At 38.6% G+C, this 72,089-nt stretch overlaps 1 protein-coding gene across 1 annotated transcript; it reads left to right on the forward strand.

Annotated features, from left to right (window-relative positions):
• Positions 1-28,687: 28,687 nt before the first annotated feature.
• On the forward strand, positions 28,688-59,093 carry MTPN (myotrophin). Its single transcript, XM_064420917.1, has 4 exons — positions 28,688-28,897; positions 50,334-50,447; positions 51,381-51,464; positions 55,875-59,093. The coding sequence occupies exons 1-4, from the start codon at positions 28,826-28,828 to the stop codon at positions 55,959-55,961; spliced, it is 357 nt and encodes a 118-aa protein (XP_064276987.1). The 5' UTR covers positions 28,688-28,825; the 3' UTR covers positions 55,962-59,093.
• The last annotated feature ends 12,996 nt before the right edge of the window (positions 59,094-72,089 follow it).

The following is a 72,089-nucleotide window of genomic DNA, read 5'->3' on the forward strand; positions in this document are numbered from 1 at the left end:
CTCAAAGTGCAGCTCCCAATGGTGTCAAAAAGGGGGCCACAAATGAATCCAAGAAATACTTACATTTTTAGGAAAACTCCAAGAGTATAGGTACCTTGGCTGCTTTATTCTTCTGCAATTTCTGATCATCCAGGTTGCAAACACTTCCTGTGACATCAGTCACATTGATGAGTTGACCCAGTTGGAATTCAGGAGATCTAGTATTATTTTTTCCCCTGGTCGATCCATGGGCTCTGAGCAACTCATTTAGTTTCACATGCAGTGAGATGTAAGCATCTGAATTTGGCATAACTGCTTCTGTTAGTACTTCTTTCCAACATAACAATTTTAAAAAGCACCTTCAATAGCCACCTAACTCAGGAATTACCTAAACTTTTATGTTTTTTGCTTGAGGTGTCTGAACAGCTTTTTATATCCTACATTCTTATTGCTCTTCCCTTGCACTTCAATTGTTTTTGAAGTGTTCCAGTGTCCAGCGCCCATGTACTGGTTTAGTCCTCAACACATGCAAACAGCCTCCCTTCCATCTTCCTTGGAATGTGAGGGATTCCTCTGCTGCTCCTAGAGACGTGTGACTGGTCCACATGTTCCTTGCTCTCAAAGATGAGGTGACCTGAGATTGGTCCTTATCACATTAGAAAATGTTCCAGACAGAATACTTGAGATTTGCTGGCATTTGAAAGTAAGCCAGTGACCCTGTAGCCTGTTAAGAGATTCTCAAGTGGAACAACAAGAAAGTAGTGCAAAGCAATACTTTGAAAGCATTGAGGCATTACTCATCTTAATGTTCTAGTGGTCAAAGACAGGCGTCATGAATTTGAATTGACTTGGATTTAATTTAGGATAAAAAACAAATCTCTGAAACAGCTTGGATGGCTGGGGAATTTAGCAGAAACTCAGAGACTCTGGCTTCAGTCAATTTTCCACTATGTTCCTGATTAAACAAAATATTGTTACATCACAAACTAGGACCACTTCAGGAATGCTAGACCATTTTGACTCTCTTCCACACTCTTGTCTCATTTTGTTTTCTATAATCTGAAGCAGATTAAGAGCTTCTATGGACACCAAAAGTTTTCCTGCATTGCAACACAGGCTGTAACTTTGAGTGTCTATTCAAAGAGTGTCTACTGCACACAGAACAGTTGAGATAGGATGAGATCTCCTGAGATCATCCAGTCAAATTCTGCTGCTCCAGCAGGGTTGCCTACAGCATGCGGCCTGGGGTCATGTCCAGCCACATGTCTAATAGGTCCACTGATGAGATCCTGAATCTTCTCTGGGAAGATGATTCCAGTGTTTGACCATCCTCATGGTAAAAACACATTTTCTTGCATTCTGTTTGACTTTTCTGAATTTTAATTTATGCTCATTGCCTGTTGTCCTTACAATGGATATTTCAGAGAAGAGTCTGGCTGCCTCTTCATCCCCTGCCATCAGATATTCATAGGAACTGAAAAGATCCTCCTGTGAACCTTCTTATCTCCAGGTTACTGACAGGTTAATGCTTGTTCTGCTGACATAACAAGGAACAATCTCTTTCTGGTTGTGGTTCATTTTCTGAAGAGTTAGGACACTTCTCTGAATCCCAGGAAAGCTTTTTAAATGTTTGATAAGTAGTCTTTAAGAAAGCAACTGGTATTTGTTAGTCTAGGAAAATCTCCAAGACCTTTTCTGGCACTCTGAATCTTGCTCTTGGTCAGCTCTTTTTTGAGACAAACCTGAAACTGAGATAGCATATGGAGTCTAATAAACCTCTCTGTGTGTGTACTCTTATTTATATCCTCACAGTAGAAGGCTCATAAATTCCTTGGGAAAAAAAGTTACATTTTCTAAGTAGTCCATGAAATAAATGAAAAATAAAAGATGTTTCCTATAAACATTTTGTGTCTTTCAACATGGTTGAAATATCAGAATTAGTAAGAAGTGCTGGAAGAAGAGTATTCTGCTTAATTTTATCAATACTACTATCAATATATGGTGGAGTGCTACACAACAGATAGCTAGAAACAACATGAAGAAAATATACTGTAGAGTTTTCTGAATTTGTGGCAAAATCAGTCACAGTAAGCAAAGAATTTGATCCCACACTTAAAATGTTGCCCTGACATACAGTGTCTGGATCCAAAAAAAATAACAGCCTCTCACTGACTTCATTTAGGATGGGGAATGATTAATTTTGTTGAGAATCCAGAACTAAAATAATTTTAAAAAATCATCTACAACTGTTGAAAGAGAGAATAGGAAAACTTGTTCCAAAAGTCAAAAATGGATCTCATTACCTTTGTCCATACTGGGCACATTTGCTACTCAGAAGCTGGAAAATATGTTCTTCAGCAGTAAATTACCTTCCACTCTGTCACAGAATATAATTTCAAAGTAATTGGAGTGGAGCCCTGCTTTTGTTACCCACGTGTCTGACTCTCACCAGCTCTGTTTACAGAAGGACTGCAATTGTCCTGTCTGTAGAGGTGGGGTGTGCTCTCTGCTATTGCCCAATGAGTCTGTAAAACACACAGGTTAATGATACCGAGCACTTAGTTAAAGCCAAGGTTGTTCCTTATACTCCTATAAATGAACACTTAGTGAAAGCCAGGGCTAAATCTATTCCTCAGCAAAACTGCAAATGAGTTCCATTACAATTATAACCTCAGCATCAGTGTAGGTGGAACTTGTGAGAGACCTTCATTGTGCTCAAGGGCACAGTCTCTGGCAGCTGACATGGGAAAGGTTAAGTGACTAAAAACCGTGTGAATGGCAAGGCAGGTAGCAGATAGAAAAGGTTTGAGTGGCACTGTATTTTATTTTTTAACCAGCAGGGAGAACTACAAACGAAACAGCTGTGCTGTGAAGTAAACACAAGCTGGTGAGCAGCAGAGTACTAAAATAATGGGAATGGATCAAAATATTTTGTTTTCATAAAGGAAAAGTTTTTTTGTTTTTATCTTAGTGTCAAGCCTTTTATGTAGAATATCTACACATTAATTTCCAAACTTTTTTTATTAAAAAGCCACAAATATTCCAACACCATCAAAACAAAAAATTGAAACAATACAATAATATGTAATTTGGGGGAAAAATTTCCAACTGAAATGTCAGCAAAGCTGACAGCTTTTAAGCATGTTTGAACAACAAAGAGAAAAGAAAATCAGTTCCAGTATACCCGCTAGCTACAGAAGATAAACAAAAATAAATCATGCCGATCAACAGTTTAGTAATTATCATCTCTAAAGGATAATTATGAACACCAAGGAGTTTAGAACAAGAGCAAAGAAACTCAAAACACCTGAAGTTTTTCTACACTTTGATAAAAAGTGAAAAAAGAGTATAAAGAAGTGCCCTTGAGTTTTTTTACTTAAATTCTTACAACACTCTCACTCCCCTGCTCCTCTTTATTTTTTTCCATTCCATTTCTCTGCATCCTGTGCCCATCCCCAGGTACTATACGCTAACTGCTCTGTTGCTGTCCTCTGACCACACTTGTCTTTTCTGCAGTGTGTCCAAGAAATTGCCTCCACTCACTAGTACAGGAGTGACTCACTCACTGCTCCTCTTCACAAGAGCTGTCAGTGTGAAAATATGTTACACAAAGCAAATAGGGAGAGAAATTATGCTTCTCCTAGCCCACCAAGAAAATAACTCATCTATTTTCTATAATTATGGAAAAACCATGGATTATTTCAGCCCTTGTTCTCAGCAAGGTCCAGATCTGTGGCAAGGGATGGTATTGTGAGAAAACCCAGCATTAGGAAAGGACAAGAAACATCAGGCGTTGTGACTTTAATTAAAGAAAAGCTTAAGCTGAGCATGTGTTTAAGGGCTTTTGTAGAATTTGGGACTGAAAGATGATAGTAGATGCATTAAATATGTGCTTTGGTAGAAACTCTTCATAGAGATAAGATCATCTTTTAATTAAGTGCAGCTAATTAAAGCAAACAGCAGGGTTTATCTCATTTGCTGCACTTACACAAAAACAACCAGAGCACTGTCACACTAGGACTGTACAACAAAATACAGATCTCGGGTCAGCTGCTCCAACATTTTTCCAGACATATTCATAATTTGATCTCTGTGTGTAATTCATGAGGGTCAGGTTTGCAGGGAAGGAGGAGTATAGCAGGAAAAATCTCTTTGTTTGCAAGGGGAAGGCAGTCAGCATTAAACAACGAGGAGGAAATCAGTTGTGTTAAAAAATCACTTCTGACATATCCTTTTCCTGTGGGAAAAGTAATAGATGCCCTAGTACTGGTCAACTCCATTTCACCTACTAAACCACACAACATTACATCATTTCCTCAGAGAATCAGACATTTAATTTGACTATTAGACTATTAATCTGACGTTACCACAAAAAATTTTGGAAACATGTAGAAAAAAACAAGACATGTATTGGCAGAAAGCAAGCATAAGGCTCCAAAACTAAATACTGAGGGGTTTAATCCCTCTGCCACCATTGCAGTTGTGTCAGATGTGCATGATAAACACTCTTCAACACACTGAGATGTTGCACACCTACATCCATGAAGGAATACAAAGTCCCAAGTTAATAGAAAGGCTGTGCCATGAAAACAGCCCAAGGAAATGAATAATTCTGTTTACATCAGAGAAAGGAAGGGAAGAACTCAAAGTATCCCACCAGGCAACCAACTAGAAAAAAAATGAAAATCTAATTAGTAATAGGTCCAGTCATTGAAAAAGCAATTTTTTTCTTCTTTAGGATTTCCCATGGAAACAAATCTTAATGCAAGGACAAAAATTGATAGCGTCTTGTTTCTACTGGATTTATGCCTCTTTGTTGATTGACTTTTAAACTGAATTATAGCATTTCCTTTTATCTCCATATATAACTGGATTATGAGGCTGAGGTAACTTGTTTTCCCTTCTCTTCCTGCTCCAACTGTCCTCCAGCAAAGTAGGAAAAAAACCCCTCCATTTCTCTGTCTACTTAAACATCTCAAGTATTAAGCTAAAGTAATCTATTTCCCCTACAGTATCTCCCCCTACCTGCATACATATCAGCAGTCACAGCCAGAAGAATGGAAATTTACCCAAGACAATGTTACAAGTATTTATGAGTAAATGTTTCTTATCCCCTACAGCCCATTCTTCAGCAAATCTAGCTGAAGAACAGAATTGCTTTTGAGACCTCTGTATCTGGAAAACTTTTAGGAGGTGATACCACACTCTGGTCAAGTGATTCCCTAAGTGTTGTTTCCACAAAATTAGCATAAAAATATGTGATGTAATAGTGCAAGTGCACAAAGAAAAAACATAAGACAGATTTTCTTTGGCTTTTGAATCTTAGAAGTTTTTGCAGCCTTAACATTTAGTTAAAGTAATTATGAATATTTAGAATACACATAACAATTTATTTTTAACAAAATATAATCAGACTTTTAAGCATATATACCTTTTAAGTATATACAAGGAAATATAGTTTATATATTTACACACATTCAGTTATGCACCACTGGGTGATAATAAATTTGGTTTTATTATTATTTATGCTTCTGGAATAATTGCTATTCAAGCCTATTAATTTCCAGCTATGATCCATAACATTTCTCCAGGAAAAACTGCAGTGCAAAAAAAAAAAAAAAAAAAAAAAAAAAAAAAAAAAAAAAAAAAAAAAAAAAATCAACTTAATCTTTGCTATTGTCACCTGCTCTAACAGAAGTACTCTTAATTGCAAACTGGAGATTCCACTATTAAGATTTCAATAATTGTCATTTCACTCTGGAAGTAAGTAATAGATCTTCTTTGTAAAAGCATCTTAAGTGACAAGTGATTGTTCATCTTTACACATGGCAAAGATATCTGCATGATGTGAAGTAGTGCTTTATTGCAGTCAAAAAGCCTTCTGCAGACAGCTTTTTTCTTTAGCCTGGAGAAGAAAACACAAGTAGGTGACTATAAGGATGAGTATTCATTACTGAAGTGGTTTAGGTGCAAGCTGCACTGCTCAGACATTTACAAAGACAAAACCATCTTTGCTGTGGAGAATATGCAATTATCAGTCTTAAATGAAATTGATGAAAAGGCCCTGATGGATAATGGACCAGGATGCATGAGCAGGAAAGGGCAGACCTAGGCTTGAAGTTTCATGCATCTATCAGAATACACAGCAGCTATTTAATATTGTGAAAGAAAAACTGGAAAAAGCAGGATTTTTTTTCTTCTTACTAACCTAGACTATATCCTTTTCTGCTTAGCTGACTGGTGATTGTTTTTCTTCCCATGTTGAAATGGTCACATAAAATAAACTTTCCAAACATCTGAAACAAAAGCCAAGCCAAGCAAAAGGATAAAATCACTAAACTGCCTGGGGAGCTTGCATGAAGACATCTAAATTTAGACAGTTTTTGCTGGTTTGCCTAACAAAACAGGTAGAATCCCATGCACCACTGAAGTCTGGTTGAAGATAATTTTTCAGGGCTTCAGTGCAAGTAACATTCACAGGTTTCACCTTCCTCCAGGTAAATTTTCTCAACAGTGCTGTGAGTGAATATCTTTAGCTCAGAAATTCAGTTCTACCTCTGTGAAGTGTTTTTACTCCTTTCAGGGGTCAGAGGTAGGAAAGCAGAAATCAAAATTTTAGATTTTTTTTTAATCTTAGTACAGCATAAAGAAAATATCCTATAAATCAGAGAAGTGGTTATTGTTATAAGTGACAACTTTTATAATCTTATAGTGGATCAGTGAGTATTAAAGTACTAATTTTTTTCTTAATTTGAAGCCAATATCTTGTTTTATTTTTGATGAGGTGCATCAAATGAAGATAAAATAAGGTTATATAATTGAAGTGACAAGATTAATAAAATTTAAGAGCCATTTCCTTCAGCACAATGCAGTTTTGATTGTACTGTGGGTTCTGGGGAAAAAAACCAAATCTGTAAAGCAGACCAGCTGTGAATAGATTGAATAGGCAGACATCTCATTTTATACTTTGTAAGTGAGAAATGCTGACAAATGTCATCAGTAGAATTTCTTACAGCCTTAATCCAGGAGAAACATCTTTAGTTTCAGGCTCCAGTTAAACTCATCTTTTCAATTAGCCACATATGCAATGGGATTAATTTAAAGGAAACCATATGCTTGTTTTGTTCAAATGTATTGTTTAAGAAAGACTATAATTTCATAGGAAAATGGAAAGACCTTTATTCATTTAATAGATCTTAGATTAAGAGACTGGAGACCAGATCTAGAGAGGCATTTAGGCACCAAAATAGGTAACAGAATAGAATAGGTTGAGCACCTGTAATATTTCACTGGTCTAGGCGTCTAAAGTCTAAGTAATATCTGCACAAAAATGAAATTGCCCAAACTTAGCACCACAAACCATTGTTAAATCAATCTTGGGGTTATTTGTTATGCATTTTAAGATAACATGCAGGTAAACCAATGCTGATAAGGCTGAATGCTTAACTCATTAATTTTTACATTTTTTTACTGTTTGCTTCTAAGTATATTTAACAAGGCAGACACATCCATCATTATTTACTATGTTTAAAGCTTTTCCCTGAATGATAAAAAGTTAAAATGGGTTTTTCATTGCAATTTTTTGTCACATTTTTATTAGAAATTACCGCTGCATGTACAGTTATTTATACACATCTGTCTTTCCTGCAAAAGGGATACTACTCAAGAAAATCTTTTCCCTGAAAAAGAAGAAAAATAAAACAAAAATTCTGCAGATTCACATACAGCAGCATTTCTGATACTGAAGCTAAAGGGATGCTGTTCAGTTGATTAGGTCACAAAATTGATTTACCTTTAAAGATGTTTCATATTATAGCTCTTTACTTCCAGACTCCCAAACGTGGTTCTATTGAAAATCAGTCTTCATTGACAAATGTTTTTGACAAAGGAATAACAAATGAGGCAGGGAATGGCTCCAAGGGGTGTGCTTATTGCTGCCTTCTCAGAACACCCAAAGGCACACTTAAGACCTGCTTCATTGTCTTTGCTGACAGTAAATGTCAGCAGCCCAACTCCCCGTTGCAGCCTGGAAAGCATCTTCCAGAGCACTCAGGACCCATATTTAAAGCCATGATTGTTGGTTTAGTGCAGCTTGTGGAAACATAAAATCCTGCCAAGTATTTCTGGTCAGGCCAATAACGAGGTACCCATTTACGTGGGAAGTTCCACGAGGTTCCTGGGACCTCTTTTTAAAGACACGGCAAACAATTTATGAGGACCAATAAGAGCGGAAAAAAAAATATTCAAGGGCATGAATGACAACTATATATCTCATCCCCATTTACTTTCTGTAAAAATTAGGCATTTAAATGACATCTGAGGCTCTGAAAAGTTCCACCTGCTAATTTTAAAGCGCAGGATGGTAGAATGTTGTAAAAAATTAGAAAGCATGTCATTCTGAACAAAAGACATCTTTGGACTATGAATCTGCTGCAGGCTCATCAAAGACAAATGTCACTGGAAATGCATTCATTAAGTTAGTGCATATATTTAATTCCTTTGTGGTGGAAAAGCTGTGGTTTCTGCTGATTGTTAAAAAATTAAGAAATTTATCCCCTAAAGCCATAGAGAAAAAACATTAAACACTAACTTCATGTGCATTACAGCATAAAGAGGCATAATTTCAGCTGCCAGCTAAGACATCTGGATCTTCTAAAAGAGTTTCTACAATAGGCTGTTGCATTTTAGGACACAGCAAATATCTTCTCCATGATCACAGGCTTGCTTACCTCATCTCTTTCCCCATAAAGCTGGGCTGACTTAGGCTAACCATTGCAGAGCCATCTGTGAGGGTTAGCATGTTACACCCAAATATGCTCTCTTTGCATCATCTGATGTGCTGTGCTAAAACTACAGGACAGCATGATGAATTTTACCCACCTGTTGTAAGAACTGGAATATCTGTACTTATGGAAACCTTGACGGAAGCTAAAACAGCAGCCGGGATCCTGCACATCCTGACACTTAAAAACCTGCACTTTGCTTGCTTTAAAAATTAAAGCAATTGTAAAAGTTAAAATTTTATACATAATATTGAAGGCAAAAATTAAGCTCCAGAGAATAACAGAGATGAGAGCAAAGTCTGGAACATGACTTTTAACTCAATGGTTCTGAGCTTATTTCTCAGGACACAATATGTTAGAAGAATTAATGTGACATTACATAGACATGAGCTGATTTTCTTTGGCTCCATGGAAGGAAGCGAGGATCAGTGTAGTTGCTTTGGTGCTGAACTTTCTAGCAGCTGTGTTAAGTCTAACTGCTAAGGCCATGTATTTTAAGCCCCGCACAAAAACATGGTCCTGAACAGACAAGGCAGGAGTGGCTTCCCATCTGGTCTGGCACTTCTGCAGGCAAAAAGGTTTTGTACACAAAGTGGGGATGTAATTCTTTTTGGTGGAATGCTGTCTCCCGATTTGAGAGATTTGCAAGTGATCAAATGGTCAATAGTGCAGAACTCAAACTTCACAAATTAGAGTGACAGAAAAATGTTTTGTAGGAGCACAAGCATGTTTTGCTACAAATGCAAGGCAATGAATATAGGGGAAGAATAACCTGAACCATGGTTGCAGGATATCAAAATCTGAACTGACACATAGTTCACTGAAAAGATCCCAGAAACAGTTGAGACCATCAATTCATTATGAAACAACTGTCAGCAAATCAATAAAAGAAAAAAAAAGTTGGACATCACTTGGAAAAGTACTGAGAACTATACAAAGGTCATTATTTTGTTACTGTTAGAGCCTTTGTTTCCCATATGTTGGGTCTTGTGGTAGTTTCTGATCCCTGCAACTCAAGAAGGATGTAGTAGAGTTAGAGAAGGTACAGAGGAGGGCAGCTAAGATGATCATGGTGATGGTGAAGCTGCTTTATGAGAAGATGCTAAAAAGGACAGAAGTCTTCAACAGGATGATGGAAAGTGAGATAAAGATTTACAAAATAATTAAAGCAGTAGATAAAGTGAATGAAGAACTGTTATTCACTGTACCACAACACAGGAGCTAGAGGTTACCCATCAAAACTATCCAGAAATCAATTTGAAAGACCTCCAAGGTTGGTGACTCAAACACTTCCCTGCACAGCCTTCTCCATTGCTTGATAAGCTGCAGTGAAGGAACTGAAAAGGACTCCTTATAGTCATAGCAGCAATATTTCAGGTTATCATGGCAATATTGTCCACATGTTAGTTACTGTAGACTTAGAGTGCAGTATCACTGTGCCTCGCATCAGCTGACTGACTAAAAACTGATTCGGGGTTTTTGACACACATGCAGAAAAGCTACACAACCTATCAAGAGGAGACACTCCACTGAGAATGTGGCAGACAAACTGTTTGTTTCAAGCATCCGAGCTCCAGCAGATAGCAATCAACTTCTTAACTAAATCAGCAGGCTGTAGATTAAAAGAACTGTAATGTGTTTTAAAGCACTCCAGAAGAAGGAATGGAAGGTCAATTACCAGAACTGATGCCAAGCTGACAGGTAGTCTGTGGAGGGAGCCTTCTTGGACCCAGGAAACATTAAGGCTTGGAAAAAAGGCCACACATATTTTGGGTTTATTGATTTTTGTGATACACTTCTCTTGAAAACATTTTATTCTAAGAAAATATTAAATGTCTTTTAGAAGAGAGTTTGATCACTGTATGAGTTACTGTTATTTCCCCACAATGAGTGGACAATGAGTGGCAGGATCTTTCCTTGCTGAAAAACTCTCAGGAAGTCCTGGAGAGTAAAGGATAGATCACATTTCAGGGCAGGAGATAAAATAGGTCCCATGCAGAAATAGATGATGGTGAGAAGCTATAGCAGTAGAATGAGGAAGGCTGCACTCTTCCTGACTTGAAGGTGGCTAAGGCTGCTTCTCAGCTGGCACAGTAGACAGACAGGCTTTGAATACAAGGTGTGTGTCACTAATTAATTAACTTAACCCACAACTCTGACTGTTAAAATGACCAGTTTGTGTCAGAAATAATTCCTACCACATAAGGACTGCAGAGAATTGCATGACAGCTGCTAAGAAAATGGGATAGACACCTATCTTGCACATGGAAAATGCAAACATGGGATGATGAAATGTCTGAAATAGCAAAGGTGTCTCAGACTTAACTAAAGACTGATCCCTAGATTTCTGAATGCTTATCTGAACCTTCAAGCTCAGGACCTCTTTCCCACTTGCAGAAATACTGTGGTATTAGGCAGGCACAACCCCAGCTGGAAAAGTTAATACACTGCATTAGAATGACTCCATATAATCAATCAGCTGCAAGGCAGCATCTGGCAAAATAATCCTCTTGCTGTCCCTTCCTTCTGCTCCTCTCTTTGTTTCTCTACCTGGTGATTTCTTCCTTTGGATGGAATATCTTTTTACAGAAGAAGCTTTCAATATCTTTCCATGCCTTGCTCAGCCATGACACACACACAGCCCTTTTTATTACCACAAGAACTAAAGAAAATAGCGGAAGAAAAATAGCCACCAATGTTCATTGATAGTTTTAATGAAATTCATTTCAGTAATGTTTGTGCCCGTTCTTGTGTTTGAGGAGGATTTTAGCCAGACAGATGACATGGAGGGGAGGACATGTGTCTGTGTATATGTGGAAAGCAGGGGGAAAAGAGTGAGACTGACAGACAAGACATCTTCAAAGCAGGAAAATGAAATATAACCTACTGGGTAGATGGATAGGGTACCAAGAAACTCAAATCAGCTTTCTCTCAACAACTATGCCAGTCATCTCTCTGGAAGATTTCCCATAGTTTCCCTACAGGCTTTATCACATTTTCTTCATATACACAACATTCATATTTAGTCTATTTAGAGTAAAAAGGCAGGTGATGGAGGAGCACATTTTTGGGAAAATCCCAAAGTTCTATCCCCAGAGTGTCCCCATCATATTTAGAATGAGACAATGGAGGCAAAAGAGCATATTGAAGAGTCACAGAACACAAATTGTCAACTTCAAATGATCAATTACAACACAGTCTGTATTTAAAGCATTTCTGTTAATCACAAACTTGAAAGATACAATTTTAAAAATGCAGTCATCAAAAAATGAATACTGGGAAGCTACAATTTGCTCATAGATATCTCATGATCTAAAAAAACCTTATGAGATAAATTGTTTGCTGTGAATTATTCACTTGGGTCTCAAATTGCTACACATTCAAGCAAATACAAAGAAAACCTATGACTCCTTGTCATTGGATTTGCTCTTTGGGAGCTGCATCACACTCATGGATTTTAGCAAAACAGGCTTTGTATGACAGTTGCATAACAGTAGCAAAAGGATTTTCTTGCCTCTTCCTCTGGATTTTAAATTCACTTCCTCCATATTTATATTATAACTATCCCTTTCACATACAGACCCTGATCCAGCAGAGGATTTCAACTTCCTTGCCTGCAGTTAAGCAAGGCTGAAGAAAGATCTTAAAAACCATGAGAAAGAATGTATGGTGAAGGGCACGCTTCTCTTCCCTGCTGAATTGGCACATTAACATGTTTCATAGCTGATCTGAACTTTACATTCCAAAGGCAAATATTTTTGTCAGTTAACCTAAGCACAGCTGAGGTCTGACAAAGGCTGTGCTGTTGCTGCCCTTTAAGCTGCAGCAGCTTAAGAGCCCACCAGAGTGCAGTCCTTTCCCCTCACAGAAAAATCACTGGGCACTGCAGAAAGAAATGGTTGAGTAAGGAGCTTTCAAAAAAATATCATAAGCAAGCAAAACAAAAGACTATAGAAAATAACCTTGCTACTGCAAAGTAATTGCAGAAAATCAGCTACCAAAAAAAAAAAAAAAAAAAAAGAAATTACTGCACTACATTCACTCAAAAAACTTAGATCTACAATTTGAATGTTCTTTCCCATTGTTTCCCACTTGAGCCGTCCAGAAACAAATAGCTTATTGTTTTCAGTTTAAGAAGCCTGGCTTCCCCTTCTGCCTGTTATATATGAATACACCCACACAAGGCAATATTTTTCCCCTCCCAGCTCTCTCTATCATGATCAATAATGATCTTATATTTCATTGCCATATCCTTGCCAATCTCCTTCAGCATTTTTGAAAAGGCATTATTTCAGTTGCAGAGTGCTTAGAATAGTACTTATATTTTTGTTTCCTCCTTCTTCAGTCAGTTGTCTTGAGACAGATGACGCAAAAATAAAGGAGGCACCGTAAAAGTACAGCTGATGCACTATAAATCTGCACACCTGGCTGTGATTAATAGACATAGATGTTTTAGCCAGTGATTGCACTAGGGATGTTGGTGAAGAGGAAGAAAAAGAGGTCCAAGAAGCCATAGTGAAAAATAAATTATCCTGACAAAAGTGGCAATATATATATATATAAATGTTAACTATCTGCAGAAGATAAATCGTGGGTCAACAGCAGAGAATGTCATTTACCATAGTGAAAAACAGTCCTTTCCTACCAGGGAGCAAGACAGCAGTGTCTTCAGCTGAAACAAAGTACAGAAAGTACCTGAAAGCATTACTTTTTGGACTGTTTCCCCAGAAAAGTACCTTATTTACTTTTCCCAATCCTCTACCTCCTGACAGAGAGGCTGAAGGAATAACAGCACTTAGGGAGTGCTCTCCTAAACTGTCAGGTGCAAGTCTCTGGATGTATCACAAAGTACAAAGGGTCATAATCTGCATATGGAATCTTCTCAGGCTCTTTCATCCCAAGCTGCAGGAAAGGCTCCCATTGGTACATGAACTTTTGGGTTGGGTCATAGAGACATTTTCAGAAGCCCTGAGATATATCATGCAATAAGCAAAGCAGCAGGCACCTAAGTTTATCTTCTGTTTGAGAAATTCAGCTCCAGATAAAACTAAATGTCATGGATCATGTTAAGTTTAAGAAAGAAGTGACTTATGGTGGTTTCTAAAGGTCCGAAGAAGAGGTTGAATGAGTGATCTCCACATGCCAATGAAAAGAGTGCTGGACTATTTTAATGATTATCTGCACAAAGGAAAGTGAAAGAGTGCCTGCTTCTCACATATCCTCTCATGTATGTCCATACAATGAAAAAAATAAAGTTATAACTACCCCAGAGGAGGCAGATATCCCTTCAGAAAGTTGTCAAATAACACTTCAGCAAAGCATGTAATGGCAACTTAGAGAAGCTACCATGAAACTAAATAACCTTTCAAATCCATTTATCAAAGTAGTTACATTTCTCATTTCAAGGCAAGTGACAGATAATAAATATAGATCAAAGGAAGTCTGTCCATACATAAAAAGTTGTATTAAATGAAATACTGATTCACAAAATAGCATTATATATTTTATAACCTCTTCAATGCTCCTATTTAAAAACTGAGCTTTGTTTTCTACATTGAACCTTAAAGCTATCATATCACATAGCTATAACCCCTGGGGGAAAAAAAATCACAGATTAAAGATCTATAGCAACTAGAGATGGTTCCAACCACAGTCCAGAAGGAGGATGTGAAACCTTTCAGATTCCAGGGACATCTGAAATGAGATTTCGGTTGGCAAACATAAACAAATGTTTTAGTTAAGAAAATTCATGCTAGAAACCAGATTTAGTAAATGCCTTCAGCCATCCTGCTGAGCACACAGAGACATTTTAGATTTATTTTTCTGAGGGTGCAACAGAGCAATGCATCTTCCCATCAGACAAGAGGCACTCCTGGTGCTTCAGATCATGTAGCTGGGAAAAGTCACAGCCCTGCTCTTTGGATGCAGATTGTGCCACTTGGCAGGACAATGTTTTACTGATGGGTAACCAGCTCCTTGGCAGCAACACGGGATCCCTATTTCTTCTCCATTTTTTGATCTCAGGCCATGACCCCACAGGTGATCTCCTTCACAGCTGCCCTCGGTAGGTTTCTCAGGAGAAAATGTCAGAGACAAGCCCTGTTAAAGAGAGACAAACGCCCTTTGTGCAGGGAGGAGTGAAGGAGAAGTCAGATGGATGAAGCTCACACAGAGTGGCCAAGACTTGACAGATGTATGGATGCAGTCACCACTGCTGCTCTTGGGACAAAACAAACAGTGCTGCCGATGACCTTCACACACAGCCTGCTTGTCAGTCCTCTGCAATCTACCAGAAGTGACAGTGACAACGCAGGGTGTTATTTTCACCTTCTCCAGCTGGTTCTAGCCAACCTGGCTCCCTCATGCACAATGGTTTTCTTTTTGACAGCAAATATGGATTTTCTAGAGAGCTGAAGTCTAAAATTTGGCCATCATTGCATATTTTATAATGTACCTTGTCCTTTCTGGCTATTTGATCCCTTCCATTCCTATAGTAAGAATTGAAAAGCTACCTTGAAATTGCAGAAGCTGAAGGAGGGATTTTGCATCCCCTAATATCTTAGGGATGTTCAACTGTAAAATTTGTACACAGTTTGTTTGAAAACTATCATTATTTTAATAGAATTTTTTAATGGAAAATGTCACTTTTCACTAATTTTTTCATGATAATTCATTCCTTGGACATATTACAGAGAAAATTTTAAATGTTTCATCCATTCTAAAGCTTACACCTGACATGCTGTTAAGAGTTTGCAATGCATGGAGTGAAAACCTAGCTTCTGATCTGGAAAGAACAAATATTAAAACTCTATAATAAGCTGCATGAAAATTCTATAGCTTGTCAGAAGTACTTTATACAAAAACAGCATTTCTACAGATTCTCCTGCATCTGAAAGGCTTAGTCAGAAAAACATGGTTTAGACATAGAAAATACTAATAAAGCAAAGCCAGGAAAAAGGAGAGAATGTGCATATATAGGCAAGGACAACCACAACTTGCTTCCTATAATGCCATGAGAAAAACAGGGAAAGAAATGACAGTCCTTTGGGGTTAGTTACTCAGTTCCTGTGCTGGCAACACACTGCATAAAACAACGTTAATTTGTCTGTGGTCCCTGCTGAAGTTTGAAAGTTTGAAGAGAAGCTATGGCAATGAGAGTTTAAACATAACTTTTCCTCTCTTTTAATATCTAATCTACAAGTGCCTTCTTTCAATCTAAAGCCAGTACATCCCCTTGTAAAAAGGGCCTCTCCAGCTCTCCCTTAGGCTCCCTTTAGACACTGGAAGGTGCACTAAGGTCTCCCCAGAGCCTTCCCTTCTCTAGGCTGAACATGCCCACCTCTCTCAGTCTGTCTTCACAGCAGAGGTGCTCCAGCTCTCTGAGCCCTCCTTCCACTGGAACCTGTAAGCAGATCCCATGTGGTGTCTGCCCTGGTATCATCTGCCTTCCACACCTTGCCTTTAACTAAAAGTGCAGCAAGAAATTCTCAGGAGAGCACCTGGCAGAAACAGAGGGGTGTTTTTTCTTATATACTAGCTTAAATGACCAAAAGGAAGAATTTTTCTCTCTTCTGTTCTGTTCTGTGCAATGCTGTGAGAAAATCTATCCAGGCTCAATCAGATGCTCCACAAACATAGCATGACAAAAATCTAAAAGGACACTAGATGACCTTCTATATTCTTATTATTTTGTCCTATTAAAGCAGTGCCCTTAAGACATTTATTTTTCCTGTTGAGGTTCAGAGAGGATCCTGTACCATCCCTCTCTTCTCTCACCTCTCCACCCCCATGCAGAACAACTTCCAGATGAACACAGTCTGGTATCATCTCATTTAAAAGGGCACAAAACCACTGTGCCACACCCCAAAAAATATCTCCAAGCATATCTCACAGTGATAACTCCTCTAAAATTAACACCCTAACATTGCATTAAGGATAGGAGCTCGAGCTAACTGCCACCTCCATCCACTCTGACACAAAGGCAATGCAGAACCTGTCTTTTTGCAGAAGGCACAGGCAGTTTACTGACAGGATTGCAGAACAAAGCTTGCATCTGCATCCCATTACAGGTGCTGCACTGACATCTATAAATTCACTCTTTCTGCTTCCTCCAATTGGAATTGCTCTTTTAAGGACAGCAGTAAAATATATATGACTACCAATAAAGGTATCATTTTAGATACATAATGAATCATGGACAGAAAATACTATGCTGTATATGATGTTCACTAGTAAAATAAGCAATCATTTCAAAACATCAGTGCAGATGAAAACCAGTTCTTAGCTTCTTAGAAAGTGAACCTCAGTATCACCAAACCAAACAGCTGGGATCACTGCTAGCTAGCAAGACTAAAGCTGGGTTTACCCTTTTCCTGTATATAGTTTTTTTTTTTTTCTTACAGCAGCTACAAATGGTGATTTTAATTAAGGTTGACTGTTCATTATCCCAATTTTTTAAATTTTGCTAAATTTTAGGCACTGGTTAATAATCATAAAGAGGACAATAATAAGTCTGGTACACCCTCATTTAGAAGTGCTTGACCTTGTATTTTTAATCTATTCTCACTAATAATGATCTTGAGCAGGTAAAGCCAACTTATTGTGGTCAAAACTCTGCACAGCTACTACAATTACACAACTGCCAGATTCAGAAAGTTTTGACAGAGTATGTTTAATATTACTAGCCCAAGGTTATAAAAGTCACTAATATCAGAATTGCCAATAGATTACAGAAGTTTTATGCCTCCAACGTCACGATTTATCCACTAATTTTTTTTTATTAAATAGAGTTTTAATTCAGATTCTATTCTTGTGATGCTGATTTCAAGCATTACCCTTTTGATGTCAGGTGGTTATGGAGTAAAACTCCCCTAAAAGCAGGCAAATTGTACAGTTATCCGTTGATGGTAGCATGGAATATTACAGAGAACATTCAGCTCCACTCCAAACCTGCAGTTTACTAAGGTAATGCTTCAAATACTGTGGCTAGTTCATCACCATGCGAGGTTCAATAAATTTAAAATTTAACTTTCTGTTAATATATTAAAGAACTAGTTAGGTACAACAGGGCCAGGCTCCAGAGGAAAGGAAAAAAAATCTGTTTACTGTTTCTCGGAATACATTCCCACATTTTCTCCTCTTTTCTCTCCCTATTTGCATAGGAAACCTTATTCCCTCTCAGATGTTCAGATTATGATGAACTGGGACTTTAGATCCACCAGCCTGGGTAATGGTATATCAACCAGAAACCCCTTCCAAATGCAGCAAGGCTTAGCCTACCAATTTTAGTATCTGCAATACAGAGAGCAAACATTAATACCAGGCTAAAAGAAATTAGTAATGTCAACATTTCTAAGCTGAACTGCTGATGTTAAAACCATTACCAAGAGAAATTGGTGTAGGCACAACATTAACCATTTTAAAGCCACATTCATTCTTCTGGGAGAAAAACCTATACAGAGGGATCATTTTTAGAATTAGGTACATACTAAAAAGCAAAACTGTTTCTTTTTATTTGCGAGACAAATGTAGCCAGGAAGATTCTGGATGGAAAAGTGCAGCAGCATCTGGGAATTAGTGTGAATACCTGCCCATTCTTTTCTCAGGTTATGAACAGGTATGTTCTGGTGAATATGAATTATTTATGCTTCATCCATAATTTGTTATAGCAGTTGTTAAGTAAGCAGATAGTTATGAAAGGTTTAAATCCACAGAAAAGGAACATGACTAATCCTCATAGGAAAACCAGGTTTGAGGACGTCAGAATGATTGTGCACCCACTGAAATAGGATAAAGCAAGCAGAAATCTCCATGAAGAGTCAACCTGCAGAAATATGTTCTAACACTTCCCTGCATAATCTACATGTACATGCATGCAAACAGACCTGCAAAGAGATAAGATCTATAATTACAATGATGGCTTCATTTGATTTTACCTGATTTGAGCATCCAGGCACTGGTGTGTGATAAATAGGGACATAACAGAGTACACACACCCTTACATAGCTTCAGAAGGTCATTCCTATTTTATAATAGTAGGTCAGGATAGCTTTAATTTGGTGTCCAACCTCTTTATCTCTGCTAGATCAAGTCAACCTAAACCCATTAAAAACTTATCCATAGATCTTAAAGCACTTTATAAAGATGGATAAGTATTATTTCAACTCAACAGATGAACAGAAGATAGGACTAAACTCATGCAGAGGGTTTCAAGTATTTAATAACATGCAACTAATCATGCAACAACCCTGAGAAAGAATCATAAAATAATTTCAGTTGGAAAATACTGCTAAAATCATCTAGTCCACCATTAACTTAATGCTGTAAAGTCCTATTACTTAACCATGTTCTTAAGTGACATATTTGCATGTCTTTTATATACCTCCAGGGATGGTGATTCCACCACTTCCCTGGACAGCCTGTTCCAATGCTCATCAACCCCTTCAGTAAGCAAGTTTTTCTTAATATCCATCCTAAACCCTGCTGCACAAATTGAGCCCATTTCCTCTTCTATTGCTTGTTCCTTGGGAGAAGAGACCAAGCCTCACCTGGCCACAACCTCCTTTCAGGGAGTTGTAAGAACAATAAGGTCTTCCCTGAGCCTTTTCTCCACCCCCAGTTCCCTCTGCTGCTCCTCACAGGATTTGTGCTCCAGACCCTTCCCCAGCTGGATTGCTCTTCCTCTGGACATGCTCCAGCGCCTCCATGTCTTTCTTGTCCAAGGGTCCAAAACTGGACACAGCACTCGAGGTGCGGCCTCACCAGTGCCCAGACAGGGGGACAATCAGTCCCCTGGTCCTGCTGGCCACATCCTGGCTGATACATGCCCGTTGGCATGCTCCTGAAATCCCTATTTAGCTTCTCTCAGTGTTGCACTCCCTGCACACAGGAGATTCACTTCGGAAAGGAACCACTAGAGGTCAGGCGGGATATAATCATGGCCACAACAGAAGGGAGATTGCTCAGAGTACCATCAGCAAGAGAAATGAGGGACCAGACTGACACATTGAAAAAAATATTGCCTACTTTTCATGTCAGGAAGTAAAACTGATATATATACTTAAACTGATACATTCAAGACAGATCACATGCACTGGTATGAAATTATCAGATAGGAAATAGTTTTATTAGATAGAAAACAGGTGTGCAGGTAAATATGGGCATTCTATAGCAAATGAAGATGTTCACAGTAAACACAGTTGCTCAACAAACACTCAGAAAGTGTTCAAATATACCCAAAATTTACTTATTTACTGTATCTTCAGCTGCCACCTGAAACATGTTTTCCACATTGCTTTCGTTACACAAAGGTGTCTGGACAGGACAATAATATAGAGAAAAACACTAACACTTTTTTTTCTCCTCTGAATGAGAGCTGCAGTCCCAGCCTTAGAATACATGTAGAATATCATCATGAAATGAGCACAACTGTTCAGCAGCTGCTTCCCTGAATCTCCCAGTCAGTTGTCACTGTTCTGGTGATCTCCTCAGGGACATCTATTCCTTCAGTGGAAATAGATGAGTCAAGCTCATAGTCACACAGGTGACCACTCCCTGTCACAAAACCAGTGGCACCAGTCAGGGGGAGAACTGACTTGCAGCCTGCCACGGTCTCCTTTAGCCTCATAGGTTTTCCTGGCCACAGGAAAAGTGCTACTTCTGTCCAAAATATCCCTCCCCTCTGACACAGATACATATATTCCCCTGCATCCTCTACAGGGCTATAAGCTCAAAGGCTAGGTGGCATTTTGTACTTCAGAGAATGATTCAGAGAATCTCCTCAAACAATCATGTTTCTTTTTCCCCTGTGCACTACCTGGTGCACTCATCATCCTGCCTGATTTGCAGCTATGTGCTCTAACAGCACTTCTATATTTCCTGGAAGCTTATTTCCCAGGAAGCATCCAAAATAATTTCACCAACACTGACATTAAGGTAGGCTTAATTATCAACAAGAAGGCTCCAATAGCTTTGGTTTATTTACTCACTTGCAAATAGCCATATTTATTTTATCAGCTACCATACCCTCAAGTGAACAGAAGAAATGATTGAAAACTGAGTAACATTTACTAAGCTCCACATCTAACTGTATAGATCTGTAATTCTCTATTTAGTGATATCTGTCTCTGATAGTTCTGTCAGAAACAGCACATTCAGGAGAAATATCACTTAATTCAAGTTAGCCAAAATCTGCATAGGCACTTGCCATCTACTAGACTCTGAAACAGCTGTCTAAAGTAAGTCCTTAATGATATTCCGCAAAAACAGAAACAAAAAATTTAGATGTACTTACCACAATATGATGGGAAATAAAGAGAAAACATGCAAACAAATGTTACTCATTAAGAGAGAATCTGCTAATCTTTTAATACTTACTGATTTCTGACAGCTCATGTCATCTTAACAGATATTGAAAAGAAAGTCCTATGTCTTTAGCTGCTTCAATGTCAGAACTACAATTACACAAAGCAGAAAAATCTGGGAACTCTTCTGTTCTGATTTATGTCTGAATAGACACACAAAAAATAATGTCTAATTGCTGTCTGTAACAATATAAACTTGTTTCTGAAACTGTGGCTAATAGTGACTTTATTATTTGCCTCTTACTACTATGAATAGGGTCTAGAGAGGCAAATTGAAAAGTGCTACTGAAGTCTGCTCTGGATCCTATGTCCCCATACATTATATATATGTGGCATTGCTGTTTTAATACTTCTAAACCATATACACAGCCAAAATCCATGTATACTTCGGTTTCGTTAGATTAAAAAAAAAAAGCACCCCTCAAAAAACCCCCAAACAAATTAAAATATGCCAACCAAATAAATCAGAAGGCCAACTGTTCATCAGTTCCCATGGAAAAGAGGAACAAGGAAACACAGACCTAGGAAAAGTCATTCTTTCTCTCTTACTGGTATTTTACCTCCACTGCTACATCCTGAATTTCATAGCACACATTGCATAGCAGCTAGAAATTAGAGAGTAACACCTAGTGGATGGATAGAGGAAAAAAGTCACATCTCTGTGCACAGGCTTTATTATTAGCATGTACATAATGCAATCTGCAATTGCTCTTCAAATAGGAACTGTGAGAAAACACTCTAAATACTCAATCAGGCGCCACTAATGATTCTGCAAGATAAGGAAGACCATTCCAGAAAGACGGAACAGTTAAGGCAGACATAGCAGGTGTTGCATTATCCAGAGAGGCTATATTAACACACTGCTCCAATACTCCATCCCGCCTGGCAGAGACAGAGTAGGCACCACGACACCTGAGCACATTGGCTGGATGCAGAAAAGCCCATGGATAAGAAGTGGCTCTGACAGTTCATGGGGGATGAGCAGAAAGCTTTAAGATTATCTATAGCTGCAGAAATATTCCAGGCATAGGACTCTCCTTCGCCTTTTCCATGTTGAGACTTTATAACTTCATTAATCTGCTAAGGAAATACACAGAAGTATCTTGTCAGCACAAGGTTGGTTAACTGAAAGTACAAATAAACCATGAGAATCCAGAGGGGCTACCACAGCCAGTCTTTTCCATTACTGGGGGTACTGCAGGCACTTTGGGAGGCATGGGATAGCACCGAGCAGAGGCACCTGAGCTCCACTGCTCCAGCCAGGCATTTCCTAGGGCAAGAAAGAGCAGTGGAGATGTTTTTGTGCAAAGGGCACACAGTGATGGAGAGCTGCAGTTTGTTAACATTGGTGATGGCTGGACCCTGTCACTGTACCTGTCACTACAAACATCAGCAGCTGTGCTTCTGGAGTGTGGCACACAACAGGAACAACCTGACAGAGCACACTGAGCAATATTTAGCTGCTCTCTTGAGATACTCCTGCACTATTCCCACTACAATGCTGGAATAATGAATGTCATAGGTTTGCTGGGGCCTTCAGTAACTGCACTATTAAGGTGAAAGAAAATTTTAAGCCATTTCAATTTAGGACGGCATTTAGGCCTTCCACTGCCTACTAGGACCATGGAGAATGCAGCAAAAACATTCCTTGGGAAGATAGAAGGGGCAGCATTGCAACACAACATTGCTCCAGACTGTACTGTACCAGAGATGCACTCCAAATTGAAAGCAAAATGTTTCATAATCCATCCAATCTACGTAGCAAGATGAATATACACCCACTCAAGAAGCTATTCCCTTCTGCAAAAGGAGGCACAAACTCTTACATAATTATGATAAGAGCATTACCACAGTTCTGCCTCTGTTAAGGGATAGCCTATGTATTAAATAGGAAATGGACAAGAGAAAAATACAGAAAGAGAGGAAGGAAGCAAAAAAAAGATAAAAAACCCCAACTGCTGCTTCAAAGTAAGGAAAAGGCTGATTAAAAATGGACACTAAGTCATTATGGTTAGCTGAAAAACACTGGAGAGTTCTCAAGCACAGCATTTTCAGTTTATATAACCTGTCTAATTTTCACAGGAAAAACACAACCGGAGACATGACTGAAACACAAGTGACATAAGAATATGGTTAGTTACTGTGAAACAAGAACATTTTCAGTAATGTAGAAAGCTAAACTTTTTCAGTGCTGTACCACAAAAAGGAATTTGTAGTGTGGCTATGGTCTTTCTCCCATCTGTTTCCAAACATATTTAATTTTTGAAACAAAGTCTCACAAAACAGGATATGTTCCAATTTCTGAAGAAATCTGCATGTCAACAAAGTATCCTAACTTTTTTTTTTCCAATTCTTCCCCAAAGGCAAGTAATATCTGTAACTGATTCCTTAGACTTGTCTATTCTGCATCTCAGCATGTGATTGTCAGGAAAAACCACATCAATATTTACAATATTTTTCACTGATACAACATTATTCATCTGAGATTCTCAAGGTTCTCCACAATTGTAGAAAAGTATTGGATTATGGATGGGAAAATGAAGGCATTAAAAATGATGGTTGGGACAATGGAGTCTCCCTGTGGCACCGTGAGTGTGACTGTTATTGCTTGCTGTTTGTCAAATACCACTAGTGAATAAGGCAAAACCCAAGAAAATAAGGAATTTACTGTCCTTGCCCTTATAGTTATAAGGAGATACTCAGCTTATCAAACACATTTGTATGTTCAAATCATCTCACAAAGTATTAGACTATACAAATTTGCACAAACACACATAACCAAATGAGGGGATTTTTGTAGTTTTGAGGAGTTTTAAAATTTTTTTGATTGGTTGGGGGGTTTTTAGATTTTGTTTTTTTATCTTCTGATGCTTATAGGATGACCAGTATAGCTGTGATGAGCCTATACAAACCCAGGACCACGCTGCTCTGAAAATGTAGATCTCAGGGTGGAACCATGAGTGGTACCAATTTGATTATCATACTGAGTGGACTATGAGTACAAATTTTTCACTACTGTTTTCAAATGCTCAGATATTAAATCCCCTGAGTATAATCTGTATGATTAATTTGGTCACTCTGAACTTGAAAACTGTTGGTTTGATTAAAGCAGATTTATTCCATATCTTGTGATCAAACCCTCTGTATTTTCCAGAACAATGACAGCTTACAGCACACATGCAGGCTATACACACTGTAGAGTTTCAGGCAGTGCTTAATACACCTAAAATATTAAACTCTTTTAAAAATAGCAATATTTGGAAGCCAGCAGTCAATGTCTCTCCCATCTGCAAAATCTTTCCACCATGAAAAAAAGGGTCTCAGAAAATTCCTATTAAGGGTAAGGAAACCATAACACACAATGAAGTGCATAGTTCATGAATGGAAAGTTGCAGATCTAGCAAGCAGGAGATAATGAGGCAGCTTCCTTGAAACTTTTAGACATTTTCTTGGTTTTTAGCCTACTTCTGGTACTACCCAACCCCTCCAGTCCTTCTTTCACATAACATATAAACTAGACATATTTACGCTCACTTTTTAAATGTAACTTGCACACAAACACCTTTTCTGAATTAGGCTAAAAATACATGCATAGGTGTAATTTCTTTTTTCCTCAATGGCCACCGTTTCTACAAAAGACAATTTTGCTAGCCAATTCTTCCATAAAGAGCTGGGAATTTCCAGTTTTCTAAGTGCTTGTAAAATCCTGGAATGTCACTTATGGTGTTACTCTAGGCAGCTAAGAAAGTGCAATAATTTATTTGCATTTGGCTAAAAAAATCACAGTGGTATCACTTTTAGTAGTCACTTGTTTATTGCTTTAACAATGAGTACTGTGAGGGAAGCGATGTTGTTACATTTCCTCTTTGTTAGTACCAGCCCCTAATGCACCCAACTCTCATTTGCTTACTAGCAGGAGATTTCACCTTTGTCAGCACTGCAAAGCCCAAGCTGTTGTGGAAAAAAAAACCCCAAACTGCAACCTATTCAGCCTCTGGCCCAATCAGCAAAGCTTCAGGCTAAGTTCTTCTGATTGTGATGCTCAGCTGCCCTGAACAGCCCCCTGCTTTGGAACAGAGGTGTGTTGACACTCACAGCCAGCATGGCAAGGTTAGACACCCTGATGCTTAACCCTTCATTTCAAGGGTTTGCTTGAAGGCAGGTCCAGCCTCCAAAGGAAAATCAAGGACTGACCCTTTATAGTCATCCCTTTTGAGGCTGCAGATGGAGTACTGCTTCCAGGCTTGCACTTCCCAGGATAAAAAAGACAGGGGCATATTGGATAGAGTCCATCGGAAGATGACCAAAATGATAAGCTGACTTAAACAACTGACATGTGACAAAAAGCTCAAAGGAATTGGCTTGTTCAGCCCTGAGATTACAAGGGATTTTACTGCAATCTTCACCTAGCTCATGAGAACACAGAGAGAAGATAGAGACAAACACTCCTGAAAAGGTAGAGATAGGACAAGAAGTAACAAATAAAAAGTTACAGCAGTGAAACTTGGACTAGAAAGCAGGACTTTTTGTTTGCTTTGTGAAAGCAGTCAAAAACACCAGAATAAACCACCAAGAAAAGTTGTGGTTTCATCACACTTTGAGATATTCAGAACTTGACTGGTTGCCCTGAGCAGCTACATCTAAATTAGCCCTGCTTTGAGCAGGATTAGATCACATATAACCTCCAGGGGTTCCTTCCAACCCAAATTATTCTGTGTTTCTACAATTTTATGACTTTGATTTAAAGAAATAAGAGAGATTACCAAAAGATAATTTCTTGAACTTCAATTTTCTATGGCCTGTTCTTGAAAACATAGGTAAGGTTACAGAAATAAAAGGTAACTTGTCTTGTGTGAAGGTACAAAGATTTTAGGCTGCTTTAGTCATGGAAACAGAAGAGCATAACAGTGCCTTACATGCATACTCTTGTAAATGAAAGATGCAGTATATCACATTTGAGATGGCCAAGATACAGAGCATCACCATACAATGCCAGAAGGCTTTACACACGCCTATAGAATAACACCATATCCAAAAGCTTCAGGCATCTGCACTTCTTGTTCTTTAGTCCAACTTTTTATACCCCTCACATTCTGTGTGCCCTCTATTCCCTTTGGTTGGTGGCTGGTCAGTGCACCTTGGCACTCCTTGTCTCATGACCTTCAGTGCTGCTCACCTGTCCTGCACAGCTGCAGCCATTGGGGATGAGGCTCGGCTGCAGCCCCAATGGGCCAGGTAATTGTCCCAGTTACCACAAACCACGTACCTACAGCAGCACTTAGATGTGAAATAAACAATTAAAACTAATATAATGAAAGAAAGGAAACCTACAGTCAAAAGGAGATTTGTACTCTGTTAATAATTAAGTCCAGCCTGGTTACATATTATGGGTCAAACTTCTAAACCATCATTCACCTTCTGATTTGACAGAGAGTATTTTCCAACACTGAATCATCCATTGGCTTAGTTTTCAGAGCCAGCCCATTTAGCAATTGCTAATTGTGTTTACTATGCGGTGTCCAAGGAAAAGGCATTTCCACTCTGTGGGAAGACACATTTCCATAGAATGACACCCTTCCTCACCACCAAAGCCACCCAAGTGACTTTCTGAGGCCCAGCCTCACTGGGATTCATGAACAAGCACCAAAGAACTGGTGGTGTGTGTCTGACTTTGTCTGCTTCCCCTCCTGCCTCAAGTCCAAAAATGAATGCAGTCAATGATTGTTGGATTTCCCTGTCTGCAAGCTTCACTTGACCTTGGGAAAGAAAAAATAATTCTTCTTTCATTTTCCTTTCCACTCCCTCTTCCTTCAGTATAAATACAAGCTAATAAATTGAAAGAAAATCAATTGTTCAATTTTCACTTGTCAATCTTGTGTCAGTTCCATAACTTTATCTAGGCTGCTATCTGTCACATTTATTATTTTCTCCTCAACAGACTGAGTTCTATATGAGGGTATTTTATATTACTGCTTGGCTGTTGTTGCTGAACTAACAGCTGTTGTATATGAATTGCTCAGGATTACACAAAGGGACTACAGCAAGTATGAGATCAAACTTGTGTTTTCAAATCAAAACTGTAAAGGGACCAATATGTATTCAAGTCTCCTTCTTGGATTTTTATGTTGTTTGTTCTTTGGGTTTTGTTGGCTTGGTTTGGTTTTTTTGGGTGGATAGCTGAATTAATTAGACTATCTTTTATTCTTGACTGTTTGTGTACTGTATTTATGATTTATAAAAGTGGATACATTATAGAATACCAGCTGAATAATGGACTGTGACAATGAATTCCAAGTTATTTATTAAAGCAGTAAGGTAGGACTTCAGAGCTTAACCAGTAAGCAGAAAGTTGTATTTTATATCAAAGGGAGTAACTGGGACAGAAAAGGCACAGTTGATTAATCTAGCAGTCTCCCTACACTTTAACTCCTTATCATAGAATGGTTGATTCACAGAATCATAGAATGGTTTGGGTTGGAAGCACCTTAAAGATATATCTAGCTCCAAGCCCTGTGCCATGAACAGGAACAACCTAAATTAGACCACATTGCTTCAAGCCCTATCCAGTTTGGTCCTGACACTTGCAGGGATGGGGTATGTGTTAACTTCCTCGGGCAACCTGTCCCAGTGCCTCACAACCCTCATAGTAAGGAAATTCTTCCTAATCTGTGCGTTTTCATACTGCCTCCAACCACCTGGAGGAGTCCAGGGAAAGCCTGGATGTGGCACTCAGTGCCATGGTCTGGCAGACGTGGTGGTGCTGGGTCACAGGTCAGACTGTGATCTCAGTCTGACCTGTGACTGATGATCTCAGAGGTCTCCTCCAACCAAACTCCTCTGTGATTCAGACTGGCCACAGGCCCTGCAGAGCAGCTCCAGCCCCGAGGGCGTTTGGGATGCTGTTTGCCAGGGGGGATTAGGAAGAGCGGCTGCCTGTTGGCAGACAAGCCTGAGTCACACAACAGGCTGCATGTTTAGTACGCAAAACATGCGGCTTGGTTAAACAGATGCAACCGCCGAGTGCCAACGTATTAATTAACCACCACATCCTTCCTTTCATGTCTCCCCGCTGCCGCTTTGGAAGCATTATGATAATTATCCGCAGCTCAGAGCCTCGGGGTCTGCAGAACAGCTATTCAGACACGTGGTTCCCGCAGCGGGAGCGGACTGTGAGGGCGGATCCCGCGTCCCGGCCGTGTCCGGCACGGCTCGGCACGGCTCGATCCCGGCGGGCCCGGCCTAGGCCGCGTCTCCATGGCAACCGCGGGGCCCGGGCGGGGCCGCGGGGCCCAGGGCGCATGCGCAGCCCTCCCTGCTCGCCCTCCCCTCTCCCCCCGCGGTATCCCGGAGAACGCGGGGACGCCGGCGGCGCGCGCATGCGCCCTGCGCCCCGCGTGCCGCCGTCCCGCGTGGGCGTCGCGGCGGAGCGGGGGGCCGGGCGCGGGAACCGGAAGCGGAAGCGCGGCCGCGCGCGAGTGAAGCCGCTCCTCGCCCCGGCGGGACCGCCCGCGCTGCCTCGTGCCCGGCCCGGCCCCGCCCCGCGCTGCCCGCGCGCCTTCCCGCGCTGCGCCGAGCCCGGCCCCGCCCCGCCCGGCAGCCGGGGAGGGGCTCCCGCCGCCCGCGCCGCCGCCCGCGCTCCCGGCAGCTGCCGCCGGCCCCTCGCCGCCTCGCCCGCCCGCGCCCCCCCGCCCGGCGGCCGCGATGTCCGACAAGGAGTTCATGTGGGCCCTCAAAAACGGAGACTTGGATGAGGTGAAGGACTACGTGGCCAAGGTAAGAGGCGGCGGCGGCGGCGGCGCGGGCGGAGGAGGGAGGGAGCGGGGGAGGGAGGGATGTGCGCGCAGCCCCCGGGATGGGGCCGGGGCGGCGGGAGCCGCGGCCTGGCGGGCACGGGCGCTCCTGGGCCGAGCTGAGGGCCCCCTCCCCCTCCTCGGGGCCTCTCGGCTCCCCGGCTTCCTCCTCGTCTCCTGCCCCCGGCCGCCCCTCGCGCATGCCGGTGCAGTCGTTCCGTGTCACTGCGTGAAACTTGAAGGACTGACAGGCGGGATCCCGGTCCTGCCTCGCTGATCTTTGTGGATTTGTGGCCTCGGTTTGGTTATCCTTCCACTCTGTGCCTCAGGGCTCATCCTTAATAGGGTGATGCTAAGCCACCGGGTGTGCTGAGGCTTAATTCATTAACCTTCTGGGAAGTGTGCTGATACCTGGTCAGGGCGAGTGCTGCGGGAAGAGCAGACACCTGTGTGATGGCTGAACAGTCCTCAGGTGCACGGCAGGATTGGAAAGCTGCATTCTGTCCTCATTTGCCTTCTCTTGTCACTGGGGTTTGTGGGAAAAGCACACAAGGGCAACATTCTGCTTCAGTGAATCCTTGCTGTTCAGGAAGATTGTCTGGGAACTGTTACATCAGAGCAGAGGTGTACATCTAATTTACCTGTAATTATTTTGATCTCCGTACAAGTTAATGATTGTCTCTGGGAGCTTGACACATGCTGACACAACTTGCCGTGATGATTTAGGTTCTTTCTACTCCAGTTGTCAGCTTTCAAACTTGTAGTGCTCCTGGCAAAAAGAGAAGTGTGCAAGTACTTCCAGCTGCTTTAGTACAAAGTCCAACAGCTTAGCCTGAATAGTCTTCTCTGACAGTTCCAGCTAAGCTGCTGGACTTTGCATCAAAGTGGCTGTGCACTCACATGCTCTGCCTGTAAAGTTCTAGAGGAAATAACTGGGAACAATGTAATTATCCCACTTCAGCTGTTTGCTAAGGGTTGTGTACCTGTGTCTGTGCAATAAAGTTGGGTAATACATTGGTATGTCTGATATCTTCTCAGATGTGGGGAATTGGAGTGTGTCAGCAGCATATTTGGATTTTTTCTACTGCTTTTAAATGGTTTCCATGTCTAGAATTCTAAATTCACTGCACGCTAGTAATTATTGGATCCTTGTGTATCTTTTGCTGAGGCAAAAGTTTTAATGCTTTGGCAGTGTTTTGGTTCAGTTTCTATCTACAAGTTCACTGCAGTGCTAATTAGAAAGTTTTTTTTTTTTGTATTCCCATTCTTTCCGAGTGTCACTGCAACTTGTGTAGCAAATGGATTTATGTGATCACTCTTCATCTGCTTCAGTGCCGCGTCAAATACTTGGTTCCATCTGCTACTGAAAGAGGCTTGAGCCAGCCTGGATGCTGCTGTAGTAAAGAGGCTGAAGTCTGTCATCTAACTGTACTAATGAGGCAGACATCCTTAAAAGAGAGATACTCGCTGGAGTTAGATGGTTACTGTAAAAGGAGCCAGCAATCCTTGAGTGCTCTTACATTGTAGAACTGCTTCTGATGTAGAAGTTGAATAAACTCTGGGGTTTTTTTGTTGGTTTGTGATGTAATCTTATTCATACTTTCCTCACACTTGCAAGTTTGTATTGTGTCTTCAGTTGTTAAACAAACTAAAAGAAGTCAAATGTTTTCAGTCCTTTTTGTTTCCTTGACAGACTAGTGGGCTAGTAAAGTCTTAGGCTGGTTTCCTCTGGAAACAGAGCTTATATAAGCAAGTTTTGACTGATCCTCATCCTTTCTAGTGGTTTTTAAAATTTTTTCTGTCTGATTTTTTGTAAGTTTTACAGAAGTGCAGGTAGGTCAGTTTTGGTGAAATAGAGGGGGTGCCTTCAGGGAAGGAAAGAGTACAAGAATGAGTTTAGGTTTTGCTATATAACAGGAAATGTACGTTGAGGAGGGGCAAGAGAACTTCATAAATCATCTGAATGTAGGAGAAGCCTCAGCTGGAACTTTGCATTCTCAGTTCTGAGATTAATGAAATATGTGAAGGCAAATCATGCTTTGGTAGTTAGAGTTCTCAGGAAAGTATCTGTTCTGTGCTCTATGTTCTTGCTGACTTTCTTCCTTATCAGTTATATGGCTTCTGCTCCCTGCTGCTTTCCTGCTCTAAGTATGATTTAATGTTCAGGAATTTTACTTATATAAACTTTGCAGCAGCATAAATTTCCTCTCTCTGTAATGGGGCGGGCAGTCATATATCTTACAGTCTGCATCTTCATAAAATTCTTCCTGAAACTTTTGTTTCCCAGCTTCTCATTTGTTTTGTTTCTTGTTCTTAGTCTTGTTTCCTCATTATTTGTTTGGAAACAGTACAGCCTTTAACTATGATCTTGCAGTTTTGCCACCAATTACCACATGAAGGGTTTGACCTCTGATTTTTATTTCATAGTTGAATGGGATTAGCTTGAAATGCTAACTAGGTGACCCTGGGTGCTCTAAAAATAATAATATAAATGGAGTTTATCAGTGGGACTCCAGGAGTTGAACTCCCTTAATCAGACTGGACTTCACTTATGTGTAGTAACCTGTGGAAGTCCTGTCTGTGGAGTCACAAGTAGCTATTTTTTTCCTTTTTCTTTTTTTTTTTTTTTTTTTTCAATCTGAGGTTTGACTAGTAAGTACCAAGAAGAATGTGAATATTTCTGCCACTTCAGCAGTTCCTGGACAAAGAAAGGATACAGAAACAGAAGCAAAGGTCTCCATTTGCATTACATGTTTTTCTACATAGGGATTTTGCTTTCTCCTGAAGGTACTTTCTTCAGGGAAAAAAGTTTGCACAAAAAGAGTAGTTCTGAGGGGTGTCAATGAAACAGAGAATGCCACATGATACTGCTTTGTTGCTTAGCAAAAGAGACCCTCAGTGTTGCCAGTCTGCATTTGAAAGATACTGGTGGCTTCTATTTGATTAAAATATGAATGATTATTCTTATAGTTTGAATAGCCTTGTAAGACTTCTTTCTGTTTTTGTAAGGGACATTATATTAGTGTCTACATTTCTGAACTTGCAACAGTGTCAACTTTTTCTTTATGATAAATGTAAATTTCTCCTGGAATATGGTATCTAGTGTGTTATGGCAGCAAGTACAGTGTCAGCTATTTTTATGATGACGAGATTAAAAAGTAGTTTTTACTGTTTGCTTTCTTTGATGTCTTCCTTTTTAATATAGCCAGCATATATTAGCTTCAGAGATGCCTACAGGAATCTAAAAGCTTGAAGGAATTCTGCACTCTTCCCACATACATCCACTCAAATTTTTAAAATTCCTCAAGAAAGCAGAAACTTCCATGGGAACAACTGAATCAAATGTGCAGTTTAATGGGTGAGGAGGACCCACGCAACTGGAAGAAATTTACCTCCCTCAAGGTAGGGAGTGGGTTAAAAAGTACTTGTTAGAAGAGTAGCAAGTTGTATTAAGCCTACAGAATTTCTTAACATGAATGGTGTTTGCGCTTTTTCCACTTCTTTAGCCTTCTTCCCCGGTGGAATTAGATAAACTGTGCATTTGCTTAGAAAGGACTCCTCTATCAGCATGTGCACATAGCGTTTCCAATCGGCAATAGATTTCTGAGGTGAAATACTATTTATTTTATTCACTAGGCAAAAAGTTTTTGGCAAGATAAACTTCAATAAATGTTTGTTCTGAAGTAATTTCATCTCCCATAGCTTAACTGAGAATTCCCCACTTCCATGAGCTGATTTAATCCCTTACATCGTTTCCTAAACCTCCTGCTGCTTACATTTAAGTTTGGTAAGTCAACTAACCTAATACCATAAGAAGATAGGACAGGCAACAAAGCTGGAAGCACCAGAATTTTACTGCTCAGAGGACTGGGAGGTTGAAGTTATGGTAGGCTGTGAAATTGATGTTCGTAGAAAGTGGCTGTGTAGGCATTTCTGGTGTGGAGTCTTGTTTTTTTAGATACAAAACAAACAAAACCAAATTCCTGGAGGACCTTCAATAACTCATTTAGACAACAGCAACGACCTGTGAGTTCTTGACAAAACTGTGATGCTGCAGTCTTGCACTTCTTTGGGATATAGTGAGGTTTGAATACATGTCTTGAGACATACATAAAACTTGATTACTGCTAAACTAAGTATGGAGGCTAAAATAAAAAAATATTGTCTAGAAATACCTTTTTGAACAAGAAGCAGCAGTCAGGGATATAGTAAAGTGTTGTGAAGCATAGAAGAAACTTGAATAAATGTGCAAGAAGAAAGATTAACACGGAGTAATAAATAGCTTTTAATTCTTGGGGATAACCTCTGTTCTCTTCAGTATCCATTCCAAAGACTTTTACACCTTCAGTTACAAACTAAATGAAAATGTGTGCTTAAATGGTTGCTATATATGAGTGAATTATTTGATTTACAGATAAAGCATATAATGGATACATTGAAATTCCCCTTACCTCATCATGCTGAATGCTGAAGTGCACATTGTTATTATGGCTACATTGATACCTGAATTGCCTCTGGTCAGGTAACAGGTTTCCTGCTCTTGAGTGACAGCCTGGAAGCCTGTCTGGATTACAGTGCAGGGCAGCAGTACCTCACTGGCTTGTCCAGGAGCATATCAGAGCTAGCCCTGATCTGGGAGCTGCTGGACTGAGCTTATTCCCTCTGGGGCCTCTTGGGTATCCCTGTAACTCCCCAGTGTTTTGCCAGCACTTTTACTATGAGGGTTTGTCTTTATCTGCAGATTCTTGGAGTTCTGTTATTTTCCACTTGATTACTGTTGAGTCTGCTGAAGTGTGATTGCTAAAGATAATTTTGTTTTACTGCGTAGTTCTAATTAATCTTGGTGTTCAATTTACATTTTGCAAATTTTAACATGATGACCTAAATTCTTCTTTTATGGAACAAGATAATTGTTTGCTACTGTAACCTGCCATTAGCAGATTCCATGTTCATGGTGGAGCTGCTCTTAAGCAAAATCCCAGGAATGTACTAGAAAAAAACTTTTATAAAAACACAGCAAAGATGCCACTTCTTAGTAGTGTGCACAATAAAATTAATGAGGTTGTTGAAAACCACCTCTTTGGGATGGCTAATTAATTTCCCCAGTCTGATCCAAGAGAGTCTGAGGACATGTGGCAAAGAATTATTCAAAGATATTAACAGTTTGTGCATCAGTTCTTAAGTAGTTTATAGGAGCAGCATGGAGTAACAAACTTGTGTGCAAATCTGGCATTGTGGTGGAATGTGTGACTCACTGACTGAAGGAACATCCCAGGATGCTCAAATCTCTCCTTTTTTTTTTTTTGGTGGTTTTTTTGGTGTTTTTTTTTTTTTTGTGAAGGTACGGATAGAACTGATTCTTCAGTCATTTCAATTTGAAATGTAAATAGAGCTCATTCCAGCTGTGATCATTTGAATGATCATGAATCTGGAACTGCTAAATGTAATATTTTCTTTGGGATGTTGATGTCAGGCTATGGTGATTTTGTTCATTGAGTTCGTGTCTGTGCTCTGAAAATCTGGGTAGCTTTAACATATTGCCTATATGATTCATATTTGACCTTTCTATGCTTAAAACCCAAGTTAAGTACTTACTTGATTCTGTCTGGGGTGTTCTTACTGTGCTGATTTGTCCTGTGCCTAATGGGTGTTTGCTGCAAAAAGAAGAGTTATTAAGACCAGATAATAAAACATTGAATTTAATCTTTTTTTCTTTCTGCTGATGTGCTAATGTATTCCATTCCCTAAATTGAAAGCAAATTTTATCTCTGAAATATATCCTGTTTTGTCCAAGTTTGTGGTATACAGCATCTGCATTCCTAAGTATGATGGTCAAAGTTGGGAATAGATAACAAGCAGAGAAGAAGAACTGATGCACAAACTGTTAATATCTTTGAATAATTCTTGAATAACAAGCAGAGAATTTGGTGATGTGAGGAAAATATTGAATTCTACTACTGCTCTTCTTTTTTCTGCCTCCCTTATTCTAACCACAGTTTTCCCTCTGCTATCAGTTTTATCTTTAATAAATCCTTGTTTTTCAAGCCTAGCTCAGTTAGTTAATTTTGACTTCAACAGAAGCCTTACAGGAGATGAGCTAAGCTTCTCTGTTCCAGGAGAACAGTTCTGCAGTGCTATGGATCCGTATCCATTTGGAATGATATATGGAATGTTGACTTAGATGAGAAGATCGTGCAGTGAATGTTGACTTGGGTACCATGGCATTGTGACTCATGCAGGCCACATAAGTAAAAAATACTGAATGAGTGGATCTTGCAGCAGTGTCAGAATGCATAAATAAGGATTTCTTTGGGTAGTTCTCAATAGACCAAACAACTACCATGTGGTTTTTCTGAAGGACCAGAGGCTCAGCTGGTAATATATCAGGATTTGAAGGTCAAATATTTTACTTAAGTTCAAGGAGAACATTGTGGACTGAGGGTTCTCATGTCCAAGAATTTTTATGTCTGATTAATGGTCAGAAGAGAAAATATAGGAAAGATGCAGAAAACCAGGGGATGATATGATTGTATTGCTGAAGTCATGGGGATACAGTTTTATGTAAAGTTTTATTTTACAGTTTTATGTGAAGTTGAATTTAGCATGTTTTTTATGGTTTCATGTAATGCTTGTTTGAACTTCTGAATATGTGTCCACAAAAAAGTGCAAGAAAAGTTACCTCTTTCTACCTAATTTTCCCACTTCTCAAGTTGAAGGTTTGTGTTAAATTATCCCTAATTTTTCATCCCCTTCATAGTAAAATGAATGTTGAATTTCCTAGTACAATTCTGTGGAAAGAAACAGTTGTCATTTCCATAGACAGATCTATTGCTAGGACAAAAGCATGAGCTGGAATTAATAAGTGCCAATAACTGACCACCAGTTGGTTATACAACAGTTGTTTTTCTTACAAGTTGTAGTTTCAGCAGTTTTGAACAATTAGATGTTTTTCTGCTTTAGCTCATTATGAGGGGAGGTAGGTACAAATCAGTACAGCTCATATTAAAGCAAGTTTTAAACTTTTATTGGATGCTGGGTATCTTTTTACAGTATACTGCTGTTAAAGCCTATGATGATCCTGACCAGTGATGGCAAATTCTACAGTCACAGGCCACAGATGGGGAAGGAAACAATACTTTCATTTAAATGGTTAAGGAACTGCTATCTGTCATGTTGCTGTTTTGACTTGGAATGCAATCAGTACTAATAAGTCCTACTGAACAAGCTGCAGTGTTTGTCTTAATTGTGTTTGATTGGAATGTTCTTGTGTGGGGTTTTTTTTGTTTGGGGTTGGGTTTTTTCCTCTTTTTAATAAAGACTAAGGTAGCAAATAATTTGTTTTCCCTAAAGCAACTGAAATTCTGATGAGGGAGAGTAGGAAGGGAAAGAAAAATATGGTCTTGAAAACTCATAATGCACATGAATATGGCTTTGAAGTAGCTTGAGGGACTTGGGATTTGGTGCTTTTAGCACTTTGCCCATTTTTACATTCTTTATTAGTATTTCTTATGCAGTGTAATTCTGTAGCTCAGATCAGATACGTTGTTTGCCAAGGGCAGTGCATTTCTTCAAAGGAAGAATTTTTGTGTCTTTCTTGCTGCACCAAGAATTAGAATATGGTCTGCACTTTTGTCTTTGCTTACAGACATTGCTGCCTTCCTCCGTGGTTACAGGCCAGAAGGAAATGGTGAAATCCTTTTACTTAGCCTTCAGCTGTGCTTTGGAAATCAAAGAGAGTATTTGCATGCTGTGGCTAATGAGCTGAGCAGACCAAGACATCACTAGATAGGTGTTGTGGAGATTGCCCTGTCACACTTCCAGCCAAAGTCCAGATAATGTTCTGAGTCAGTTTGTACAACAAAATTGTGTGCTCAGAGTTTCTGATGAGCTAAGATCCAGTCTTGATAATTATTGTTGGATGACTAATTCTTTCATTTCCCAAACTCTGGTCATTTATGAACTTGCTTTCTAACACACTTGTGACCTATAAATTAGTTATTAGCTTCAAGCAGGAAAGATGAGCTGTTAGGCCATTTGAGACAATAGATAGAGAGCTGTCCATAGAACAGTTACCATCAGCATCTCTCATTTAAACTGATTTGTTAATGACACTATGAAAGCAAATACCATAGGCAATAAATGTTTAAAAAGTATTTTTTTGTTTGTTTAAAAATACTTTCAGTGTTTGATTCAGGTAATGCAATTGAAAGTAGAAGATTTCAAGTCAAATAACAAAGAGTCCAGGAGACTTCCTGTGAGGTGAGATCTGCATTTCTCTTTGTGCCCTATATTAAGAAAAACCAAACAAACTCGCAAAAAATCCGAGGGTATCCTTTGTACTCAAGTGAGGCATTTGTGCGAATCGTTATTTCTTGGATTGCTGACTTCTCAGTAACTTCAGTAATGTTGTTAACTGTTTCTTGGCTAAAGTCATGGATATTTAGTATAATTTAAAAAAAACTTGAATTTGCCTTGTGATAAAAAGAGTAACTGTCTGTTATTTAAATTTACCTTGGGCATAATGACAGTAAATATAATTACTTTCAAAATAGATTCTTCTAATTAGAGTATAGCATGAGATACAGTTTAGTTCCATTTCTGTGACAAGTTAATAGACTCTATTTACTAAAGCATTTTCAACAGTAATTTTTGGAAAAAAATAGCTTAACTTGTAGGTGGAGTATTTCAAACTGAAAAGTGAAATACCAATATTTATAAGTTTTAAGGAAACTATTGCAGTGAAGCTGAATATTCCAAGTGTGTATAATTGGTTTAGGGAGCCATTCAGACATATGTTTTTAAGTATATACTGCTTAGAAAGCAGCATTTATTTTATGGATGTAAAAATAGCTTTTCTGATTGAGTTTTTTGTTTCCATGTTTTGTTTTTGCATGACTCCAATCACCAACTGCTTCATCATGTCAACAAAACTCTGCATTAAGGCACAAAACTTCTAGAACTCATTAATGCTGCTTTTGACATTTCATATCTTTTTATGCATTGCTGAATGAAGAAAATGTAAATTCACTGTGCACAGGAAAATAGCACTTGTTAATCTTATAGGAAAACCTATTTAGAAGCTGAGCTTCATTGCTTTGGATTTGATAGAACACTTGATTTTGCCTTGGATATATCTTTTGTTCAGTTTCTTGAGAGGTAATTCCTGCTTATAGTGCTAAGGCCCAGTTAAGGCACTTTTATTCAGGGAATTTTTAACCATAGCAGTAATCTTCAGGAGATACACTCATCTTCCTGTTTATTCTCTCATCTCTTCCTGATACAGTACAACCTGAGCTTTGAGAATTCACATTTGTTATTGTTGCAGGGTTTTTTTTACTTATTGTGTCTTTAGGTCATGCAGAGAATTCAAAAAATCAAGCTGGCATCTATTGAAACTGAAACCCAGTAGCTGGCGCCGTGTGTTTGCCTCAAAGGAAAACATCCACTTCCTGTTCATTCCTTGGACAACATGTACTCAGCAGTTTAATGCAGAACTTGATGTGGGGTTCTTCCAGAAACTGAAAGTGTTTTAGTTGGCAGTTAACTCAATGCAGAAGGTGTAGCAATGGCTGGGATCCTTTGCTCAGCTGCTTAACTTTTGGGGCAGTTTCTGACATGTTAAGCTTGAGAAAAAAAATTCCTTTTTGTAGGAACAGGTGTTGTTTTGTAGATTTTTCTGTTTTCGTCGTGTTATCTATTATCAGTTTACTGATGGTCTATTACTGAGACAGAATTACTGCTCTGATTCCTGGTTTATGTATGCTTGATGGCTCCTGTTTAGCAATTGTCTGGCACCCATGTGAACTGGAATATCTTCTGCTTAGTATACTCTTAGAATAGGTATCATGCAAATCACCTCATCCAAAATGCACTGGTAAAACATGAAGTCTGGCCAATCACTTCTGCAATAAAAAATCCAACCCTTTTAGGCCAGCTCAGTGTTGCCTATGAAAAAGGACACTGCACTGTGTTCAATAGATGCAGTGCTTAACAAATTCTTCAGAGTGAACATTAGGTTTATGTCAACTTAAGGGATAAAGTCATTAGATTGATCTGCAATTCTTTAGAATTAATGGTTAAAGGCTTTTATTGATGTTTGTGCCCTCCATATCAGGGCTGACAAGTGAGTCCTGATGCTGTAACTAAAGCATTTTAACTTTAATTCTGAATTCTAAGCAGAGACAGTTTGGAAAGTATCTAATCATTGGATGTTTCAGTTCATCATCCAGAATATTTTGTGCACAAACATTTATCAGTTAAAGAGGTAATCTGAACAGAGAGCAATGATACCTGTGTCTGCAGCAGCTTATTCTGTCAGAACTACTTGCTGCCATTACTCTGAGCTGTTACCTGACTAAGAATCAAACTTATAAATGGAAATTTTGGACCAAACTTATAAATGGAAATTCATAGGAGCTAAGAGAATCTGCACAACTGGGCCCTTCATTCCTGTTTCATCCCTTGCTGGTGCAAGTAGTGAGTGGGTTACATTATTTCTCACTCAAATCTTTACACAGGTTAAGCATTTTGGGGGAGGGGGGAGAACAGCCGTTTTCAATAACAGTGTTTGGCACATCTTTGAAGCTGGGATTGTAGCATGAGCTTCTAGAAGCTGTAGCTAGGAAACAGTTGGTTCATTACTGTTCTACAGAACAACTCATGTATCAGGTTTGTTTGTCTCCCAAAATGCTGATACAACTGAAGTGCAGATGGCTCAGTAGTTCAGTTTATTTAGCAGTTGTTTCTGGAATTGTATTTGTTTGACTGAGACAAAGGACTTCAGATTGCATTTGATTATGGTGGATAAGCTAGATACTTGTTTACCACCAACAAAACCTGAAAAGTATGCTTGTTAAGCACCTTTTTGTTGGCTTAAGCCAGAATAAGTGCAGCAGCACTTTAAAAGCTTTTCAGAGTACTTTAGATACACTATCAAGACAGGCAAAATTCATAATCACGTTCATAATTCATTTTCTTAACTTTTATAGACTAAGTATTGGTGTTATTATTAGCAATTAAGGCTTCTCCTAAAGCAGAGAACTGCAAAGTGGATACCCATTTTTTACATGGACATCTACATCTGTCTGCTCTGGTTGTACAACTTGCTACAGGATGCCAGCTGGAGACACGCACTATCCTCAGAACAGAAACCCATTTTTGATGAACTGATGAGAGTCTTTTAGGGGGAACGTTGTGCTGAAATTCTTTGAGTAGCCTTTTTTTCATATTTTTAAAAACAGAAGCTCAGTTGGATATTGCAGGATAAACTAACAGCAAATACTAGAAATGAATCCAGAAAAATAATGAAAATTTGATACTCATGTCTTCAGCCTCTTCCACAGGGATTTAACTTTCCATATTCAAGTTCTCTTCTCAACATCTGTTAACTTGCATTTGGTTTTTGATCACTATCTCTACAGGATTTCTTGTGGATGTTTTTGCTATTTCTGTTTGTTTCAGTAAGATGTGATAAGGGGGAGGTGTAAAATCATCTTGTCCCATATATTTCCCAAAGCATACAGGGTAGAAAGAAGACATCTGGGAGAAAATTCCTTTTTTCTTCAAGTTATAAAATTTAGAGGATGGGGAATAAAACACCCAGAGGAGTTAAAAAGATGTTATTAAATATGTCAGAGGGTGAACACAGAAATAATCAGTAGGAATGCTTAGCTAATGCAGTCACTCTCAGCTGTTTAACAAAAACCAACAAACTTCTAGGTTTTCTGAAATTCTCCAAGTGCGAAGTGGGTATGCCACACAAAAAATCTAGGTCATTTGTTTCAATTCAGTTGTCTGCACACAAGTGTAGTCGACTCAGGCTGCAGTTGGAAAACTCCTGGAATGGTTTGGAATATGCAATAGCAGTTGTCTCTGTGCAGGCTGAGTGAGGCTGGGTTACACTGATTTTTTTGAGAGGACTGAAAGTAAGTAATTTTTGAAAGTACAAGGAATTCACATGAAAATTTGGATCTTGCACAAAATTTTTGCAGTTGCCATTGGAAACTGCCTACTTTCAGTTGCAGCCGAGTTTCCTTGGCTCTGGTAGGATCTTATTGCAAGTTTTTCACTGAAGAAATCAGCTTCAAAATCATAAACAATTCACAGCTTACAACATTAATCTTTTTACTTCCCTTTCTGCTCTTTGGCTTAACCCAGACTTTGAGTTACTAGCTATTTCACCAGGTTCCACTCTTGCTCTTGGTTGGAATATTTAGTGACTATTAGTGAAACATGGTCATTTTTCTTGTGAATCAGAAGATAGAGACAAGAAATCTTGAGACTCCATCAGCTTACTGGGCAGAAATGATAAAATACTGTTGCTTCTTCTTAGGCTTCCCGCATTGTGTTAGAAGTTTTTTCAATAAAACAGGTTGAGTGGAAATGGGAAATTTACCTTTTCCGTCTGCTCTGTCCAGTTCTCAAGGCTGCAACCCTTGAGGCATATCTCAAGAGTTTTTTTCCATTTATAGGAAAAAAAAGTAGGGTTTTTTTAAAGTTTAAATGATACGTTGCACTGACTTGTTTTGAGCTGGTTATTTGAATTGTTCTTGCTCTTAGTTAAAACAGATGGGAATGTGAAATCAGCACACTGGACTAGTGTTATGATGAAATACACAAAAGTTTACATAAATTATTCCTTGTCTAAAGTGCTGGACTGGTGGTTCAGTTTACCTTCAGATTTGTATTAAGGCAGATGATGTGAGGGTCTGTCTGCTGTATCAATGTAAAGCTGTGTCAGTTCCTGTCATAGATGCAAAAAATTAACCTCTCTACCCAGCAAAAACTGCTTCAGGCTGGTGGTCATTTGAGTTACCATAACAAAGTATTTAAAGGAAATCTTATAAGCAGCTTGGAAGAAGAAATTAATTTATTTTCTCTGCTAGTCAAAGGTGTTCAGAGTAATGTTAATTTTACACTTGAAAATAGTAAATAATATTTTTTTAGATACACCATAAAATGGATTCAGTAATTCATAGCTAAAGTCTTTTCCTATTGGTAATCTCCAGAGACCTGTGAAAGTGGTAGCATGGATTTTGGTTGGCTAAATCAGCTTGTCGTGGCAAGAATGAAAAGTACTTCATCAAAGTCAGTGCTGCTTTTTAGACTCTGAGACTGTTCTGGACCGTTGGAATGTTCTGGGATCACTGAAGTGAAGGCCTAAAGAGCAGACCAGGTGACTATTTCTGTATAGCAAGCTGCATGGTATTCTACAATGCTGTCAGATTTCTTCAACATATTTTATAAAAATGCATCTCTTGGGGGTGTAGGTGTATTTCATTCCATTTTGCAGTTAAGGTTGGCAGTGTGTGAATTGGTGCTTTAGGTGAGAACAAGGTTTGCAGAATGGAATCTATACAGAATCATTCCAGAGGCAGACTGAGGAGCAGGAAAGCACTCCTGTTCAGGTCATACGGGAAATCCAGTACTTCTGCACATAAGATTGTTTCAGTAAAATTCCAATAGTAAGAAAACTGGGAGAGTAACAGTTGAGTCTTCATTGGTAAAACTCAGTCTATTGTGTTGACTTTGTATTTGAACTCAAAATCAATTTTAGTTCTTTTCAAGTCTTGATAGATAATTGAAAAACAGAGTATTTGAGGTTCCAGTTCTGTGCTTGAACAACTGATTTGTGGAAGAAAAATTCAGAGGAGGAAAGATATATAAAGTTCTGTTTCTATGATGAAAGGTCAGATTGCCCTTTTTTGTGTTATTTCATAAAATCATAGAATGGTTTGAGTTGGAAAGAACTTAAAACATCATCTAGCTCCAACCTCTCTGATGTGGACACAGACACCTTCCACTAGACCAGGTTGTTCAGAGCTCCAGCCTCCCTGGCCCTGAAAACTTCCAGGGATGGGGCATCCATAGCCTGAGACACCTGTTTCAGTGCCTCACCACCCTCTCAGTAAAGAATTTCTTCCTAATATCTCATCTAAATGTTTTCCAGAGCTGAAAACAGCACTTCAGGTGAGTGAAGAGGGGTAGAATTGCCCTGCTGGCCCCATGGCTTGGGGTGCAGTCCATGGTACATTTGGTACATTTGACACATCCTCTCAGGATGTGAGAGAAATCTAGAAACACTGTACAAATATGCAGAGATTGAGGAGGTATGACAGCTGAAGTGCAGCTGAAGTTAGTTAGGAATCTGGAAGGCATAGGAAAATCTCTACCAACTGCTTTATGGAGCAAAGGACCTATTGAAAAAATTGTACAAGCTTTTTTATCTCTGGCTTTATTGGTAGGTCAAGGATGTACAAGTTGATGCTGTTAGAATTGTGGTAGCTTGTTTTTTTGGCGTTTTGTTGTTTGTTTTGGGGTTTGTTCCTTTTAGGAAGATAAAGGGAAGATATTATATTTATCTTTCTGTACGAAGGGCAGGATATAGAGAAGTTTGTTTAGTTGTGCACAGTGTAAAAAAACAACAGTTCAAGTTAAAATGCGAGAATTCTGATTAGGTGTAGGAGAAAAAATACTCCCTGTGAGGATGATCAAACCATGGAAAGGGCTTATGCCTGGAGAACTTCTGGAATCCTCAGTCCTTGGAGGTCTGTGCCTGATCTGATTGGACCTACTTAAGAGTAAAATGTTAGACTGCATAACCTCCAAAGTTCCCTTTCAGCCTTAAATAGTCTGTAATGGCATGAGTCACTAGACTGACAAGCTTGTAGAATTAAACTCTCCTTATATTTTTAGATTATTAGTCAGATTTCAGGAAGTGTGGTATTTAAGTTTTCCCTCATTACCACCAGTGTTTATGACCCGTGGATTAGCTATATAAAAAAACATGATGTTGTTTTTGCTGTTTTGAGTAAGGACTGAAGTTTGTGTTTGGCTTACAATATTTCTGAGCTCAACAGTTATTTTAGAAAATGTAGAATTATTGACCTCGTGTGTAGAAAATGGGTGTTTTTTTCAGTTGTTTCTACTGTACTGTTTTTAGGGATTCTCGGTCAAGTTGTTTACATTTTCCTTGCTAGAGAAGTAACTTTTGGTTAGATGAGCCCCCAAGCTGCCATGTGGCAGCAGTAAAGACTTGAAACCTCTATGAACATACAACTGAAACCAACACAGGTTAAACAGTAAAATACTTTGGCTTATGTACTTAAAATGCAACCATTTTGAGAATTTAAGTAGAATGGCAAAAATAACTTAATGTATTTTCATTTTCAGAGTACTTACCTGGTGTTTGCAGATTTTTGAGGGGTGGGGGAGTGGGCTTGTGGCTTTTTTTAAAAGTCTTTCCAGTGATTAATGAATCTGAAGAAAGTTATAATGGCGAATGATTGAAGGGGTGTGAGCAGACTCAAACTCTGAGAAAATGAAATAAAGTGTTTGGGGAAGATTAAGGCATAATCAGTTCATCCATGCCCCCACATACCCACTGTGGAAGTGCAAGATTGTTTTCTAAACTGTTTTGAGTATATGGCTAACAAATTTTTCTACAGGTGTGATTTATCCAAGCTTGCACTTCCTTCAGAAGACTAAGGAATATGTTGTTCTTAAGTGATTTCAAAGCTCAGTTTATATATGTTCCACTGCAAAACATAGACCTTAACATTCCAGGCACTTAGTTTGATTTAAAAACTAAAACTTAGTTATATTAGAGGGAAAGATTTCATTCAGTAGATACCAGTATCATTTCTGTTATAGCAAAGTATGCCTTGAGATTATATCCAACATCATTAATTTACTTCTGCCATCTCATTTAATCTCTTTGAATTTTTAAAAACAATAATACAACCAGCATAAACAAAGCCTGTGGAGAAAATAGTAAATATGACATTTTTTTAAGTAATATTTTCAATATGCAGCAAAATAGTCAAAATATCTCATCCATAGGGCTTAAACTTTTCTTTATAGAAAGAATATTTTTTACTCTTCCTCTTTCCCACTGAGACAGCAAAGCTGTTGGTAAATTTAAAATGTCAGAGTTATCTAATACACTGTAAGGGTGGGATCCCTTGTATGCAAAGAGGTGGAAGTAATGCAACAGACTGTACAGTGAGTTGTTTTCTTTCCTAGTATAATGAGGACAGGAATTACACAGTAGCTCCTGCAAGAGGCTTCCCTGCCCTCTAAGGACATCTGACTGCGTGGAATCTGATTTCCTTCATTAAAACTGAAATGACAGGAATGCATGAAAAGGGGAGATGCAGTTATTTTTGCCTGATAAATACAGATGGAGATCTAGAGTTGTTTCTAAATCTGAAAGAGCATTTTAATGCCATAAGTATTACAGGCACTGCTCTACTAATACAGTTAACCTATGCAATAGGATTTAATGAGGCCACAATAGTCAGTTTCTATTCCTGTGGTAGAACAGCAGTGTAAATCCCAGCTACTAATTGCTGGTGTGTTCAGATGCCAAGTCATGGATCAGATGAAGGAAATGATCAAATAAATTCTCATACTGATTAGTTCTCTCATCGGATTCATCATTCAGCCACTAATTCTGCTGCAGGGGTGCGAAGGCTCAGACTTGGGCTGGAAGTAGCAAAGCTGTTGCTGCCACACAGGAGAAAAGTTGGTGCTAAAGTGAAGGGTGAGCTGTGACATTTGTAGCCTGGCAGTAACGTTCTAGAACAACACTTCTGACAAACCACAGTGCTCGGGCTTGGTTTCAGTTCCTGTGCCACTGCAAAATAAGCCTGTGCTTGAAGCACCTGGAGTGTGCTATAGGGTGATTACGTTTAACCTAGATTAGGTTAATGGTGAAGTTTAACCTAGATTAGGTTAAACTTGAGTTTAGCTCATTTGGCTTTAAGTGTTGATGCTTCTGAAACTGGCAGGAGCTGGGAAAAGAGCAGATAAAGGGAGACCAAAGCAGGCATTGAATACAGCCTTGTGTAATAAAGGCTGCAGAAAGGCAGGGGCAGTTGAAGGATGGAGTCAGTTAGGTGTGGTTAACTAATCTCTGTGGAAAATAATGAGCTTCAGAACATGTACTTTATGACTAAACTTGTTCATTTTCATGGTGCTGATGTCATAATCTGCACTAGGGACAAAGTCAGCAAACTCTAACTGGTTCATTCTTTTAACAAGGGCTGCAAAAGAAAAAAGAATTAAAGTTGGCACAATTTATTCGGGGAAACTGTTAAGGTGCAGATCCTTCCAGATTACTCTGGGACATCCATCAGGTGTACAGGAGGGCAGGTTGCCTGTCAGGATCTCCTCTCTGAGCTCAGGAAGAAAGAGGGGAGCATAAAAATGGGAATTGGAGGTGGGTACCCAAGAAGAACATAAGCACTTCCCCAGGGTGGGGAAGGCCTTGACTAGAGCTAAACTGGAAAAGGACATGGGATATAACAAAAGATTTTGTGTAGGTATAGTTGCAAGAGAAGGTAAAGCAAAGAAAATGTGTGAGAGAGGGGGGTAATGAAAGAATTAAGTTCAAGAGTAACTACTTTTGACAGTAGTCACTTAAGAAATTAGTTGGAACAGATGTTTTTATGGATTAAATTGCTCCATTACAGAAAATGGGTGATAGTTGCATTCATAGGGTGTTATAATGAATCCTACTCTCAGTTAAAGAGCAAAGTTCTTAAATGTATTTGGAAATGAGTTTCCAGTTTTTATTTTCCTGTCCTGCAGTGAAAAATTGATAGCCATGTTTCAAGGACATTGATACCTTAAGATCTCCAAATTTAATATTCTTCTGTTAGCCATTCTGTTAGTCACATTTTTATGTGACTTTTTGAAATAGGGTATAAAAGTCTTCTTTTATGTCGTCTTGTTTAGTAATTGGAGATTCACAGAGGCTTTTCTTTACTCATAATCACATTTTAATAGAGGGCATTAAAGCAGATACCTGGGAACTGCTGTTTCTGATGTTTCATGGGTGTAGCAGGTTTTTAATGCTATTGCATAGCTGGTGCCCTGGTTCTTTGATCTGAGAAGAAAAATGTTACTAATGCGGTTTATACGGGACTTAGCCTTAAATGGTTGACTGAGTAAATTTGGTGTATTCTGGAAGGTCATTATAGAGGTGATCATGTCTTTTCTTTTGCATGGGCAAATTACTTTCTGAAGCTATGCACAAATATTTGCACCATTGTTAGCGAATATGTGGGTCTACTCTAGAAAGTGAAAATAAATCTTCTTTCAGGAGAAGCCTGACCTTTGAGTGAAGCTGTTTTATTTTGAGGGTGATATGATTCCTTGATCCTGGCTTAATTGTATCTTCTCCTAATACACAGGTTAACCTTGCTGCTCTGTTAGACTAGAAAATGGCAGAAGTCCCATAAAATTTCCTTGAAGAATCATTCTGTCACTTTTGATCTAGTACACAGAAGATTTTGCTCCTGTGGGTGTAAAGGAAAAATCATGCTCCATTTTGTCATTTCATGTGGATTGTGGCCATGCGCCTCTGCAGGAGATGGTGATTTTTAGTGTAAACCTTCAGCAGCTTAGTTTCAGCCCATCAATATATTGGTTATTTTGCTGTCTCACAGTTCTGTATTGAGAATCATCACCTCATAGGATTGCTGATACCCAAGTTCATAACCTTCTTTATGGCATGTTAGGCCAGTATTATTCAAAACCACAGTAAATTTGGAAACCTTGATGCAGAGATAATGTTTTTCTTTGAATCTTTACTTGCGTGCTGTTTTCTGCACTGACCTATGACAGGGCTTGAGAGACCACTTTGCCTCATTGTGGTGGTATAATTAGCCACACCTTCACAGAGCTTTCTCATTTATGAGGCAGGGGTTCAAGCCTTTATCTTATGCCTAAAGATTTAGTTCCAACCCCCTGCATGGGCAGGGGCACCTTCCACTAGATCAGGTTGCTTAAAGCCCCATCCAGCCTGGCTCTGAGCAGGTGCACTGGGGACTTAATATTTAAGTCAACTTCAGTATGTACTCCTGTACTGTGTAATGTGCACATTATAAAATATACCTCAAAAATGGAAATTAAATATGAACTAAAGATTAAATAAATGCTATTTTTACATTTTATTAATAGTACAATATCTAGTTTATTTTCACACCCCAGTGGATTTTCTTGCACACCTCTCTGGGTTTTCACACCTCACTTTGGAAATCACTGCTTGTCCTATGGAGAAATGCCCTAGGCAATATAAATAGATCTAAAGACCCGAGAGAAATTACCTGTGAAGGGTCCTGCAAGTTTTTTAATATATATTTGTTGATGACTGAATTTGAAACAAGTGGTTTTGCCAGAGTTTGATCCCTGTATATTAAATGCACTGGCTTACCTTCCCTTCCTACTTCTATATTTCTTGGGCTGGCAGTCCAAGGCCAGTTAAAACTATGACATTCTGTTTTACAGTGGCTTTTCAAACCTATGAAACAACTGGATGTTTGGTTGCATTGCAGAATGTAGGAGTGCTTGGGGTTTTTTTAATTTTTTGTAACTTACATGATGTCTGTGTTCTGTTAATTCAGACTAAAATGTTCCAGTGTTTAAATTTGAATGTTAATGATATGTGTTCTCAGTGCCAGTGTTCAGTGCCATGTAATCTGTGTTTGGGACCTCTTTATTTGCAAACCTTTTGCTAGGTACTCTCTTATAAACATGTTTTCATCAACTTTCAGGATCTTAAAAAAAATAGGAGTTTGGGTGTTTGGGGTTTTTTTTTCTCTGAAAGTTCATAATCCAGCAGGAATTTATTCCACAGCCAGCTTAGGAGAGAAAAGAGGACCTTTGTTTTATTCTTTAAAAACAAAAGAAAAATTACTATAGTATAAGCCAGTGAGTCAAATAATATTTTTAAGCTTAAGGAAGTGAAAAGCTTTGCTGGACTGTCCTAATCTTGAGAAGTGATGACTAACTTTCCTTTGGACTGTCAACTTTATGGCTTGACTGTGTGCTGTCCCAGAACTTAGCTTGCCTGCCCTTCTCCCATGCCCCTTTACTTACCATGTCTTGGCACGTGTCAGGCTTTACGAGCCCGGAGATTGTTTTGGTTTGGGTTGGTTATTATGTGGCTTTCATGTGGTTGGCTTCTTAAACCTGTGCACCCAATCCCTAAAGTATCAGCAAACATGATGGGTTATATAAATGTCAGTTGTTTTAAAATTATGGGAAGAATCTATGTGCAAATAAAAGTATGGGTAGTGTTTAATGATCAGCATAAGTATATGCTGCTTCTTTATGTGCTTTCCCAGACTATTTATGTGCTATTAGTCTACTTTGATCTGGGTGATTATTTTTTTTTAATTTGAACTTAATTGTCAATGAAATTCAGCAAATGAGAAGCTACATCACAAAACTATCTGCTACAAGGGTATAAGATGAATAATTGAATATTCTATTGAGAAGAGAGGAGAATAACGAGGTCATCTTGTTATTTGACTAGTAGCATAAAACTCTGATTATATGGAACATCAAAAGCAGAATAAGATTTCCTTCTGGCAATCTTCTCTTTCATTCTTAGAAGGGAAGTAATGGCTGGAAGATGTGTGTCAATCCCTCTATTCTGTGCATTTTCTAAAACTTTGGGATAGGAGTGAAGGGACTGCAGGAGCTCTATAGAGAAGTATGAATTGATGCTGCAGCTGAAATTCTTCTGATTGTTTTTCTGTGGGGATACAGGGCTTGAGGTATGATGCAAAATTTAGCCACTTCCTAAAATACGAACATTTCTTGCACATAAGAACAAGAAGCCACTTCCCACACAGCTTGTCTCTAGTTGGTTTCCAGTAACTTCTTGTCACTGATGAAGGGCAGTAAATCAGTTTATCCTTAGTTGCACAACCCAAGGTGAGGAAACAAAGCTGATTAGGTACTCAGTAAATTAAATTTTGTTTACGCCTTAAGAGATGTCTCAATCCACTATGAGAGGCATTAGAGTACAACTTCCTGTGGCCTCATTTGCTTGACTCTTCAGACTTGTTTATATCATGTAGAATTGGCAAGTGCTATTTATAAAACAGGGTGGACAGTTTCATAATTGGGTTTTAAATTGTGGATGATCTGGACTCACTTGCTGGTAGTTATGATGCTGACTTACTTCTATGCAGCTAGTTTGTCATTATGCAAAGCTTCAGTATTCATAGAGGCAGATAAAGGAACTTAGCTAGGTAACTGTGATCCTAGTTGTGGGGTAAGAGAAGCAAAATGAGCCAAGAGGAGCATTTTGTACAAGCTCTAATGTTTTTTTTTTATTGGTTTGGCTTGGGTTTTTTTTTTAAATCATGAGTTACCTAGTGCACTTGTACTTTGTGTACAGGTACACCTGAGATGCAATACAGAACAAGGGATCAAGGTTGTCTTACAGTCGTAAGTGCAGATGTGAGGGAATAGAAATTGAGCAACTTAATTTTTCTTCGGCAGTGACTGAAATGTTTGAGTGGAACATTCTTCAGCATGTTTAAAAGTGTTTGATTTCTTTCAAGCTCTTCCTTGTGTGTTAGCTCTAAAATTTTGCTGATGAGATTATGTTTATTTTAAAGGGTGAAGATGTCAACCGGACGCTTGAAGGTGGGAGGAAGCCTCTTCACTATGCAGCAGACTGTGGCCAGCTTGAGATTCTGGAATTTTTGCTCTTGAAAGGAGCTGATATTAATGTATGTATTATTGTATTTGCAAACAGCTCTTAGTCTTCCCACACACACCAAAGAGATTGGTGTAAGCGCCTAAATGGTCACTGAAAGATATAAATCAAACTAAACAATTTGATGCATTTAAAAATATTTGAGAAGTGACATTCTAGAGGTTAGAAGTTCACAATTATGCTTATTAAATATTTTAATTCTTTTTGAACACACTGGAAAAAGTGTGTGTCTTCTTTGGAGACATTCTTTCTTGTTTAAGACATTTTGCTGCAGCTTGACATGTATAGCTTCTTGTTTTGAAAAGCTTGACTAAGCTCTATCAGCCCTCCAGAAGTTAAATTCCTAAATACTTTAACCATACACGCCAAATGTTGACAAGCCTTAGAAGGCTTGTCCAAAAGTTAACATGTAAGACATCTGATCTTTAGTTCATAACAAAAATGCTAGGATTTTGCTCCTGGATGTCTGGAAAGATTCTCTTCCTTGGGAATTTTCCTAGCTGGTGAAGAGTTAAAAATAGTATTTCAGTTGCTCCATATCTTATTCTTTCCAGGACTGTAGTTTACAGAGAAGACAGCCAAAAGAATATTTCAGCCAGAACTGTTTTCTGAAGTGATGCTGCCTATAAAATGGGAGAATTTGGAGTACTGTTTTTAAATGGGGTGAAATTTGTCAGCTGAAACTGCACAATAGGCCTAAAATTATGGACAAGCTTTGGGATACCTTGAAGTCTTGTGGAAGATATATCTTGCTATTACCTCTTTCTTAAGTGTTAACTTTTCTGTATTAAAAAAAAAAGGTAAAAAAATCCTGTGGAATGCATTTCTGGCTAATATTCTTAAATTTTTACTTCCTTACTGTTGATTAAAGAAAATTAAAATGTTCTGTGAAACCTTATAATGCTGTGTGAAATTGTCCTTCAAGTAATTGTATCTCAATTTGCAGGCTCCAGACAAACACAATATCACACCACTCCTATCAGCAGTCTATGAGGGCCACGTTTCATGTGTGAAATTGCTTCTGTCAAAGGTGAGATACAAATGTTTCGAACAAGTTATCCATTAGCAAAGCATATTATTGTGATTTTTTTTTTTTTTGCAATAAGATTATGATGCTCCAGATGATATGTTCAAAACATCAAACAAATGCCATTTGTGTTGCTAAAACAGAGAGGGTATTCTGATTGTATAGCTGAAAGACAAAGTTGAAGGACTTCTGTTGTGTAGCAAAAGTAACAGTGACCATAAGAGTATTGTGGGCTCCTGCTAGAGAGCAGAGCTGCAAATCAGGGGAAGAAAATGCATTCCTTCAGTGGATTTGGCTTTGGCAGCTGTTTAAGTGCTTCATGTGATGCAATCTCTGCTGCGAAGTTGCTCAGAGGTGTGGTTTCCCTCAGCTTTTGCCAGATGACTGAGAACCCATCTGGGTTGGCAGAGGGAGGGGAAATAAAAGTAGGAAGCCAAGCTTTCTCTGTCCTACAGCTTGTAAATTTTGTCCTGAGGAGAAGAAGCTTAATCTGTCTCCGTTTACACTTTGATTTATATTACAAATGTGATCAGTTTTACAAAGCCAGTAGTTAATTCAAGCAATCTTTTTCCTCCATTCACATGCACTCCTTGATTACACTTAAGTCATTTGGCCAAAGGAATTCTTGCCATGTAATACTTTCATATGCCACTTCCAAGGTGAAGTTTTCCTTAGCTCCCTTAATGCTGCATGAATTTCACTTAACTTCTTTGATCTTGTCTGATATTATTTATGCTTTTTGTAAACAAATGCAGTGACTTAATTTACAATTCAAATGGTGTGTCCGACTTGCTTAAATTTATTGTGAGGATTGATCCTTCATTTAGGATCATCAGAAAATAAGGTATCCTTTATCCCATGTTGATTTATTTCCATTTCTGGTTTGGAGGGTTTTCCAACCTATATTAGTTCAAATAATAAATTACTTTCCGATTTCTTCATGCAGAGTTAAATGCTGATTGCTTCCATTTACCTGGGCTAGCTGGTGAAATATTTATAAACTGGAAGTTGGCTTATCAGCTCTGTCTGTTTGAGGCAGGGCTTATATGTAGAGGTTGTTTGTCTCTTAGCACAGTTATTTTATGAACCTTCTTTAAACACATTTGACTATGGTACCTTGTTTGTACCATAGTCAAATGTTCTTTGGTAGCAGATACCTAGGACTCGGGAGTCAACCCTTACTGGAAGATCTAAAAATTCCTGACTCTTTTAATGTTCTTCCCAGTTACTAAGCCAATATTCTCCATTGCTTTCTGTGGTGGATGGACTGTGTAGGTGTTGAAAACCTATGTGAGACTCTCCAGCTATTGAAAGGGAGGAGGAGTATTTCAAGAAGTGTTTCAGACATTGATCCATATTTTTCTTTAAAAATATGATGTTTGATTTGTAATATAAAATGTTGTGTTTTTTTAGTGTCAGAGAAACCAATATGTTAAAATAGGCAATTTTGAATGCAACAAAATTCATCCATTTGTTCAACTTCCAAAATAGCTCTGCTTTTGTTTTACAAGAGATACCCTATAAGTTGGGCAATTTAGTCCCTTTTTTCTTCTCTGACAGTGGCAAAAGGAAGAGCTGTGAGTATGACCACATCTGCTCACTCATGTCCCTCATTCATGGTTGCTGTACTGGGGATTTCAGAGATGCATGCATCTGTCTCGATTAGAAGTGTTGGCAGATCTGTTGGCCATTAATTCATACATGTACTTTTTGAACAAGGAGACATCTGCCTCTGTTGTGTCATCTGGCAACTCTTTTTAGCAGTTTGCTGCTTGGTGTGTAAACCAATCTTCTCCCAGCTTCGTTAAGTGCTCCCAGTTCTGGTTTCACAGTTTGGTGGGAGCTCAGCTCTCATCATGGGTTCTGTGCTTGTTGATTGGGTTTTTTCCAGAACTGCAGCTGGAGCCAAGTAGCTCATGTGTGGCTCTCAGAGCCTGTTTAACATTTGTGCTTTGCTTGGTGACTGAAGTGGGCAAACATTCTTGTTTGTTATTCCCCTGCCCAGGAGAGGGCTTATATTTATTTGTGTATGTGTATTTTTGGAGTAGAACATAACACAAATATTAGGAACTTTTTACTTTGGGGAAGTAGAGAATACTATGAAATCATTGTACTCCTATGAGTTTGTTAATAAAGTTGCTTCCAGGCAGTATTGTACTTCTACAAATTAAAGTCCTCTTGACCTGACCTTTATTGTTTCCTTCTCTTGTTATTGAATGTAGGCAGGAGTCTTTCTGTTCAGCTAATGGCCAATTTTCTAAATTTATTAGTACCGGGTTTAATAAACGGTGTCCTCCTTAGGTAGTCATGACCCTCTTATCCTACATTCAATAAAGCTGTTTTAGAAACCCAGGTCTTGAATGTCAATAATTTTTCTGAAGTATTTTTCTGAGCAGGGGAGAGCAGTCCTATGTTAAGATTAAAATCTCTCTTTATACTTCAAGGTTACCTCAGTTAACTGTTATCTTTGGTACCCTAAATGCTGGTACTTTGGTGGAGAGTTTTATGAATTAAAATTTCTTAAATTCTGTCAGGTCAGTTACTGCACAGTTCCATTTTTCTTCAAATCAGGATTTTCTGAGCTTAACATCAAGGAACAGCTTTGAAGCCTTCTTAATTTCCACAGAGATTCTAATCTGTGCTATCTAAGCAGCAGAAATAATCAACACCTGCAAAAGAAGCTATTCGTACTCTTATTTGCCTTTCTTTTCCATGGACAGCTAAGGTTATAAGTGTTGAACACCTGCTATATCTCTTGGGGATTTTCTTAGGGGAAAAATAAATGTTTTACAAGCCATGTTCCCATGGTTTCAGCCCAAGTGTGTATTTGCAGTAACCAAATTGTCATTTGTTGGGAACAGACTAATTCAGCTCATGTTCATATGCCAAAGAACTGCAACATCCTTGCACTGTTTGGATCAAGGATGTTACACAGTGATAGGAGAGAGGAAATACTAAAAATTGCTCCTGTCCCTGGAGGAACTCAGTGCATCTCTTGCCACAAGGAAGGTGAGCTGCTCCAAGAGTATCAGTTTGGCCAGTGGACCACAAGACTGGCAGTGCTGCCATCTAAACCACTGCAAAACCATCTTTTTCAAATGGTAGATTCAGTACATTCAAGTAAAGAGTGTAGGAGTTTTAGAGAGGGAAATATGCTACATTGTGAAAAGTAGCATTGGAAGCACATCACAGTGGTATCAGATCCAGTTTATTAGACTGTCTGCAAAGTTTAGGGAGATGAGAGTTGTCTTGGGAACAGACATGGTATTATGTATGGAAGTTCAGTGGGGATTTGTGTGTATAATCAGTGAAGCCATGGAAATTCTAGGTCCATTATGTCCTTAAACTATCAGTGTCCTTAATAATAACTGACAATCTTTCTTGTATTTGAGAAGGGATTTGTACATACTCTGTGGAGAGCTTATGCATAAACTGAAGACAACCCTCTGCTGTACACACTTTCGACAAAATGTGTTTGTACCCAAAGTGTTTTTCCTGTCATTTTCAAGTGAGATTTGCATATAATCTTGCAGAGTTGTTCTGAAATCAGTCCTGTGATCTCTAATAACTTTTGTCCCATTATTTAGCTACCCTATTTACAGTTTAGTCTGTGTTTTCCCTTTCATGAGTGTGATTACACAGTGCTCAAAGCAAACATGACTAGTTAATCACTGTGTTTCCCTTCTTTTGTTCTCCTCCCATAAATCTGGCACAGTACTTGTGCTTACTTGCAGCAGTTTATTCTAATTCTTTGATTTATCCAGTTGGTGCATTATCCTACATTTTCCTGTTGCCTCCCTGTTCTGTTTGGCTGCCTTTTAGGTGTAGATTCATAACTCTTTCAAAACAAACCTGAGCAGTTTTGGACTTGGAATGATTTGGTGGTGTTGTTTTTCTGACGTATCAATAGGCACATTTTTTTCAGAATGGAAGAGAAGCACCATCCTTGATGAGTGTGGACATTTTATGATATAGAACAAATATAGTATGATTTGTTAGTAAATCAGCTCTTCCAGGTATTACCTGTTTAATTTAGCATGTGAGAGCTTCTTGTACCATATTTTGTAGAAGTGTTATAACACTGAATTTTTGCTTTTTTAAGAGTACTAGTTGCTGGAAACAAAAAATACATCTAAGATTAACTGATACTTTGTTGGATTTGCAACTTTCTGTGTAACAAAAATTGTGGCTTTTTTCCTTATTTTTAAATGACAAAGTTGGAAACTCAGATTAGCTGCATGCTGAAAAGTTCTGTACATAAATCTTATCTGGTTGGTTTCTGAATGAAAAAAAGCACTGTAATAAAAGCTGTATGTAATCGATATAATTATTCAAGTTTTATATCTTTTGACACACTTTGTACTGATGCAGCCTGGCTTTATGAACTGACAGTCCTTCCCATTGTCTTTCCAGGGTGCTGATAAGACTGTGAAAGGCCCAGATGGACTAACTGCCTTTGAAGCCACTGACAACCAGGCAATCAAGACTCTTCTTCAGTGACGGATGGACTGATATCTTAAATGTCTCTCCTGTGGCCTCACACTGCTGCCTGTCTGTCACTCTTTGCATCTTCCAGCTTCTTCAGCTAAATACTTTGGGGGGAGGGAAATTCTTTATGAGTCAGACTAGTTAGGGGCTTGTATCAAAGATAATCTGGTTGGAGGGGGTTGAAAACTATTATGAACAGTGTCCCTCTAGGACTTCTTTCCAGTGCACAATCTCTTTCTGTTTCTAGTGAAAATGGAAGAAGGAAGACAGACCATGCTGAATATTTGGCTTGTAAGCCTCCTAGATTAGTACTAAGATTTCTTAGATGGATGGAAGTACTTCCTTCAGATGGAAGTACTGTGCTATATACCTGAAACTAATTGTGAAGGAGACAATAGTCCCATGCTCTTAGTGTCTGTCATAATCTGAGGTGTAGTAATGTAGGTGGCTGGGTTGCTCTTCTCTCTTCTCTCTCAGTGGGTAGCTTTATTCTTCTTCTGCCTAAAGCTTCTGTTACAGTTTTGAGGACTTTTGATACTAGTTATTGGAGCTGTTCTTTGTATTGACTAATTGGATGTCACACTAATGTTTTCTGACTCTTGAGCAAACAAAGAAAGACCAGTTGAGGCATGGTGGTGTTACACTCCATAATATCTGCCAAGGTACTTTTGGATGCTTGAATTTGAAGTCTTTCTATCCCATATTTGTTTCAGTCCAGGACAGACATTTTAAGTAACTCATTTTGACAGAGAGGTCAAAATTTCACTGTAGTTTTTTTCCAAAAGGAATGTAAGATGAAATTTCTTTACTCACCACATCATCATAAAATTCCTAGACACTTGTGAAAGCTCCAGGCTTTTTGGTACACAAGGGTAATCAAGGCAAATGTGGAAAGATCAGGTGAATATTGTTGCTAAACCTTTCGGGTAAACATAGAACATTTCTAAGTTCAGATGTAGAAGCAGGAAGATGTACAAGCAGAAGTCTTAACTTGCTCTAACTGCTACAGAATTTTTTTAATTGTGCATATCTTCAAATCAGTCTTTCAGTGTCGAATGGATGAACCTCTTAAATTCCATTAAGGAATGAGGCTTGTTCTGGAAGTTCCCACTATGACCATACCATATTAACCATTGACTTTTAGATAAGATTTACTATACTAGTATGACAGTTGTGACCACTTGTGGGAAGGTATTCAATGATGTTGTAGGCACTCCTGTCACATCTTGTGGTCCTCAGGAATATCTGAGCTGCTGGCTTTCATCCTGAAAATTTTCATTAGACTCCTGGTTCATCTAAAACTGAGTAACAGGTTCTGTACCACAAACTGTACCTCTTCCTCTCTTTTGAAATACAGATTTCAAACTTCCTGGTAACAAAATACAGAAAAGCACGTGTATATAACGTCTCATGCTGAATTCTTAAACAAAAGTAGCTGATATTACTTTGATATCACTGTTGAAATTGAGAGGATATATAGAAGTAGACTGGTGACTACCACTAGTATTTAATGGAGATTTAGTTCTACTTGAATAATGTTGCATATTAGGATTGAATGTCTTGAATACGAAAAGCATTGCATTGAGAGTGTAAAATGAGAGCAAGAACTGATTTACACCTACACATTGCATAAGAAAAGCAATGGAGAAAACAATCAACTCTGGCCATAAACTGTACAGTGCAATTACTCTATTTCTTGGAGACGGGTGGCGAGGAAGAACAGAAGGGTTGGAAATCAGTGATAAATCAATTGGTGAACTGCTGATAAAAGAACAAGAATATTTGGTGAACAGTGCTTTTAATAACTATTTATAAGAGGACTCTTTAATCTTATCTCTGATCAGTGCTGGATTGTCATGTCATTGTAATAGTGTGAACACAGACAATAGGTTTAACTCTTTATTCAGCTATGAAAGTAAAAATCTTTGACATCAATTTGCCTCCATATTATGCTATTAAATACTTAGCTATTCAAATACTAGTCTAGAAAACTGCAATCTGTTTTTACATGGAGAACTTGATTATTCAAGTTTTTTGTGTTGATTAGTGTCAAGTTGTCTGGGCATAGTGGTTTTGTATTTTTGTTGTTTTTTTGGTTTTTTTTTTCCTTCTGTATTCTTTCCTGCCCTTCCCTTTAACTCATTTAAGTGAGCAAAGAAACATCATCTTTGTACTAACTCTTCTGGAGATTCACTGAGGCAATTTTGCCTCCCTTTTTCTACAATTATGGGGACACCTTATTTTTTCTTACTTCACCCTGTGGGGGGAAAAAGAAGCAAACAGACTTCAGTAAGTCAATTGTTAATTTGGCTGTAATATATACCCAAGCTGCCTTTGAGATAGTTAAAAAGATGGCATTTAATGTTTGGCTTATAAAGAAGAAATACTTTTCTGCTTTTTGCACTACATAACAGGTGTTTAATAATTTTGCCCAGGATTTAAAAAAAAATAGTAAAAATAAAAGCTTCTACATTTGTAATTGTCTCAAGACTGGGCTTGTTCATTTGTTTCTTTCTTGTTAGCTATTTTGTGGAAAAAATAATGGGTGGCTTCCTCTATCTTTGAGTAGGTCCTAACTAGATAAAAATACCAAACTGTAAATTATTTTTCATTCTATAAACAGACTTTAAATACTTTGTCAGACTGGAATTGCATATACTTGGAAATCCACTCTGTTCTTAAACCTTTTCCTTTGAAATTTGTGCTGAATAAGTTATAAACTTAAGTATATTTTGGATTTTGTACCCTCTGCTCCCTTTTTCTTACAGGGAGCAAATGAGAAAAGGAGTACAATAGTTAAATGGAACTGAACATAACACTGATTATTTGTAGAAGAGGCTGATAAGAATAGAGTGTCCTAGGTCAAGCAATTGCAGTGTTGCATGCAAAATTTCAAAACAAACTTGTCTTAATTATATTTTGTAAATGGATAAACAATCATCTTTCTACGCAGTGACAGAAGAAAAATTAGTGCTCTGTGCATTTTGATATTTGACTTTCTCTTTTCACCATTGTTAACTGTTTTGACACAGTTGGGTTCATCATTATCATGGTTCATAGACATCAGAATGCTATATGATACTGTATTTTTAAGTTTGTGTTGCAAGAATGAATGGAATAAACTTGAATTGTGCGATATGAGAATTCGGAGTTTCATTTCTTTCTACTCCTGTGTTTTATTAACCTCAGGCTACAACTTTTTATTTGCCTGGAAGGCATCTAAGTTCCAGCTCACACGTACAGTGATTAAACTGTTTAGCTGCTTATAAGAAACATGGCATGGAAGCTGCTTTGAAAACTAAATACATAGTGCTCTTTGTGGTTGTTTTGGGGGGTTTTAAAGTACATCCATTTAAAGGGGGTTTTGATAATTTTTGTGGCCTTGCAGTCTGCTTTCCCTGCTTGGTTAAGGTTGAAGATCTTCTGTTCATGTTAAATTCTAAGAGAAATCTGTAGAGAGAGGAATGTTCCTCGTGAAGACTGAAGCAAATTGCTTTCTCCTTCATCAAAGAAATTGAAAACAGTTATTAACAGAAATCGCAGCTGAAGTATGAATAAAATTGTATAGAAATGTTTATTCATTATTCTTGTGACATCTTTACAGTGACTTTGTCAGAACTTCCTTTTTTAACTTTGCTTGTCAGTAGAGATTTGAATCTAATTGCCTGAAGTGTTTGATGATTTATTTTAAAATAGACACTTATAAAGAAAAGTACAGGAAGATGTGTCAAAGTAGAACAACTATAAATATCAAAAAAATATTTCAAAATAAATTAAATTTTCCTGGTTTTCTCTGCTAAACTTTGAAAAGTTTACAGAACTTCTCTTGCTGTATGCACAACCTTTCAGTCAAATATTGGAGAGGACAAGTGTGTGTTCACTATAAATGCCAAAGCAGTTCAAATGTTGTAATGGCCAGTGGCAAATGATGTGTGTGGGCTTCATTTTTTGTGTTCATATTACTGATTCTTTGTTTTGTGAGCGTTTTTGATGTGACTTTGGGGCTTTTTCTAATGGGCAGTTTTTCTACAGGAGGAAATATTCTTGGTTCAAAATGCAGATTTCTTTCACTCGCATTCCTCAGTGACTGGCAAACCAAATTCATCTATGCAGGTAAAGAGTCTCTAATACTTATCTATGTATGGCTGATTTTTTGAAAGCGAATGGTTTCCCATCCAAAAGGATGTTGGCCCAACAAAAGAATTTTTCAATTGCACCACATGGTTGTTTCTCTCAGTTTGGAGAAAACTATACTCTCAGAGCTCTTCTCAAAATATTTATGTGTTACTCGTGATCTGACATCTGGAAACAGCTGTCAACTCTAAGCTATGCCATAAACTTTCTAGATGAGTGTTTGAAAAGCACTTGGTTTCATGCAGTGCCTTCAGAGTCTTCAAACCCATGCAATTTTTGTCTGCCTGGGAAGTAAATGAATGTTTTTTTCCCCTAGGATCAGGGCTCCTCTCTTTTCACCTTAGCAGTCAAAACAGTGTTTTCTAATTTTAAAATTGGAAGTGTTGCATTTAAATACCATTGCTTGCTATTGTGACCTAGTGTTGTTTTGTAGAGCCTTCTTTTAAATAGAAATCCTGGAGTCTCTTGTGTCTTCACCCTTCAGGTGGTGTTCGGAGAGCATCTGAGTGCACCTCTCCATTCTCCCACGTCCTAAATGTCTCTGGGTTGGGTGCACTGCAGGCTGCCACAGAACACAGGATTCTTTTGTGCTTTTCAGTTACTTCTTTTTTACTACATAATTTTGCAACATTTCAAAATTAAGAATAGAGGCTTTCATGCACTGAAGTTCATCTCGTGGCCACTCAAGAGGCAGGACAGTGTGCCAAAACCACAACAGACTGCATGTCTCAATCCATTTATCAAAATTAATTAAAGAAAAATTTATTTCAGTTGTCTCAAGCTGAACATAAATTTGAAGGGTCCAAAACTCAGTCTCAAAAATAGTTTCTTGGCTGGTGAGCTCAATTTTGGTGCATATATTAAATAATTTGCCTCTGAAACATTTTTTTTCTGTGTGTTTCATATTATTTTTCCTCTAAATGAAAGTAATTCCTCATTACATTTGAAAGAACCTTCAGTTTGTTCAACTAAAGCTTTTGTCTCAAAGTAAAATAAACAAGATCTAGTTTGGGTTAATGTTTTAACTCTTTTGTCTGAAAAGTATTTGGAGGTGGGAAGTCTTGAAAAGTATGTAACTCTTCATTGAAGTTAAATTATGCTTCCTCTTCCCTTTTGACATACACTTTTAATTAAGATATGGAGCCTTTTGTTTGAGTAGCAGCATCTTGTGACCATGTCCAGACACATTTTTTTTTTCTTTCATTATTCTTTTTATTTATTCTTGTATTATTTTCAGTGGAAAACCAACAGATCTGTTTGATTGACACAAAATATCTTGTTGGCTGGTTATTGCCAGCTTCTCAGTGCAGCCACCAAACCAGTTCTATGGCGAATAAATTTTGGGTTTACATTCCAGAAGTCTTTCCCAAAGTTTATTCTTGTTACTTATAAATACAGTGGGCTTTGTCTTGCAACTCTGTTTTGAAGGGGTTTTTTCATTGCTCTTTTGCATGAAGCAATAATTTCACCTTTTACAACAAAAATCTATTTTCTACAATATTTTGGCAAAAAAAAAAAAGCTTGTATTTGTGTGTATCTGTTCTACAAGAACATTTGTGCTGAAGGATACCTCACATCTGTACTTTTGACAGATTGCTATGAAAAGTTAGCGCTGCACCTCCTACCGATATCTACGTATAGATAAATCTGGAACAACATTTGTGATACGGGTGAGCTGCCCCTAGAACTGGGATTAATACAACAGCAGCAGATTTTATTATTTTTTCTGACTATGCACATGATGCGTAGTCAGAGAAAACTTAAGGAAGTTGTAGGTTTCATGTTTTCCAGATTCTGTACTGCATTAGTGTGTAACTCTGAACTTTATATAAAGTGTTAGCAAGTTCTCTTCACAGTTTAGTCAGACAAAAAAATCCTTTTCCAGCTTGAGAACCAAGGGCACCATTACAGCTTTGGGCCCAAAAAGTGTAAACAGCAAACTGAGGAGAGCAATCTGGGAGGATGGGACTTCATAACCTGAAGCTGTAATTGGATGCTTTACTCCAATATGTAAATGGATCAAAACTTATAGAAGTGTCAAAACTGGTGACCAGGAGCCCATCTTGGGTGGAGCCATGGCTGGGCTCTTGTACTGCCCAAGGTGTATCCTTTGAAGGCCTTTAATAAATACCCATTTTATTCCTTTAACACTGTCCAGCCTCTGTTCTAGGTAGCCTCTCTAGGCATGACACAAACTTCCCTGTACTTCAGTTTTCAACTTCCTTCTCTTTTGTTGGCTGAAGATGTAAGCTGATGGGAGGGTTATATCTCAGGTCTTGATACATCTTAAAGGGTTTTTTAGTGCAATTTGTAGTCAATAGCAGTAATGTTCTCAGAAGCAAGAAGAGCACAATTAGAGATGGAGGAAGCACACACAAATTTCTAGTGTCAGAGGCTGCAAACATAAGAACAAGACCTAAAATTATAAATTAACGAAATTGCTGAAGGTAGCTATACATTTAAATATTTACAAAGCCATATTAAACAGTAACTTGAAAGGAAATAGATCCAGCCTACAGCAATGACGCTGCATAACCTGTGCACTTAATAAGGAGGTGCTTCTGAGGCTGTGCTCTCACTATAAAAAGCTGAATATATATTGGCCATCCTTCCGTTCAAAAAGTAGGAGCCCAAGAGCAGCTAGAGTAGGGCTTTGCAGGATTTTAAAATACTGCACCAATGAACAAGGCAGGCAAGTGAAGGATAAAAAATAAGATCCCATAGCGACTGAGTAGTTTTTCACAGACCAGTTTCTATTTCAGGCTGATTTCTTCACAGTTTCTATTGGAGACTAAATGCTTTTCAGTAACAATTATAAGCCAAGTTTATAAAAATCTGAGCTGTAGACTAGGGGCTTGGAGGGCAGTACATGTTGAGGTAAAGCAAAGAAAGGTGTATTGCATTCAGGTTTTGTGTTTGACAAATATGAGCACCTGGTAATTTAATGAATAAGAATTTTTGTGCATCTGTGAGATATAATCTAATTAATTAAAATTGTTTGCTTTTGTTTTATTTTGGGTTTAAGCGTTTGGTAATACTTGTGTGTGTTCATGCTGAACATATTTTTTTATTGCTTTCCTGCTTCAAAACGGTAGATGAAACATGTTCTCTGTGAATTCGGTTTTATTAGTTTCTAATTAATTTTTTTTTCAGAAGATCTTAGGTGTCTCTTGCTCCTCAGCCATTTGGGCTGGAAAATGCTGGTTTTATTGCACTGTAGTTTTGCTATGAAGCAGAGGCCCATGTCAGTGCAGAGCTGCCTGCTGCACACACAAGCCTTTTCACTCTGGAGAGGAGCTGTCACACTCTGTGGACCACCAAATGCACTAGTGACTGGGAAAACCCCTCAATAATCTCACAGCCATCTAGGCAGAAAGCTGTTACCTTTTAAAAAAAGGTTTCAACCAGATTGTTGTTCTTTTTATCTAGTGACAAAATACCAAAGTGAGGAAATGCCGATTTGAAAGAGCTTATGTGAGTTTGACCTGCCTGGTGAAAAGTTCCTGCAGATAAAAAGCATATTCTACTGGAATCTCTCCCAAGGAAATGCTCAAATCTTTGCCAGGCAGTAGGTACATGGGCTAGGATGCACCCATGGATGGGCCATGCCTCAGTGATTTTCTGAGGATTTGGAATGTTTCTCCTAAGGTTCTGTGTCCCACTGTTAAAAAGCCTGTGGCCAAAACTCCCAGTGTGAAGATTTGTCACTCTTGCCAGCAGTCCCATTAGGGAATCACTGTGGATGCACACTGAGAGGGTAGCAAGTTTCTTTTTAAGTTTTATTTAGTGTAAGTGCAGCAGTGATAAAGGCAGATATCTAGTCAGGGATTCAATTTAGCTTTGTATTTGACTAAGAGCAAATACAAAACTTGTCTTGCAGAAGCTTTGAAATTATACTAGATCTATTTTTTGACGGGTTAATAGTAAGAAATGTCACTTTTTAATATGTTACCAGCAGTTGGGGTTATTTTTCAGGGTTTCTTTTGTCATAATGAGGAATTCAGTCAGGTTTTTCCTTTGAGTTCAAAAATTCATCTTCCTGTAATGGTGGATGAATTCATTATTCTGTGTCTTTGGGGTCTTTTAATGCTGGGAGTTATGTTGTGTATGTTCTTTGATTAAAATAGAATAAACACTTGTTGCCTGAGGGAAACTTCTGTATGTGTAAACAGTCAGAGTAATACTTAGCACAGAAGTAGATTTTTTTCCCTTTAATTATTGTTCTTTCATTTTAGGAAGAAAGAGAGAGGGTAATTCATCTTACTCATGGACCACTGATTAGCAGGTTATAAGAGGTAGGAATTTTCCTGATTCATGGACTTTGATAAAATTTTCTGGTTAAAAATTGATACTTTATATCTTTGTCAGGGTTAGATAAGAATAAGAACTGATGAAGTTTTTGTAGAAGCTGAATGCTACATAAATGGATCAAATCAGACATCATTGTTATCACAATTGATACCTAACATATAAGAATTTCCTCTTGAGAACTGAAGAATTTAGGGCTGTTTAATCCAAACATTTTCTTTGTAATGAGGAATTAAATGGTTGTACTTGGCTTTTAGAGGCAGCTGGTAAGAGACATGAAAAGCTGGTATGAAAATTACTTTGGTATTCTGCCACTTCCTTTCCAAATGCAAAACAAATAAACAACCACCTATCATCCCCTCTCAAAAAAAAAAAAAAAAAAAAAACCAAACCTAAAACAAAACCAACCAAAAACCTAACTACAAAAAGAAGTGGGGAAAAAAAAAAAAAGAAAAAAAAAAAGAAAACCAACCAATGAACAAAAACAACCAGAAAAATGATTTTGTGTTTCTGCCTGAGAAATTGCCACTTACTTAAGTTCTTAAGGTGTTTTGATACCTATGCCAGTACTGGTAGCATCTTATAACAGGTTTCGCCAAGGTTGTGTGACTACATCAGAGAAATATGAGATACTCAGCCTCGAAGGTTTGTGTATTAGCAATCTGCTCTGTTTTCCACCATGTCAGGAGGCAAATGTTTCTGTGTGGTGCTGTTTTTGTCAATATCCGGGCCAAGTGTCTACAGGAGGCCAGCTCTTCTCAAAAACTTTCATCTTTTCTACTTCTGTGACATGTAGTTCTTCCTTCACATGAGAAATACTAGGGGAAAATATTAGGGAGGGTGTTAAATAGTTTCACTGTTTTAATCTGTGGCGTTTAGCTCTTGCAAAGATAAAGTTGAACTTGGAGTATTGTTCCTGCAACAAGTTATTTTTGCAGCAAAGGAATTCAGACTCATACAAGAAGTATGTAGGGAGAGGAAAAAAGAATTTTGTTGATTTCTGATTCTCCAACATATAAATAAACTCAGGCCCCAGAAAATCTGTGCCTCCCTCAGTTTCACAGTTATTTAGTCCTTGAAAAGATTTGGTTTGACCTTGCCAGTTATGATTTCCCTCTGGAAAGGTATGATCAAAAGGAGGAAATGCTTGTGAGTTTAAGCCCTGTTAACCTGCGCCCAGGTTATTATTGCCAAGTTGAAGAACTCTGAATTTGTCCTGCTTGCATGTCAAGAAATAATACTTGGCTGGAAAATAAAATGTGGTTAAAAAGTGGAGCCAGTGGTGGAGAGGACTTTTTAATAAACACAAAACAAGAAGCTGAAGTGTGCAGGGTCATGTGCAATTAACGTGGCTGTGCTGTCAAAGCAGCTGGGTCCAAACCATGGCTCTCTTTTTGATTATGAATTGATGAGTTTTGGAGGAAATTGCATTGGAAGGTGATGCTACAGAAAACATCTCTACAGGTAATACATAAGAAGGGCAAAGCAGCATACTTTTAGTATTATTAGGGATACCAGAAAATTATCAGGTAACATAATAAAAGGAAAATAATGCGAAGTTTATTGCAAGAGAATTGGTCAAAAAAATGCAAATGGAAAAATGATTCTTGCAGCAAAGCTTTCTTTGTGGCTGGGACAAGAGAAAGAATTTTAACCCTACAGGAAAGGAAAGCAATGATTATCTGCTGCAATGCATTCACTAAAGAATTTCATGTTTATACAGTCCAGTAGTTTCTGCTGCAGAGAGCTTGGACTCAGTATAGTAAGGCAAAAGTTGATAAAGTTCCGGGGACTTTTTGTGCTGCAGTTTGGGAGAGAGCAAAAGAAACTAGTCCAAACTTGAGATATTAATTATAATCTTTTCAAAGTAATTAATTGTGCTTTTTCTGTTAGCATTTTTTCTTTTATTGTAGTTACAGTTTTAAATACATAGAAGCTGAATTAGTGAATGTTGCAGCTTTGAAGTTCTTTGGCTCAATATTTGCTTTCCAAATGGTGCTATTATTTAACCTTGAACTGTAAAACCACTATATTCTGCTGAGTGGAAACAGCATTGTGAAATATAGTATTGCAAAATGCACAGGAAAGCAGTTGTAATGTTTCTTTTTGAAACAGGCAAGCACAGCAGCCCATCTAAAATGAAAAGCCTATTTAAAATTAGCAGTATATAAGCAAAAAATAATTACCAAGAGCTGCTTTCCACAGGCTTTCTACACTTTCAGACTCTTTTTTTGAGAATGACCACATTCTCTTAATTTATATACAGCTGGCTTGAGGTTGTGAAACTTCCTTCTGGTTCGATTACACAGAAAAGTTTGAGAACCACTCACCCAAGGCAGTAATCCTTAATACAGAAATAACACAGAAAAGTTTGAGAACCACTCACCCAAGGCAGTAATCCTGAATACAGAAATAACAAAGATAAATGCCTATTTCAATGCAATAAACAAGCACTAAGCTCTCTCCATTCTGGAGCCAGCAATCCCAGTGGAGGTTGGGAAGTACAAATCTATCTGGCTGAAGGTGAGCTAATCCACTGTGACAAAGCTTTGGGCTCTCCTGTCCTTGAGGCAGCTCCCTGCCTCTCAGAGGCAGGAGTGCCTGTGTAGGGTGGCTGCAAATGACTTCATTTTTCACAGCTGTCACCTCTAGGACTGCTTTAAGCTCTGCTGAACACCTTTTTTATTCTATGGTATTGCACGTCTTGCTTGATGAGCTTCCACGAGCCACACTGGAGGGAGAAGAAAATCTATTTAAAGGGTAGCATATTGGGGTCTGGTGTGAAGGATCCTTATGCCACTGGTGTGACATGAGCTGTCCTGGCTTCTAAAAATGTGTTGCTGTCGTTGCAGCAGTGCTGGGAGAGTGACAGATACCCACAAAAAGACACCCTGGAGACACAGCCAGGAGAATATTGCTATTCAGTGCTTTCCCCTACCGAGAAGAATGGTGTTCCAAATGACTAAGTGGCCATTTCTGGATTCAGGAGAGCTGATTTCCTTGTTATTTTGTTTGATCTTCAGAGAAATCATTTGTGCTGTGGTTTGATGAAATAGTTAAAATAACAAATGCTGCTGTAAAAGCAGAATTCCCCCCCTCTCCTCATTGTGGTTTGAGCCCCAACCTCTTTTCCTGCAGTAGCACTACTTCTCACCTGGTCCTGAAGAGAGCTGAAACAGCAGAAAATGCAGCCTAACAACAACAGCAAATCTATGATAACCCTGACACAATATTTTAACTGCTATTAGGGAGAAGAACAAAAATGTTCTTTCTTAATTTACAGTACTGACAAAAATTGTAGCTGTCTGTGGATTCATCACATCTGGCACATTCCCCAGGTCTTTGCTAGGTCTTTCCTGTAATCCAGTAAAATCCTGTAAAAGTTTTCTGTAATCCCTAGTGGTGACAAGAATCTAGAATAATGAAGGGGACATAGTCACCTTGGTGTTCACCTTCCCTTTCAATTCATTAATTCATGGGTTGAATGTCCTCAGTCCAGTCCTGAGGCTGGTCCCCAGGTCACTGCAGTATTAACCTCTGTCAACAGTGAGAAATGGCTACTGATGTCCAATTCTATCTGTCTCCAGTCTTAAACTGTGCCACGACTTTTCTCCGTGCTGATTGCCAGATTTCTTCAATTGCTTCTGGTGAAGGGAATTTTTTTTTTCAAAAGTCTTTGGAAAACTTAAACATTTTCTATCTAGAAGTTTCTCTTATTTAAAATCAACTGGCTACCAGGGGTGAGGGGCAATAGAGAAGAAACAATATGGACAATTATTTTACAAAGCACAATTCCTTAACAATCAGTAATTATCCTGTAACTTTATAGTCCTTGGGGGCTCTAGACTCTGACTTCAAAGGAAGCAAGAGCATGCAAACGTTCCAAACATGTAAATGGTCAGGCAATTAAAAGTTCTCGTTTTCCCCAAAGTCCTTGTGAAGCATCCTACTCTATAAACTGCTCTTTACAAGGGTAAACATATGCTTAGGGGAGCAATCGATTCATTTCCTGAATGAATGAATTGATTCCCTGCCCCTGCCTCTTGTAGCAAAGAACAAATTACCAGTGGCTGTTAAGGCACGACTTCATCTCCATCTAAACGAAGTTGGGACAGATCATTAATTTTTGCAGGCCCTGGAATGGAGTGAGCTTGTATCTCTGCAATATGTTCCAGAAATGCATTACAACTGAAAAACCAAGGTTTCCAGCAGGCTGACATTTCAAACAGCCTGTGACAAAGCCATCAGACTGTCTTGTGTTTCAATTACTTATCATCAGTCTGCGAATACAGTAGACAGTCCTTTGGAATTTGAAGAAATACTTTGAATGGAAATGTACCAACTTTGCTAGAGTTCCCCAACACAATGATAGCATGGGCAAAGAGCTGAAAAATAAAATTAGTAATGCCTGGTTCTTATGCACCATTTGCATGTGGGAGGTTTGAAAGAGGAAGCAGATACATGGAGATAAAAGCACCATGGTCAAGGACAGAAATAGAAGGAAAATTCGCAGTCTCCAAATTCTCAGTCAAGTTCCTCTGGGAATTGCTGGTACTAAATTGGTTTAGGGCCTTATAGTGGTGTCCAGAAGTCCTGGCCAAATACTGGTGTCTCTGTTGTGTGATACAATGCACACAGGTAAACAGCTTATAGCAAGCTAATGTTTGACATCAGCTGCCACTTCAAATAGTTCTGAGAGATCAAAAGTCCTCAGTTCCAGTAGCATAAACTCTGAAAGCTCTGAACGCAGAGGAAAGCAGCAAGAATGATCAAAGGTCCTGAAAACATGTAATAACAGACCTTCTGATATGTAAAGCACTCCTGCAAAGAGGAAGGGAAGCTGTCTTTCTCCATGACCGTGGCAGATGAGATAAAAATGGGTATAAACTACAGTGAGGAAACTGGTATCAAGAAATAGTGAATTTCTGAAGCATTTCTGAGAAAGCCTATGGAGTCTCCATCACTAAATGCTTTTTAAAACAGATATAAGTGATTTTTTTTTTTTTTTAAGGAGTTACTCATGTAAAACTTTTCAACAATGTGTTTTTTCCAAACTCCTCCTTGGCCAGCAATTTTGTGAAGTTTCATCTTCTTGAAGGGTGTATACATATTAAATGGAGCTAAATATACTTTTTAAAAAAGCATTAAAATACATGCCTGACAAAAATGTATACAACGGATGCATATTTATGCAATTTATATGGATTATCATATTTTAAAGTCATATTGAGAATTAGAAGTTCAGCTGCCTTTCTGGGCTTTTTAAAGGCTGTCTTTGAGTTGGTGCTATCTGAAACTGGGTAATTCAGTGTACTTTACAGATACTTTGAGATGTTTTCAGATATTGTGCTAGTTGAAGGCAATCTCTGTGTAGACCTTATGGAAAAACAAAAGTGACAAAGGCTTGGAATTTTAAAAAGAAAATTATAAATCTTGAAGATGAGGTTGTTTTTTTTTTTCTTCTTTCTTCCAAGGATGCATCCCCTGCAGCTGTTTGTATTGATTCTAACACTGACTACTCTGCAGAATCCTACTGAGTCACTGTGACAGCTCTGTCTGTAAAAAAACAGATTGCAAACCACCTGAAAAATATTTCAAAAATGTCTCTGAGAGCCATATTGGATGTTGAACAGTGTTAAAAACACAAAGCTGTTCAATTGATCAAAGTTCAGTCTTACGCAGCCACAGGCTATGTGCTGGTCTAATTAATTAATTTCAAAGTGTAATACTTTATTTTACACACTGGCTGTATTTGTACTCTGGTAGTAAAGTTTATTTTCATTCCCACTCAGATATGATTTCTGCCATCACTGGCCTCTCTTCACTCATGCCATGCTTGGCTGCATCGACAGTGCTAAGGTTGTGCTTCTCTAGTTGTACAGGTCTACAAGTCTAGACAGGATTTTTTTGTTTGCTTGTTTGTTTTTAATAGGTTTTAGTTTCCTTCATGAAACTAATCATCACTGCTGATTAATGGATCTTTATTTCCAGGAAAATGGGATTAAAAAAAACAAACCGTTTGCCAACTCACTTTGGAGATTTCCCCCACTCATTTTAGTTAATTGAAATTATAAAAATTCTGCAGTTTCTCCAGCAGAGATTTCTCTGCAGAGTACCACTTCTGGCTGTGCCTCACAGCTGCATATTACTTCAGCAGATACAAATAAGATATATCAAGAAATGTGTGTTAAAAGGCCCCATTAATTTGAAATAACATGGCCTGGGGTATTGTTTCACCCTTTAATAAACATATTTGGAGTTGTAAAAGCCTTTTTATTTTCTGCTATGAGGCCACTATTCCCTGAGTTTTGAAAAAGATTTCAGGATAATTTATCTTCTATTATTCATTTGTGCTTAAGGTACATGTCTGGTGTTACTATTGTCTTTTTATTAATAGCAAATGATGTGCAAATGAAAGGAAAGCACCATGGTCTGCATGCAAACTTTGAGCCTTTCAAGTGTGTGACCAAATGATGGCTTTAGCTGCAGGCCATGACTGTATTACCAGGAGCTAGAAAAATGCTGCAGGAGTGAACACAGCTGCAGTAGGAAAACCATGCTTTCCATCAGTCCAGATATCACCCTGAGCAAGAAAAAACACACAAAACCAGCAAAAGATCTGGTATGGCAAGATCTGCTTTGTGAGCTTCAATGGCCAAATATGTCCACAGATATCACATTCCTCCTGGCTGCAAAACTGCATCTGCCTGGGTTGTAGGTTAAACTTTCTTGTGGAGGTTGGAGTAGATCTCCTGAGGTTCCTTAGAACCATGCCATAATTCAGAGTATATGTTGCATTTTACATGAGTGTTAATATTTCATTCAGTTATATAGGTTGAATTCATACACATGGAAAAGAAGTATTTCCTAAGATTCTTCCTCATTATCCTTGTTTTAGTTCTGAGGCTGTAGGATGGTGTACCTACTGGTTTTCAAGTCAAGTGCAGGCTAAAATCAGATACTTAAAGAACAATCTTGCTAGAGCTGACAAGCAATTCTTTGTAAATGGGCTGGCACGTTGCAAGTCTCAGTGAGTCAGTCAAACATATGCTTCCATTTTTGATCCAGCTTGTCCATTTTACAAGTGAAACAACTCTTACAATGACTTTAAACATCACTTTGCCACTGTGCAAGGGCAGTTTTTATGACATGTAGCCTGTTTTTATCGCTCCTCCGTTGAATGGGGCTTTGGCAAACCACAGGGGCCTGACTGGCAGCAGTCCCCTGCCTCATCCTGCAGTGACCAGAGATTTCTCTGAGGGCTTGTACAGTTTCTTCCCAAAGGTCTTGTTCCAGGTCAGCACTGGGGACCTGTAAGATTGATCCTGGGCCTGGCTGGCTCAGTCGGTGGAGCGTGGGATGCAGTCTCAGGGTCGTGGTTTCAAGCCCTACATTGGGTGCCAGCTGTAGGATTGATCCTGGGCGGACTGTTCAGGTCCAATCTGGCTAGCTATGGACCCCAGCCCTCACACTCTTACACAGGACAAAGGAAAAAGATGAAATGCACTCTTCTCCTCTCGGGAACAAAGTCCTATTTTATTCCTCAATAGGAGACACCAGATGGTCCAGGTGACTTCCCAAGTGGAAAATAGTGGGAGCCTCCTCCCAGGGGGATTTTAAGCTGAGGGGAAGCGGTGTGGAGGAAGGTGGCCACAGCCAGTGGGATACAAGTGAGGAGGGATGAGGGGAGGGGCAAAC

The sequence above is a fragment of the Passer domesticus genome, chromosome 5 (assembly GCF_036417665.1).
Source record: "Passer domesticus isolate bPasDom1 chromosome 5, bPasDom1.hap1, whole genome shotgun sequence".
In the NCBI taxonomy this organism is placed as follows: domain Eukaryota; kingdom Metazoa; phylum Chordata; class Aves; order Passeriformes; family Passeridae; genus Passer; species Passer domesticus.

Coding starts and splice junctions, on each gene's coding strand:
- MTPN (XM_064420917.1), top strand. CDS start 28,826: ATGTCCGACAAGGAGTTCATGTGGGCCCTCAAAAACGGAGACTTGGAT. Junction 28,898..50,333: donor TGAAGGACTACGTGGCCAAG/GTAAGAGGCGGC, acceptor TTTATTTTAAAG/GGTGAAGATGTCAACCGGAC. Junction 50,448..51,380: donor TGAAAGGAGCTGATATTAAT/GTATGTATTATT, acceptor CTCAATTTGCAG/GCTCCAGACAAACACAATAT.